Source organism: Cupressus sempervirens, chromosome 8, assembly GCF_028749045.1.
Source record: "Cupressus sempervirens isolate cs-2001-9-10 chromosome 8, ASM2874904v1, whole genome shotgun sequence".
NCBI lineage: Eukaryota > Viridiplantae > Streptophyta > Pinopsida > Cupressales > Cupressaceae > Cupressus > Cupressus sempervirens.
The window spans coordinates 450,430,335-450,502,423 of record NC_143125.1 but is presented as its reverse complement, the minus strand read 5'-3'; the positions used below and the strand labels follow the sequence as shown (position 1 = coordinate 450,502,423).

The window sequence follows — 72,089 nt, the reverse complement described above, 5'->3', positions numbered from 1 at the left end:
TTGTCTCACATGAAGACACAAAAGTCAACTCTTTTATGATTGGTGGAAATGATCTTGCACATGGATCACAAAAATACCAACTCCCCACCCTTGATTAGATCGTCTTGTCTCATGATCTCCATTGTGTATACTTCTTTAAAAGGGAGAGTTGTCTCCTCATGTAAGGATCCACTCTTTTGCACTATTGTTATGTTGCAAGGTTTCCTATAAGTTCTCTTGGAGCTTTTGAAGATCTTGTAGCCTCACTCGCATTCTTACATAGCATAGTAGTTTAATCTCATATTGCATTAACATAGATTCTTTTATGCATTAGAATAAGCACACCTAGTTTAATTAGAAGGATTGCAACTCTTTCATCTTGCTCGTTAGTTGCATTTCTTTCATTTCATATAGCTTAGCTATATTTTTCATAGCATTTCATGGTAGTTCTTAGACACTATCACTCTTTCTCTTGTCTTGTAATTTCATGTTTCATGGTGTACGTGCATGGGGTGACCTTCGTATGCTCAGCTAAGAGCCATCTTATTGTTATTTGCATTCCTTTGCACTCCATGACTAGGGAGCTCTAGGTTGATATTTGAGTCTCTCAATCCATGAGATCCCTCAAATAGAAGGACTTTGAGAAGTGCACATTTGTGTGTATACATTTTCAGTGCCTGCCATGGGGAAAAGCAACTAGATGTTGCCCTCTTTTTTGCATTTTATTTCTTCTTCTTTTTGTGTTTTATTTATTTTTGCAAATGAAATATTGTAGATACTTTTCTAGTATACTACAATTAGTGTGTGATACTTTACCGATTAAAAGTATCGCAAAGACATTCACACTCTATTGTACAAACTATTAGGATTAAACCACAAACAAAAATAACAATTACATGCAAATATAACCAATAACAAAAAATAATAGATCACACATAAAAGAACACAAGGCACCAAGATTTAACATAGTTCACCCAATCCCTAGGCTATGTCCACCAAATAGCGATTTGATATTATTACAATCCAATGATTATAACCTGATTACAATCTGTAATCCCTTACAGCTCAATACCACTACAAGAATCAATTTCGCATCACAACTATATAATAATCCCTAACCCTAAGCTCTTTTATACAAGTATTTTTACCACTTTAGGGTTATAATTAATAATTACATGTCAGCCCAAAATCTTGATAAGATTTATGAAATATGTATAGTACTTTCCTAATTAGTCACCACAATTTAACAATCTCCCACTTGGGGACTGATTAGGTTCCACACTAAACAACAATATTCCACTTGGAGACTGATCCTATAGCTATTTCGCTACTCTATGAGGCTCCCGCTAGATCAAACCACCCTAGACTCTACTGCTCTTTTATTCATGTTCAATCTAAAAGACCAACTAAAGTTGAAAAGGAGTTTAGCTTCTCCCTTGTTACTACCTTTGTAAACATATCTGTTGGATTGTCATCTGTATGTATCTTATCTAGCTTTAACTGTCCATCCTCCAAAACTGACTGAATGAAATGGTACCACAACTATATGTGTTTGGTCTTTGAATGAAGAGTTGAATTCTTTGCAAGATGAATGGCACTTTGACTATCTGTAAATAAATAATTATCCCTTTGAGGGTGTCCCAATTCTTCCAAGAATAATTGAAGCCATATCATCTCCTTGGATGCCTTTGTAGCAGCTACATACTCTGCCTCTATAGTGGATAAAGCATTAACCTTCTATAACCTAGAAACCCAGCTCACAGCTGCCCCACCAACAAGAAAGAAATAACTTGTAGTACTCCACCTAGTATCAACATCCCTTGCCAAACCTGAGTTAACATAGCCCTATAAACTAGTAGTAGAGCCCCCAAAGTGTAAACACTTATTGGATGTTCCTCTCAAATATCTAAGAATCCATTTGATTGCATTCCAATACTCAATTTCAGGATGACTCATATACTTGCTAATGACTCCCACTACATGTGCAATATCTAGCCTAGTATATACCATAGCATACATCAAGCTTTCTATAGCTGAAGCACAGGGTACCTTGGTAATCTTATCTTCCTCTTCTTGTGTCTTAGGACACATCTCCTTAGTCAACTCCAAATGACTAGGTAAAGGTGTGCTGACAACTTTAGCATTCTCCATAGAGAAACATTGCAACACCTTCTCAACATAATTAGCCTGAGATAGTGTCAATGTTCTGTTCTTCCTATCTCTATAGATCTTCATACCAAGGATTTGTTTTACTACCCCCAAATCCTTCATAGCAAATGCATGTGCTAGTTAGTGTTTCAACTCCTTAATGTGATCCATGTTAGACCTAGCTACAAGCATATCATCAACACATAAACATAAAATAATGTAGTTGTCATCATCCAACCTCTTAAAATAAACACAATGATTTGAATGACACCTATTGTATCCATGCTCATGCATAAAACTATCAAATTTTAGATACCATTGCTGAGGTGCTTGCTTCAAGCCATATAAACTTTTTCTTCAATCTGCACACTAAGTTCTCCTTACTTTTGACCTCAAATCGCTGTGGCTAAGCCATATATATCTCTTCATCCAAATCACCATGAAGGAATGTTGTTTTAACATCAAGTTGCTCTAAATGCAAATCTTCAATAGCCACAAGACTTAAAATAGTACAAATAGAAGTCATCTTAACAATAGGAGAAAATATCTCATCAAAATAAATACCCTTTTTTTGTACAAATCCTTTCACAACTAACCTGGCTTTAAATATTTTCTTACTACCTTCCTCTTCTTCCAACCTATAAACCCACTGATTCTGTAAAGCTCTTTTACCTGCAAGCAACTTGCATAAATCCCATGTCTAATTCTTTAGCAAAGAGTCCATTTTGTCTTTCATTGCAGACTCCCATTGAAGGTTAGTATCCACCTGCACAACTTCATCATAACATTCAGGTTCACCAGTATCAGTAAGTAAAATTGAATACAAAGAGGGAGAGAATCTTTTTGGAGGTCTAATATGCCTTATTGATCATCTAACATTCACTAATGTGTGTGGTGTTTGTTGTTGCAGTTGTTGCACATCATGAGGAATGGCTAGAACATCAGCTTTTGGAGTATCATCCAACACTACATAATCATCTTATTTCTTCTCATGTTTCTACAATAGATCTTTGTACAACACTTTCTCATTGAATACGACATCCCTGTTTCTTATAATTTTATGGTTTTCAAAATCCCAAAGCCTACAACCAAATTCATTAATTCCATATCCAACAAATACACATGTCTTTGACTTAGCTTCCATCTTGTTTCTTTTTTCAGAATCTATGTGAGCAAATGCTTCACAACCAAAGATTTTGAGAAAAGAATAACTCACCATCTTACCAGTCCATGCTTCCTCCAGAATACCACAACAAAAAGGAGTAGAGGGACCTCTATCAATCAAATATATAGTAGTATTGATAGCCTCCACCCCCATGTGTAAGGGCAACCCAACATGCAACCTCATGCTCCTTGCACACTCCATTATAGTCCTTTTCATGCGTTCAGCCACTCCATTTTCCTATGGAGTCCTCAAAACAATTTTTTGTCTACGAATACCATTAGTAGAGAAATAATCTTCAAATTCATGACTGCAATACTCACCACCATTATTAGATCTGGCACATTTTAATTTCTTACTAGTCTCATTTTCAACCAAGCATTTCCATTTCTTAAAAATTTGAAATACATCAAATTTTTTTCTAAGGAAATAAACCCATACTTTTCTAGTTGCATCATCAATAAATGTAACATAATAATGAGAGTCGCCAACAGAGGATACCTAAGCTAGTCCCCATACATCTGTATGAACAAGCTCTAATTTCTCCTTTTTGTTTTCTTTCCCAGTCTTTACAAAACTCACTCTCTCTTTTTTTCCATACACACAACTTTCATAGAAATCCATATCAACACATTTTAGACTTGGTAAAACTTTCTTTGAATGAAGTACTTTCATACCTTTCTCACTCATGTGCCCAAGTTTGCTGTGCCATAGTGTTGTATTAGAATCTACAGCAACTATTTTTTCTCCCTACTCATCTACAACAATTGTTCCTGAACATTCATTTTTCTCTGAAACAATTAAAGTAGAAGGAAACATATGACTTGTACAAAGATATAAGATGCCTACTTTCACACCTTTTGCTACTACAAGGGAACCTTTTGAAACCTTCTAATTTTTATCATTAAAAGTAACTACACAACTCTCATCACTGAGTTGCTCTACTGAAATTAAATTCCTACTCAGCCTTGGAACATGTCTTACCTCATGTGGTAGCCAATGATTCCCATTCTACAACTTAATCTTAATTTTTCCCTTTCCAACAATTTGACAGGGTTCATTATCCTCCAAATAAACAAGCCCAAAATACCCTTGGACATAATCAATGAAATAACCTCTATGAGGTGTAGCATGAAATGAAGCATCAGAATCTAAAACCCATGAATCATCAACACTTTCTAAAGATAGAATCAAAGAATCCTCTTTAAATTTGTTACCACATTTGCCTCCTTGTCTCCATCTGGTTTATCTCCTTCATTTTTCTTTCGATTCTAGCAATCTTTCTTTTTATGACCTAGTTTCCCACAGTACCAACAATCATTCGGTTCTCTCGATTGAGACCTCCTCCCCTTTGACTTTCCTCTTGATTTCCCACAATTTCTAGAATTACTTCCTCTCTCAGTCATTTTTCCCTTACTATGTGCATTCAAAGCACTTCTTGATGTAGATCCACCTGAGGATTTCCTACGAGTTTCCTCACACAAAACAACACCGATCACATCTTCACATTTTAGGGTACTTGATCCAAGAAGAAAATTACTCACAACCATTACCAAGCCATTCCAGCTTTCAAGAAATGAACACAAAATCAAGAGAGCCCTAATTTCTTCATCAAAATTGATACCCACAGAAGATAACTAGCTAGTAATAGTATTAAAATCATTTAAATGATCTACAACAGATCCACCTTCTGTCATTTCCATATTAAATAAATGCTTCAAGAAAAATACCTTGTTTGAAGCGGAGAGCTTTTCATATAGTGTCGCTAGGGTTTTCATCAATTCTTCTGTCATCTTCACTTTTGTAATATTAAATGCCACCAATGGTGCCAAGCATAATCGAATGCTTCCAAGTGTCTTTCTATCCAATAGATCCCATTCATAATTTGATATAGCTCCCTGATTCTTGGCTTTGCCTTCCAACAACTTCCATAAATCCTTCTGATAAAGATAGTCTTCTATTTGTATCTTCCATAACTGGAAGTTCTACCCATTAAACCTATCAACCCTTAGCTTACCCTCATCTACCATTTCTCCCACTTAATCATGAGACTCCCACTCAACCGTGAGACTTTCCTATAGAGGATAACTAAAAAACAACCTCACTCTGATACCACTTGTTAGGATTAAACCACAAATAAAAATAAAAATTACATACAAATATAACCAATAACAGAAAATAATAGATCACACAGAAAAGAACACAAGGCACCAAGATTTAATGTGGTTCAACCAATCCCTGGGCTACATCCACCAAACAACAAGTCCGATATTATTATGATCCATTGATTATAACCTGATTACAATCTGTAATCCCTTACAACTCAATACCACCGCAAGAACCAATTTCACATCACAACTATATATGAATCCCTAACCCTAAGCTCTTTTATACAAGTATTTTTACCACTTTAGAGTTATAATTAATAATTACATGTCGGCCCAAAATCTCAATAAAATAGGGCCACAAATTTATTTTTTCTGGGTGATGCCCCGAGCCCCAAAGAATTTATGAAGTATGTAGAGTACTTTCTTGATCAATCACCACAATCTAACACAAACATTGTAAGAAATATCACATTGTTTGACACAAAGTATCACACAAGAAGAAAGTATCACATAGCTATACCAGGAAGTAACATACGATATTTCTGTAGCAAAAAGTATCACTTGGTTCAAAATAGATAGTTGTTTCAATTTTTTATTAGCATTTTAAATTATCAAAGCATTTTATTTTCAGGTTTTTTGTTATTGACAATCAGACCAATGAGATTTTGTAGGCTTATTCTATTTGGCTGACCCTTTTTTGTGTACTAATGCATTTGTTTTGTAGGATTTCCCAAATTTCTTGCAAAATTTCTCATTAAAAGAGTGCATGTCAAAACTATTTCCTAAAAGGGGTTACTAAAAATTTTACAAGGTTGCCCAAACAAAGGGAAAAAAAAAAACCAATCATGCTTGATGTTATTGTAGAAGTTGATGAATGCCAACTTCATAGCTTGCCAAGATCACCTGCATGTAAATAACTTGTCGAAGGGAAACCAAAGAAGGAAGAGCAGAGCTTGGAGAAACTAAACAGACAGAGAGAAGATATTGCAACAATGGAAAATGTATTTTTGTAAAATATGACTTGAATGATATGAAATTACAATAGGAGAGCCTAAATATAAAGGCCTCAAGGAAGCTTGTAGAACAAGCTAGAAAGAGCTAGAAGATAAGGTTGACAACTACGCATACGTCCAGAAAAGGTGGGATATCCTCGATCAAGGTGAGAGGATAAGTATCACTTAGATAGGAAAAAACTCCCATGTTGTCAACAACTCCTAGACTATAACTATTAACTAAATACATTAACCTAAGTAAACTTAAGTAAAAGTGTAAATAGTTATTATTTACTCTAACACCCCCCCTTAAGTGCAACTTAGGGGAATGCACTTAAGCTTACAAAAAGCTAAGATGAAATGCAGAATGTGTTCCAACAATGAGGCCATGTTAGGTACCCATGTACAAATGCAAAGAAATCTCTATAAACTGGAGACAAAGGAGAAAACCCAGTGGGAAAAACCCCTCTCCAAAAAGAGATAGCTGAAAATCTAGTGAAGGACTAAAGAAGCCTCCAACTAGAGGGATGTCCCAGAAAATAAGAACAAAGAGAAGATCATGAAGAGCATCACTGAAGCATGAAGAAGCTACAAACTTTGTCAGAAATAAATTGTTGATCTGAAGATCCTTCATGAAAATAGAAGGCACAAACAAAGAGTGTCTATATGGTAGATGATCCATCTCACTTAAATGCATAAGTAGCTAGCCACTGCAATCGCCTAGTATATAGGATCAAATAATGAATAAATAGCTCACACTATTGAACCATCAAACCAAGGAAACATTAGAACAACAGAATAACCCCCCCTAATGTAGACAAGGTGAGATGACATGCAACTAAAAAAGTGGGCCAAAATCCTTTGCAGAAAGAACCAAGAACAACGAGAGAGAGGAAGAGGTACAAACATCTATAAAGGCACGTGTCACTGACACATCATGGGGCTAATGTCATGGAAGGTAAACTCACTTGATAAAGGAAGAGGGCACAAAAATGGTAACAACTGATGCCCCCCATGGTGCTTTATAAAATAGTGTGAGTATAACTGTCTCAAAACAATGTTCATGAATCCAAAATGCAAGAGTGGCACTTTATCTCAGTGTGTTTACATAAAGATTCTTATAAATGATATCAACAATGATTAGAAAGGGGAAAAAAAGCTGATACAAAAGATAGTATAGCCCAAAACAAAAGATCTCATGCCATGAAAATGATCCTCAAACCTGGAACACCCTAGATATCCACCATAGAGAAAAAAACACCAAAGACATGACATAAAGAGCATAGAGTAGAATCTCAAAGAAATGATAACATTTTTGAAAAGATGACAAAACCAACTTTCCAAAAATATAATGGTTTTAAAAAATGGAGATGGAATGCATAAAAAAAGCTGCCTAAAGTGAAAAATAGAACTTTGAATTTCAACTAAAAAAATGGGCAACAAAACTACATCGAAACCACAAAATACCTACACCAATGTCTTAGTCTTGGAACCAGGTTTTCGATGCTTCTTTCGAATCAAAAAAATACCTTTGTATGCTCAAGTTATGGCTAAAAAACTACGAGTAGGTCAAAAAGGACCCTAGAGTGCTAGCAAGAAGGTTCTAATGATGTAGTGATGATGTCATGTTAATGTCAACAAATCACCTGCTTAAAATTGATGACCTCCAAGCAAAAAAATTATGCCTCCAAAATCAATTGTATCCAAAATGGACAAATTTTATATGGATTCTGACTATAATAGGCCTTCTGAACTCAATGGTAGCATTCGTTTAGGCCCAAAGTGCTCCGAAAAAATATTATTCCTTTAGATTAAAGAAAAAAATCACAAACAAACTAGAGTTTGTGTCTCTAAATCACATCCTCAAAAATTCTTCAACCAAGAAGCAATAGGGAAGCTTTGATACCATGTAGAAGTTGATGAAAGACATCTTCACAGCTTGCCAAGATTAGCTGCATGCAAATAACCTATCGAAGGGAAACCAAAGAAGGAAGGGTGGAGCTTGGAGAAACTAAACAGACTAAGAGAGAAGATATTGCAACAATGGAAAATGTATTACTATAAAATATGACTTGAATGATATGATATTACAATAGGAGAGCCAGAATATAAAGTCCTCAAGGAAGCTTGTAGAACAAGCTAGAAATAGCTAGGAGATAAGGTTGACAACTAAGTATACATCCATAAAAGGTGGGATATCCTTGATCAAGGTGAGAGGATAAGTATGACTTAGATAGGAACAAACTCCCATGTTGTCAACAACTCCTAGACTACAACTATTAACTAAATGCATTAACCTAAACAAAATTAAGTAAAATTGTAAATAATAATTATTTACTTTAACATTTATTTCATTTCCATGTGTGATATATACTGTTTGTTTTATTTCCTAGGCACATAAAACTTGTGAGTAGGTCTCTTTTTTGGTAGGAAAGTATGCTCTTCACCCTTGTGGTGAATTAGAAATTATGACCCTTCATTGAGTCTCAAAAGTGCGTGACATATTCCACTTTTTAGTGATCTTAATTAATCTTCTTGACGTGTTTGGGGGAAGCACTAAGAGTAGGAGAGTATGCCCTTCACCCTTTGGGCAAATAAAAAATATTGACCTCTTTGTGTTAGAATATTTAGATTAACTAGGGAGGGGGTTGAATCAATTATCCAAGGTCCAAATAAACCAATTGCATAAGAAAACACTTAAACAATTTCATATCTTATCATTCCATTACTCAGTCTCTACTATAAACTATTTGCAAAATTAGCTAGTTCTCCACTATTATTAAAATAATAGACTTGTAGAATGTAGAATTAAATCAATAAAGAATGGTAATAACATTGACACAAGTTTGACACTATGATTTAATGTAGAAACCAAATTTGGAAAAACCTACCAACAACATGTCTCCAATTTTTCACTCTTATGAAGTGAGCCCTTTTAAGAGCCAACCTTATTGAAGGTTACAATACATGTTGTTAAATGTGACCTTGTTAAAGAATTTAATCACCTTGTTAGGAGTGGCCTTGTTAAAATACTTTAGTACATTCCATTATATTGTCACCTAGTTAAAGGATTTACATAGATTGTTATGTCCTTATGACTATTAGGTCAACCTTGATTAAAAGATTTCAAATACTATTCACAATGGTTAGAAAGTAACAATAGGTTTGATTTGTTAAGTACAACTCACTTTGTATGTTCAGATCTTTGTTCAACTCCTAATACTAATTCATTTTTTGGCCTCCATTGTCATCTCAATGTTAGATTCTCTTGGCAACCCTTCAAGAAATCACCCTTCACTTCTTCTCAATTAAATTAAGCCTTCTTCTTAGATTCACCAGTCAACAAAATCAGTAACAAATACAACTCTCTAGGACTCCTTCATACACGTACAACCTCTCTACCCATATACTCTCTCTCTACAAGTTGTTTTCCTCTGTACCTCTTTAAATAGTCAATTATGATCTTTTCTCTCTTAATAAACATCGTAGATCTTAGGGTTCACGATTCAATCCATCATACACAATGTATCTAATCCCCATTTTGTTGATCTCTTCTTTTCTAGAAAATTCTCCTTGAATTCATCTCTTAGATCATTTACCTAATCCTCTCTTAAAATTAAATGATCTAACTCATTTATCCTTATCTTCAACACATTTTCCATATCCTAAGAAATCAACTTAGTTGGCTAGAAATTAATATTCCTTGTAAATAGTTAAAATTTTGTTCCTCGTCCAACACTAAGTTATGATACTTGGTCATCACTAAGTTACTTAGCCTCTATAAAACTTCTTCCTTAGCATCAACACTATCACTCAGTTGATACTGATGCTCGATCAACACTAAATTTTCTTGAAACTTAATGTGGCTCGATTGACACTAGCATCACTTGACATGTTCATCAAAATTCCTTGGTCTTTTACTTTGTTACTAGGTCAAGCCTACACATTTGATCTTTCTTTGTTCACACTTTCAAGGCTTGAACAATACTATCTTTTCCTCATATCAACATAATTAAACAATCACTTTATCTTGTCAAAGTCTAACTAATCTAGTGTCCATTTGTAGCTTCCTCTTCATAACTCAACCTTTCCTCTAGAGTGTTTTGTTATGAACAAGTTCTCAAACCCTCTTCATCAATCAAATAGATATGACATTTAGATCGGATAGAAAACTGTCTCACCAATAAATTTGATATCAATGAAACAACAACAATTATTCTAATTTTAGTTTCCAACAATCTCCCTCTTTGGCATTGATGGAAGCATCTCAACAAAAATATTTATAGAGATACTTGAGGTTACCATAAAATCCAAAAAAATTATAGACTTTGAGTAACATGCTCAATGTATAAGATCTTTTTATTAATATCCTTAGTTTTATTCTGATGCATATCTTTGATTTGGTAACACCACTTAATTTTTTATGAACTTCCTCTATGTAATCACTCCCTCTTACTTAGCATGTCTCTACCATCATCTATTTTCTTCCTCTAGGATATTCTCTCCCACTAGATTCATATATATGTCAACTTGAATGAATGATCTCTCCCTCTGTGAAGATAATCTCTCCCTCTTTAACATCTATACTATTTTATGCAATCTCTCCCTCTTTGAGAATAATTCCAAAGACACTACCTCTTGCTCATGCACCTTGATTATGTAGATAATTTCATGTTAGTTTAGAATTCTTCATATGTCATCTTCATATGACTGATCTATTATAGTATTATTCTTCTTCACTACCACCTTAGGAAACTCATAAAGTAGAACTATCTACATCAATGTGTAAGACATTCTATTCGACAAATTTGATGCAATGCTTCTCTATAGCTTAAGTATCTTGGTATAGGGGAATCACCCCCAGTTTACCTCTAATATATTCATGACCATCCTTAGGTAAATATTTAGTGAATATGTCAACAATTTTCTCTTTTGTGTTAACATATTCAAATTTCACTTCTTTGTCTTGAACTATCTCTCTCAAGTAATGATACTTGATAGCAATGTACTTTGTCTTTGTGTTCATAATAGGATTCTTTGATATATTAATAATACGTGTACTATCACAATAGATAACCACTGGATTGGTATTTCTTCCTTCATACCTTCCAACAATTATTTGATCCAAATGATGTTTGAACAATTTATTGTTGCTTCCACATACTCAGCTTCATCTATTGATTGGAAAATGTAGTTTTGTTTCTTTCTTTTCCATGCAATTAGTCTCTTTCCTAGATAGAATGCACCACCACCTATACTTTTCATGTCATCAATATTTTCTACCCAATCAGAATATGTGAACACCTTTAGTTCAAACTTATAATTATTCTTGTTATACAATACATAGTCTTATGTTCCTTTCAGATATCTCAGTATTCTCTTTACTACCATCATATGATTTTCCTTAGGACTTGTTGAAAATCTAGCAACTATCCCAATAGCTAATGTAATTATTGTCACAAAAATTTTCACCCTTGTTGAAATTTTTTACCTAAGGACAACCTTGTGAAACATGGAAACAACCTCCAAGCTATGGGACTTGAACTGTGAGGTTGATTCTCTGGAGAAGGCCAACATCTTTACTATCAAGAAGCACCTAACTACTCTTGAGAGGAAAGAAGAAGATGCAATAAAAAAAATCTATCTAATCTATTCTAAGGAGGTGATGCACCAAAATAGATTGTTCAAACCAATCTCTAACCATGCATGCACTATTGAACGATCAAAACACCAAAAGATATAGACATCCAAACTTGTTTTAATCTAACAATCACATGCAAATCAAAAAAGCCAAATAAATGACATGAGGAAGAAGAGAATTCACTTATATATCATTCATAGGCCAAAAAGAGATATAGTCATGCAAGATTACAGATATCCACAATACACCAATGAGACGCAAATAGCTTGTGCACAATACATCAATTGCCAAAAGAGATAAGGTAGAATGTCATATTGTTCAAAGACAAAGGGGATTTATAGTAGCATGCTAGAGCAATGCCAAATAAATAGAGAGGGTTTGACCTTAACAAAATTTACAAAATATGTCTTTATAGCTCAGGCATAACTGAAATATTTTTTTCCCTAAACAAAATTCAACCACTACACGTAATAGTTACTTGAAAATTTGGAAGAAATGTGATCATGGAACAACTCTAGATGTAATAGTTACAAGAAGAAACCAAAATCAACGCATCTAGCCACAAGAGATCAAATCTCATGAGATTCGCTCATTACATGTAGAAAAGGGGCATGGAGATGCATTAACACCATGGAACAAGCCCCGAAATGCTAGTTTGCCTTAAAGAAATGATCTTTGTAATGTGCCACAACTGTCATAAATAAATTTACACTACTATCAAAAAAATGTGAGATGGGATAACATGCAAGTTAACCTACTGCAAGAATCACAAAATTGATCGTGTGGAATAGATCTGATCTACCCAAAAATGCATGATTTGTTGATGTAGATCTTCTTTTTTGAATTGGATGGCTCAAATGTTACAAGAAAATCCCCAACACTTGATTAAAACATAGCCCTTGATCAAGATTTTCTTTATATCAAATGGATGGCTAGGATGAGGCAAGGAATCTCCAAAGATACATCTAAATCTGATAGCCATTGCATCTTCACAAAAGGGCCAAGGAAGGGTGAAAAAATATGAGAGCCATTAGATCAAAAGCATCCTAGCAAGACAAAGATTCACCACACCATGAACAATAAAAGGGAAGGACCCACCTGCCACATGGCAAGTGCTGCTATGTCGCATGAAATAACTACCTTGCAACTTTACATAGGGACATAGCGACAACCATAGATGATCCTTGATCTGATGGTGAGTAAAATGCAATGAAGGAACTGACCCACCACTTAGCACTAATTTATTTGTCGACACATTTCCCAATATGTTGTCAAAGAGGCAGCATACAATTTCATGATTTCATGGAAGAAAGAAAAGTCAATTCTCGAAATAGCAAAAATAGTTAGCACAAAATGTTAACCTCAGCAAAAAATGCACGTTAACTCACAACTCAACACATGAAGAAAAATGATCCAACTCAGCACATGAATAAACTAAACTAGCTTGGCACATGAATAAATCGATCCAAATCAACTTATGAAGAAATTGTGTTAACACAAGATATTAACCTGATTGAAAAGCATGTTAACCCACATCAAAGAATCTAGGCCATTGAAGATTTATCAAATTGATTATTGATGATGGGCTAAATGGGGGGCAAAAATGGCCAACATTCTTGGTGACTTAGAGGCGATTCTTTCCTGCCAAGCATAGACTAGTGGCCTTAAGCAATCCATTAGGAATAGAGTCACTACCAAGAATTGACATGGTATCCCACCTATGACTAGCAAAAATTTGCAACCAACAAAGAACAAAAAACCTCCACAGAGCTCTGGAAAGCTCAAAACAACTCCAAAAAAGGGAGCAAATATGCTCATGCACTTCTTGGAAAATAGGAAAGAACTAAAAATAGAAACCACTCTATTATGTACAAGGAAACTTTAACCCTCATCAAAAGCATGGTTTAAGATATATTCCATTGACTGAAAATTTTACCATTAGGTCTACTTAACTGGAATGCATTAGCCTTCTTGCAACTAATAACCACATAGGGACCACTCCATAGTGCATCAAATTTTGAGTGCCTCTTGGGTTTTGCCCTATTTGCATCCCATTTCAACACAAGATCACCCTCTCTAAAAATTCTGAACTTAGACTTCCTATCAAAGGACTTCTTCACCTATTGTAAATGTACTCCCAAGGTCTACATGGCCTAATTTCTTTTCTCCTCTAACTCTATTAGTTCTGCTATCCTTATAGATATAGCATCATCTTGAATCAATTCCAATTGATGGGCTAGTTCAAGAGCAGGAAATTTTAGTGAAATAGGAAGCCTAGCTTCTCCACCACATACCAACATAAAAGGGGAATTTCTTATGGGTCTCTTAGGTGTTATTCTATCAGTCCATAATGTTGTTTTTAAATTCTAATGCCAACACCTCTAGTTATCTTCTATAATCCTTTTCATAATCTTGGTTTTTGTCAAATGACTTGGCTAATCCATTGCCCTAAGGATAGTAGTTGGAGAATGTGCTTAAGTAGATATTATGATCAACTACCCATGCACAAATCTAAGCTCCAACAAAAGATTTTCCATTATCTAAAATAATGGTTGAAGGGGAACCAAACCTTGTTACAATTCCATCAATAAATTCAACAACTGAAGATTATGTGTCATCCTTCAATGCAATTGCCTTTGTCCATCTGGTAAAGTAATTTGTAGTAACTAGAATCCATTTATGACCAGAGCTAGAAGGAGGATTGATGGAGCCTATGAAATCTAATCCCCATTGAGAAAAGGGCTAATCAACCTAAATAGGGTGGAGAGGAAAAGCTACAAGTTTTTGTTTACCAGAAAAGAAAGCACATTTTTCACACCTTCTCACATGTCTATGACAATCATGGAACAAGGATGACCAGTAGTAACCAGCTCTCATTATCCTTATAGCAGTTGTTCTTGCTAAAAAATGGTCACCATTAGGACCATCATGGAACTCTCTAATTATTCTTTCATCTTGGTCTATATCAATGCATCTCAATAGGGTTCCATTGAAATCCCTTGGATTATCATATCATCCATCCAAATCCTTGGATTATCATTTCTTTCTTCTTGCTATTATGTTAGTATCATAGCAACTTCCTCATCTAATTCCTAAGATGAGATCATCTGTTTAGACAATCCTTTCCCTCTTACCAACTTGGTGATCTAGATGTCAACATCATACTCCATTACCTTAGTGACCCATCCAACTCTCTTCTCACTAATGTCTTTTCTCTGAAGAAAGTCCTCCACACTTGCACGAGGTACTAGCAAATGGATCTTTTTGTGTGACAGAAGGTGTTTGAGTTTCTTCAAAGTTCTTATGATTGCAAGGGCTTGCTTCTCTACATAGTTGTATTTGTCCTCATACTCTTTAAGCCCTTCACTAAAGAAGGCTATGGATTGTTCTTTATTCTTATCATTTTCTTGAGTCAAGATAGTGAAAATGCTTGACTCACCACCTAAGGTATAAAAAATAAAATCTTTTTCAAAATTTGGATTAATGAGAGTAGGTGATGAGGCTATGGTTGCCTTGATCTCTTCAAAACTTTCTTTCCCTTCCTTGGACTATGCAAAGACCATATTCTTCTTGAGCACAATTGTAAGGGGTTTCACCATAGTAGGAAGATTAGGGATAAATAATTTCACAAAATTTATCCTACCAAGAAAAATGTGTACCCCTTTCTTATGTTTAGAAAGAGAGAGAGCAAGTAATGCCTTTGTTCTCTTTGGATCAATGGTTAGACCATCCTTAGATACAATGTGTCCTAACAATTTTCCTTGATTAGTGGAAAACACACATTTGTTTGGATTTAAGGACACACCAAACTCTCTACATTTTAAAAACACTTGTCTAAGATGGCCAAAATGATATATCCAGCTCCTAGAATATACTATAATATCATCAAGGTAGACCAATACAAAGTTTTCAATCATATTTTTGAAGGCCATCTCCATTGCCTTCTAAAAAGTGGCACCTGCATTAGTTAATCCAAAGGGCATTTTACTATAAGCATAGGTGCCCCACTTTGTGGTGAATTTAGTCTTGTATCTGTTAGCCTCTTTGATCAACACTTGGTTATAACCAAAGAATCCATCAAGAAATGAGAACATCTTAGAACCGCTAACCTTAGATAATATTTATTCCATTGATGGGAGGGGATGATGATCCTTAAGGGAAGCTTGGTTAAGGTCCCTAAAGTCCACACATGATCTAATTTCTCCATTCTTCTTCCTAACAGGGACAAGGTTTGTTACCCATGATGAGTGCTTGATAGGGAAAATTATATTGGCCTCAATCAATTTGGATAGCTCTTTTCTCATTAAGGGTTGAAATTTAGGATTCATCAGCCTCTATCTTTGTCTTACTGATTTGATATTATCAATTAAATCTATGGTATGCTAAAACAAACTTGGGTCAAAACCTTTCAAATCATCATATGTCTAGGCAAATACATCATTTAATTCTTGACATAGATGAATAAAACTTTCTTGCTCAATTTTAGAACATACCTTTCCCATTTTTAAGGATTTTCCATTAGCAACCATGACTAGTGTGTGATCATCCCTACTTGTAGCAAGGTTCATGCCTCTATCTCTCCCTTGGTCATTAGGATTGAAGGCACTCTCTAAGGTAATAAGACCCTTAGGCAACTTTTTGGAACTGAGATTAATAATATGATCACCATATTGATCCTGTAGTCTTGATTAGTTTCTATTTGAAAAATTTGCTTCATTCTAAAAGAAGCTTACAATTTGTTCATTAGATTCAACCATTTTCCAATTGGTGTTGTTGTCAGGGATGGAAGGCCTAATCACCACCTCAATTTGTTGCTTCTTTTCAACTTCAAGGTTCTTTGCAACATCATAAGATACACCCACTACTGCAAGTCTATCAATATATCTATTCTCTTTTCTAGGGATGCTTTGAATATTAAATGCATTGAAACCTTCAATCAAATCCCATACTCTATGTTTATTCAACTTGAGCAAACCATTCTTGGTAATCTTTTGATTTCTCACTTGATTAACCACCAACTCACTATCTCCATATACACTTAAGGTTTGAATTCCTCTTTTATGAGCAAGTAGGAGACCCTAAATTAAGGATTCATACTAGGTCACATTATTAGTACAAATAAGTTGGAACCTAAAGCAGAAGTAGTACCTTTATAGTTAAGGAGAAATCAACATCAAACTAGCCCCTAATCCATTTTTATTTCTTGATCCATCAAAGAACATGCTCCATATCCCACTCACATTAGCTTTGGTCTTCATAAGGCTAGGGGCAAGAGCATCCTTTTTTGATATACAATATGTACCAAGGCTTGTCTCAAGGGTTTCTAATATAGGATCAAATTTGTATGCATTAGCCCATTCATCTAAGAGAAAATTAGGTATCTCTACTAGAGAAGTAGTAGGCTCATTTACTAAGTCTCTTTCCTCTTCCTCATAAATGGTGCAATTCATATTTATGGGGCTAGGGGTATAGGACTCGGTGTGATAGAGGGCTAAAGGCTTTGCTATGATTGAAGCCTTGGTTCCATATCTTTTTCTAAAAAACATGTATGACCAATCAGAAGATATGTAGCTACCTATTTAGGCAGTGAAATCTCTTGAAAGACAGATGGCAAAGTGTGGCTTGATTTTAGCAATTGATATTTCTTGGACTATAGTACAACTAGGGCATGCATGTAAGGCCATTTCTACATTTCTAAGGATTCCTATAATCTTGATAGTACTACCATCCAATTGTAATACATCCCTAACAATGGGCTTATATTTCATTTTTAAAGCATCAGCAACACACTTGGGCATCACTAAACTACTAGCCATTGAATCAATCATGCAATTGTAGACTAGCCTATCCCCTATAATCAAAGAAACATAAAATGGAGGAGGTCTAACATTTTTACTTGCTTCTACCTCCCTTGATGGTTGTATTAGACTTGTGGCACTTTCTTCTCTTGATGGCTAATTCTTTGGTGAATGCTCTCCAATTCTTGCTCCAATAACCTCTTTTGCATGGGTGTAGTAGCAACATCATCCCATGTTGAAATATTTACATTTTTCTTCTTCATTTGTTCTACCACACTAAATGGTGTATTATGTGCTCTAATATAAGCTTTGAGAGGTACATTCATAGGAGGTTGAGATGGAACAACCTAAGGATCACTCACATCCTTTCTATTATTATTTGGCCTTTGTTGTTGAGGAGCATTGGTTTGGTCATTTAATGCTTATATATGAGGTATTGCATATGAAGTTGATGCTTGATTGAGAGGGGTAGGGGTAGCATCTTCAATAGCTCTTCTCTTGTTCCTAATATTGTGAGCAATGGAATCCTAGTTTACATTACAATGTTCCTCCACCTGATGATTCATGAAAGAATGATCCCCTGGTTGTTGCAAATGGGAAACATTAGTAGATTGCAAGTCATTATATTATTTTCTAGCATATGGATCTTGTGTGGTCAATGCTAGGTATGCTTATACCTTTTGGCACACACAATGACTATATGAATATATATAGGAGGGACAAAAGTCCTACTCTTTAGCAAAATTATTTTGGGGAACCAATGCCCTCACTAGATTTAGGTTTGCATTTATTGCAGAGGTATTGCTAATAATCCTATTATAAGTAGGGCTTTGAAAAGAAGGTTGAGGAGGCCTAAAATTTTGAGCTTGTTTCCTTTCCATAGTCACCATCTTGTTACCCATTTTTTGGCCCACTGAGAGATTGTCCTCTAGTTTCCTTCCTTGGTCTTGCACCTCTTTGCCAATCTTAGAGCTTTGATCTTGGAACTTCTGATTACTCAACATAAGGGCCTACATCATGTTTCTTAATTCTCTAAACTCACTTGAAGATGTGGAGGCCACTAGGGTTACAACAAGAGGTTGGTTTGTGGAAGTAGTAGGGATAAGGGCTACTAGAGGCCCGTGATTAGGAATATCTAGGAAAAAGGGCATAGGAGGCCTTGGAGCCAATTTTCCTCCTTGTATCAATACATTCTCTATCCTGATGGCAATTTCATAGGCATCGAGTAAGGTGTCTCCTCCCATAGATTGCAGAGTGGTAGCAATATCGCTAATAAAGGCTTTGAGGTAATACAAAAAAGCATTACCGAGAGAAGGCTCAACTGTAGTGGGTATTCTATCTCATGTCTTTTGGAATCTATAATTGAAATTAGTCATATATTCATGGAGGGCTCTCATGATATTTGTTGACTGCTCCAGGAGTGATAGGTGATCACTCTTATCTTCAAAGTTCTTACATAATCTGGCTCCCAACCCATCTGAGTTAGTAATAGAGTTATGAGCCAAACCTCTATACCATTCTAAGGCCTTTCCTTTTAAGGATGAAGCTAGAAACCTAACAACAACATCATCTTCTGCAATACCATGTATACTGCAAACATTTGAAACTTCTTGAATGTGTTCTAAAGGAGAAATGGAAATTTCACCAATAAATATAGGCATACTTTTGAGGGTTGATACTAGTATATCACATCATTGAGCTAATAGGAGGGGACTTCCACCATTAAATGTGACAAAAGCACGAGCTCTTGGTTGTGCCATATGGAATAATGATCTATTTATATGAGTAGATGGCAACCTAGGCTGAGATCTAACAACAAGAGGAGTAGAGATGGATCTTGTAGGCATATTTGTTATTGTTGCACTCCTAACTAGTGATAAAGATACTCTAGTCTTTCTTCTTCTAGGATTCCAAAATGAAAGCTCTTGGTAATGAAAATACCTCTAGAAGATGCCCTTGTTTCAGCTTTGGGCATGAATCACTACAAATTGGTTTGAAACCAGATGTGAAGGGTGTAGAGTTTCCAAGTGCTTTGTGGGATGAGCCTCTTGAAGGCTTGCAACATTGAGAGCAACACTAAATTCTCAATATTAATCTTGAAATCTTCTTTTGACACTAGTAGACTTGAATTTTTTTGAATATAGTCCCACTGGGCATACCAAAAACTGTTGTCACAAAAGTCTGCACCCTTGCCCAAATTTTTTACCCAAGGACAACTTTGTGAAACATGGAAACAACCTCCAAGCTATGGGACTTGAACTATGAGGTTGAGTCTCTAGAGAAGGTCAGCTTCCTTACTATCAAGATGCACCTAACTACTCTTGAGAGGAAAAGGGAGAAGGAGATGGAAGAAACAAAATCTACCTAATCTATTCTAAGGAGGTAATGCACCAAAATAGAGTGTTCAAACCAATCCCTACCCATACATGCACTATTGATCCATCATAACACCAAAAGATACACACATTCAAACTTGTTTTAATCTAACAATCACATGCAGATCAGAAAACCCAAATAAATGACACAAGGAAGAAGAGAATTCACTTATACGTCATTCATAGGCCAAAATGAGATACAGTCATGCAAGATTGCAGATATCCACAATACACCAATAAGAGGCAAATAGTCCTTGCAAAATACATCAATGGTTGAAGGAGATAAGGTAGAATGTCATATAGGTCAGAGGTAAAGGGGATTTATAGTAGCATTCCAGAGCAATGCCAGAGAAACGGAGAGGGTCCGACCTTAACAAAACTTACAAAATCTACCTTTATAGCTTAGGCATAACTGAGATATTTTCTATCCTAAACCAAAATCAACCACTACACCTAACAGTTACTTGTAAATCCAAAATAAATCTAATCATGGAACAACTCCAGATGTAACAATGATAGGAAGAAACCAAAATCAATTATCCAGGCACAAGAGATCAAACCTCATGATATTTGATCATTACATGTAATAAAGGTGCATGGGGATGTATTAATGCCATGGAACAAGCCCCAAAATGTTGGTTTTCCTCAAAGAAATGATCTTTGTAACATGCCATGACTACCATAAATAAATCTGCACTGCTATAAAAAAAAAATGTGGGATGGGATAACATGCAAGTTAACCTACTGGAAAAATCATAGAATTGACAATGTGGAATAGATCTGATCTTCCTAGAAAATGCATGAACCATTGATGTAGATCTTCTTATTTCAATTGGATGGCTTAGATGTTGCAAGGAAATCCCCAATGCTTGATTAAAACACAACAGTCGATCAAGATTTTCTTTATATCAAATGGATGGCTAGGATGAAGCAAGGAATCTCCAAAGATGCATCTAAATCTGACAGAAATCATATCTTCATAAAAGGGCCAGGGAAAGGTACAAAAATATGAGAGCCATTAGATCAAAATCATCCTAGCAAGAAAAATATCCACCACACCACGACCCATAAAAGGGAAGGACCCACCTGCCACATGGTAAGTGCTCACTATGTCACATGAAATAACTACCTTGCAACTTTGCATAGCAACATAGCAACAACCATAGATGATCCTTGATTTGACGATGAGTAAAATGCACTGAAGGAACTGACCCACCACTTGGCACTAATTTATCTATTAGAAAATTTCCCAATATGCAGTCGAAGAGGCAGCATACAATTTTGCAATCTTGTGAAAGCAAGAAAAGTCACTTCTCGAAATAGTAAAAATGGTTAACATGAAATATTAATCTTGGTAGAAAATGCACATTATCCCGCAACTTGGCACATGAAGAAAAATGATCCAACTCAACACATGAACAAGCTAAATTAGCTTGACACATGAAGAAACTGAGCCAACTCGACTTATGAAGAAACCATGTTAACATGAGATGTTAACCCAACTGAAAAGTGTGTTAATCCACATCAAATAATCTAGCCCATTGAAGATCTCTCATATCAGTTATTGATGATGGGTTGAATGGGGGAAAAAATGGCCAATAGTGATATCTTATCTTCTATGAAGAACATATTGTAGTTTACCAATCATTGATCTATATTGTGTCTGGTTCACATTAGTAGAATTATCATTCTTAGATAGTTTGTGTCTAGTAACCATAGGTATACTCACTGGTTTAGAATGTTCAATCCTCAACAAAATTAGTATCTCATTGATATATTTGGACTTGGTAATGGAGATACCTTGCTTCATTTGATATACTTGTAAACCAACAAAGAATTTATGTCACCAAACATTGACATTTCAAATTCCTTATTCATTTCATTGGAAAATGATTTGCATAATTCTTCTTTTTCTCCAAATATGATATCATTAACAAAAATTTAAGATAACAATACTTCATTTTTCTTTTGAGTCTTCAAATATAGATTATTGTTATCATTTGTCCTTGTGAAACCAATCTTTACCAAATAATTATGTAGTCTTTTATATCATGCTCTAGGTCTTGTTTCAATCCATATAAAGCTTTGTGCAACTTGTATACCATATTCTTCTTGTTAGGATCACAAATCCTTCAGGATGATCTATGTGTACTTCTTCCAATATACCATTCAAAAATGTTGATTTGACATTCATTTGATATACCTTGAATCTTTTATCAGAAAAATATGCAAGCCATGTTTTTACTCCTAATCTTGCTACAAGGGAAAATGTTTCCCCATAAACACCTTCCTCTTGTGCATATATCCTTTGCATACCAATCTAGCTTTATTCCTTGTGACTTCACCTTTCTCATTCATCTTGTTCCTAAATATACACTTTGTTCCAATAAAATTCTTTTCTTTCAGTTTGGGGTACTAGAGACCATGTTTTGTTCTTTTCAATATGTTCAATTTCTTCATTCATATTTTGTATCCAATCTTCATTCTCCAAAGAATCTTTCACAGATTTGGGCTCAAACTCAAAAACTAAGCATGTATCACTTTAAAGTCTTTTTCTTGTCATAACACCTGACTCTTTATCTCCAATGATTTGTTCATGTGCATGATGTGTTCTCACATATTTTTCTAACATGGTCTCTTTTCTTCTTCTTTCTTCAATGAGTTCATCTTGAAAATAAATATCAAGCTCAATATCTCTTTCTTGTTTAGGCTTTGGTTCAAGTTCTACACACTCAAAATTCCCTTCATGTTGTTTAACTTCATTTGTTTATGACTTGAAATTATTTATCTATTGCTTGACACCCACAATCTACTTCTCAACATTCCTAGTCTATTAAGGATCTGCAATTTTGATTTCTTGTTCAAATGGAGTTCCTGGAGCACTATCATCCACATATATGAATTGGCTATAATATTCAGGTTCTGTCTTACATTCAACTTCATTTTTCTATTTATATTCATCAACTTTCACATTTTCACTTTTCACAACATTTTTATTGTTAGAGTTCAAACACTTATAGTGGAATATCCTACGAATATACCTTCATCACTTATCCAAGGTCTAGATGTACCAATTTAACAAGGAGACACTTTAAAAAATTTAGATCCATGATCCCATTTCTTGGTCTCTACTATAAACTATTTGCAACATTAGCTAGATGTCCACTATTCTTAAAATAATAGACGTGTAGAATATAAACTTAACTCAATAAAGCATTAGAATAACATCCACACATGGTATTGATACACAAGTGGTAGTTGCAACATTTCTTGGAGATGGTAGAAGTTTTTGGCAAGAATCTGGCTATGGGGATTGGCACTAGTTTTGTAGGGAATGTTTTAGGTGGGAATCTAGTTGTGGGGATTGTCAAGTGTTTTGTAGGAAATGTGGTTGTGGATACTAGTATTGGATCAAGTGGGAATCTGGAGTAGGAAGAAGACAAAGTCTTATTGGGCTTTGGTTCAAGAAGGCATTAGGCTTTTAAATTTCATTAGTCTAATCCTTTGACTGCTATCCTTGCCCCTATAAGGGACCCACTTGAGAATATTTCGAAGGGAGGGTCTTCCTCTATGGTGTGTAAGGATATTTAAGGATAATGTGATGGGGAGTAGAAGAAGGATATAGATGAAGTTGGTCAAAGAAAGTGATCTTCTTTATTTGGGAGAAGACTAGGAGGCAAGTCAACCTTCCCTCTTGTTACCTCAAAATCATGTTGGGAAAAATGTGAGTTTCAAATTTTTGCCCCAGACCTAATAGTTTATTTTTCTATTTCTTCTATAGAGTTAACCCTAGTTGGGAAATTTGAAGGGGGCCATCCAAATATTGAAACCTTAAGAAATATGATTAAAAGGAAATGGGTCCTTCGAGGTTAGGTTGACATTGCTTTAATGTCTACAGGCTTTTTCTCCTTTTTATTTACTTGTAGGGAGGATCTGAATATGGTTTTATGTGGTGGACCATGGTTCTTTGGCATTAGGTCCCTAACTATTAAAAATTGGGAACCAAATATGGATCTCTCGGATAAGTTCTTTCTCACTACTCCTATGTGGGTAAGACTCCTAGGTCTCCCACTTGAGTTTTTGCATGAAGATATTTTAAGGAGATAGTTGGATCCTTTAGAGAGCTCATTTATATTGATAATATGACTACTTCTATATCTAAACTCTTGTTTGCTAGGATCTATGTCAAAGTAGTGCACCTGAAGGATCTTCCTCAGAAGGTGGAAATCAACTCAAAATTAGGAAAATGGACTCAAGAGGTTATTTTTGAAGATCTCTCTAATGCTCATTTTGTTTGCAAAAAAATGGGTCATTAGGCAAAATATTGTCCTCTGGAACTTAAAAATAAGATAAAGGGTATGAAAACCTAAAGTTTTAACAAGAGAATCTTTTTTGAAAGGTCAATAAATTGAAGATATCCTTAGGTCTCAGTCTAATGATAAAAAAGAGATGTTAGTGTTAGGTTTAAGCCTCAGACAAAAATAACAATTACATGCAAATATAAATAATATTATAAAATAATAGATCACATAGAAAAGAACACAAGACACCAAGATTTAACATGGTTCACCCAAACCCTAGGTTGCATCCACCAAACACCAAGTCCAATATTATTACGATCCAGTGATTACAACCTAATTACAATCTGTAATCCCTTACAGCTCAATACCACCACAAGAACCAATTTTTGCATCACCTTATGGAAAAATCCCTAAACCTAAGCCTTTTTATACAAGTATTTTTCCTTCTTTAGGGTTAAAATTAGTTACAACATGTCAACCATAGATTGGTGAATATAAACAATTGCCAATTGGCGAATAGTAGCCCAAAATTTTTGAAGTATGTACAATACTTTCCTAATTAGTCACCACAAACTAACAATCTCCCACTTGGGGACTCATCAAACTCCACACTAAACAACAATCTCCCACTTTGTGACTAATCTTATAGAAATATAACTACCACATGGGGCTCCTACTAAATCAAACCACCTTGGAATTTTTTGTTCTTTTATTCCTATTTAGTCTAGAAGACCAACTAAAGCTAAAGAGGAATTTAGCTTCTCCCTTGTCACTAGCATTGTAAACATATCCACTAGATTGTCATCTATATGGATCTTGTCCAACTTTAACTAGCCATCATCCAAAACTAGCCAAATGAAATGGTACCACAATTGTATGTGTTTTATCTTTGAATGCAGAGAACAATTCTTCACAAGATGAATGGTACTCTAGCTATTTGTAAATAAGAAATTATCCCTCAAAGGGTGTCCCAATTCTTCCAAAAAGAATTGAAGCCATATCATCTCCTTGGTTGCCTCTATAGTAGCAACATACTCTTCCTTTGTAGTGGATAAAGCATTAACCTTCTGTAACATAGAAACCCATCTCACGGCTACCCCACCAATAGTAAATACATAACCTATAGTAGTCCACCTGGTATCAATATCCCCTACCAAATCTGAGTCAACATAACCCTATAAGTCAGTAGTAGAGCCCCTAAAGTGTAAACACTTACTAGATGCTCCTCGCAAATATCTAACACTACATTCCAATGCTCAATTCTGAGATGACTCATATACCTGCTAACATCTTCCACTACATGTGTAATATCTGGCCTTGTACATACCATATCATACACCAAGCTTCCTACATCTGAAGCATAGGGTACCTTGGACATCTTATCCTCCTCTTCTTGTGTCTTGGGACACATCTCCTTAATCAACTTCAAATGACTAGGTAAAGGTGTGCTGACAACTTTAGCATTCTCCATAGAGAAACATTGCAACACCTTCTCAACATAATCAACCTGAGATAGTGTCAATTTTTTGTTCTTCCTATCTTTGCAAACCTTCATACCAAGGATTTGTTTTTTTTCCCCCAAATCCTTCGTAGAAAATGCATGTTAGACCTAGCTACAAGCATATCATCGACATATAAACATAAAATAATGTAGTTGTCATCATCCAACCTCTTGAAATAAACACAATGATCTGAATGACACCTACTATATCCATGCTCGTGCATAAAACTATCAAAATTCAAATACCATTGTTGAGGTGCTTGCTTCAAGCCATATAAACTTTTCTTCAATCTGCATACTAAGTTCCCCTTACTTTTGACCTCAAATCCCTATGGCTGAGGCATATATATCTCTTCATCCAAATTATCATGAAGGAAGGCTATTTTAACATCAAGCTACTCCAAATGAAAATCTTCAGTAGCCACAATACTTAAAACAATATGGATAGAAGTCATTTTAACAACAAGAGAGAATATCTCATCAAAATCGATGCATTTTTTTGTATAAATCCTTTTACAACTAACCTGGCTTTAAATCTCTTCTTACCTTTAGCCTCTTCTTTCAACATGTAAACCCACTTATTCTGTAAAGCCTTTTTACCTATAGGAAATTTGCATAAATCCCAAGTCTTATTTTTCAACAAAGAGTCCATTCTATCTTTCATTGTAGACTCCCACTAAATCTTAGTATCCACCTACACAACTTCATCATAACATTTAGGTTCACCAGCATCTGTTAGTAAAATATAATACAAAGAGGGAGAAAATCTTTATGAAGGTTGAATTATCCTTAATGACTATCTAACATTCACTGGTGTCTGTGGTATTTTTTGTTGTGGTTGTTGCACATCATGAGGAATTGCTAGAACATCATCTTTTAGAGTATCATCTAGCACTACATAATTATCTTATTTCTTCTCATGTTGCTACAATAGATCTTTGTACAACACTTTCTCATTGAATATGACATCCTTTCTTCTTACAATTTTTTGATTTTCAAAATCTCAAAGCCTATAACCAAATTCATTAATTCCATATCCAAAAAATACACATTTCTTTGACTTAGCTTCCAGCTTGGTTCTATTTTTAAAATCTATATGAGCAAATGCTTCACAACCAAAAGTTCTGAGAAAAGAATAACTCACCTTCTTACCATTCCATGCTTCCTCTGGAATACCACAACCCAAAGGAGTAGAGGGACTTATATTAATCAAATATAAAATAGTATTGACAGCCTCCGCCCACATATGTAAGGGTAACCCAGCATGAAACCTCATGCTCCTTGCATGCTCCATTATAGTCCTATTCATGTGTTTAGCCACTCAATTTTATTGTGGAGTCCTTGGAATAGTTTTCTATCTATGAACACCATTAGTGGAGCAATAATCTTCAAATTCATGACTACAATACTCACCACCATTATCAAATCTGAGACATTTTAATTTCTTACTAGTTTCATTTTCAACCAAGCATTTCCATTTCTTACAAGTTTGAAATACATCAAATTTTTATCTAAGGAAATAAACCCATACTTTTCTAGTTGCATCATCAATAATGGTAACAGAATAATGAGAGCCACCAAGGGAAGATACTCGAGCTATATGCACAAGCTCTAATTTCTCCCTTTTATTTTCCTTTCTAGTCTTCACAAAACTCACTCTCTTTTATTTTCAATACACACAACTTTCATAGAAATCTATATTAACACATTTTAGACCTGGTAAAACTTTCTTTGACTGAATTACTTTCATACCTTTCTCACTCATGTGCCCAAGTTTGTAGTGCCACAATGTTGTATCAGAATCTACAACAACTATTTGTTCTCCCTACTCAACTATAGCAACTATTCCTAAACATTCATTTTTCTCTTAAACAATTAAAGTAGAAGGAACAACATGACCTATACAAAGATATAAGGTGCCTACTTTCACACCTTTTTCTACTACAAGGGAACTTTTTGAAACCTTCTAGTTTTTATCATTAAAGGTAACTACACAACCCTTATCACCGAGTTGTCCTACTGAAATTAAATTACTACTTAGCCTTGGAACATGTCTTACCTCATGTATTTGATTCCCATTCTGCAATTTAATCTTAACTCTTCCCTTTCCAACAATCTGACAGGGTTCATTATCCCCCAAATAAACAAGCTCAAAATCTCCTTGGACATAATCAATGAAAAAGCATCTATGAGGTGTAGCATGAAATGAAGCACTAGAATCTAAAACCCATGAATCATCAACACTTTCTAAAGACAAAAGCAAAGCATCCTCTTTGAATTTGTTACCACATTTGCCTCCTTGTCTCCATCTAGTTTATCTCCATTTTTCTTTCAAGTCTAGCAATCTTTCTTTTTATGCCCTAGTTTTCCATAGTACCAATAGTCATTTGGTCCTCTCGATTGAGACCTCCTCCCCTTTGACTTTTCTCTTGATTTCTCACAATTTTTGGAATTACTTCCTCTCTTAGTCATTATTTCTCTGCTTTGTGCATTCAAAGCACTTCCTGATGTAGATCCACTTGAGGATTTCCTATGAGTTTCCTCAATCAAAATATGACCGATCACATCATCATATTTTAGGGTACTAGATCCAAGAACAAAATTACTCACAACCATTACCAAGCCATTCTAGCTTTCAGGCAAAGAACACAAAATCAAGAGAGCCATAATTTCTTCATCAAAATTGATAGCTATAGAAGATAACTGACTAGTAATAGTATTAAACTCATTTAAATGATCTGCAACGGATCCACCTTCTGTCATTTTCATATTAAATAAATGCTTCATGAAAAATGCGTTGTTTGAAGCAGAGGGCTTTTCATACAATTTCACTAGAGTTTGCATCAATTCTTTAGTCATCTTCACTTTTGTAATATTAAATGTCACCAATGGTGCTAGGCATAATTGATTGCTTCCAAGTATCTTTCTATCTAAAAGATCTCAGTCATCATTTGACATAGATCCCTAATTCTTGGTTTTTCCTTCTAATGGCTTCCATAAATCCTTCTAATAAAGATAGTCTTCCATTTGCATCTTCTATAACTGAAATTTGTGCCCATTAAACTTGTCAACCCTTAGCTTACCCTCGTTTGCCATCGCTCCCACTCAACCATGAGACTTTCCTACAGATGATAACTAAAAAACAACTTTGCTCTAATACCACTTGTTAGGTTTAAGTCTCAGATAGAAATAACAATTACATGCAAATATAAAAAATATCAAAAAATAATAGATCACATAGAAAAGAACACAAGACACCAAGATTTAACGTGGTTCACCCAAACCCTAGGCTACATTCACCAAACAACAAGTCCAATATTATTATGATCCAGTGATTACAACCTAATTACAATCTCTAATCCTATATAGCTCAATACCATCGCAAGAACCAATTTTCACATCACCTTATGGAAAAATCCCTAACCCTAAGCCCTTTTATACAAGAATTTTTCCCACTTTAGGGTTAAAATTAGTTACAACATGTCAGCCATGCATTGGTGAATATAAACAATAGCCAATTGGTGAATAGTAGCCAAAAATTTTTGAAGTATGCACATTACTTTCCTTATCAGTCACCACAAACTAACAAGAGGAAGAAGGTAAGAAAACTATGAATTATTAGGTTATACCTTTATCCTCTACTCAAGATAATGGGGAATCTAAAAGAATACAAAACCAAATGGTCATTTATTAGAATTATGTTGAGGAATTGGATGATGTGGATTGGCTAGGGGAGTTTGAGGAAGGAGAAATCTTAGTGGAAATGATTAGACAATTAGAAGATTTATTTAATAACTTTGTGGAGGATTCTCTCGATCGAGGAAATCTCCCTCTGTCAGAACCTCTTTTTGAACAGATTTCCTTGAATGTGCTCAAACTTGCTTCTAACCAAATGGAACAAAAAGTAGGTAAGGAAGAATTTAAATAGAAAATAAGGCAAAGAAAAAAGGTTGAAAATAAAATGACACCTCTAATTATGTCAATAGGAGTAGCTACTTGAAGAAGTAAATTAGAAATAGGATCTCTATAATTGAAACCAGATGTTGGAACCCCAAAAAAATCTTGCAGAAAGACATCCAAAAATAAGACAGAAATAGAAAGCTTGCAGAATATCTCTAATGGGAAGCAAGAAACTATTATGGATTTTACCCCTAGAAAGAAATGAAAATCATTACTTGGAATGTAAGGGGGATGAATAGCATCCATAAATTAGATGTAGTTATAAATTCTATTCAGGATCATAAATGTGACATTATGGTGATCCAGGAAATGAAGATGGAGAAAGGTAAAGTTGAAAGTCTAAAATCTTTTAATAACTATGGTCTTATGGTGAGTAGCTATGAAGGAGCATCAGGAGGAACACTGATCATGTGGAAGAATTCAATATTTTATGGAACCTTGATGGGTGCCAATAAGCACTTTATTACAGTCAAGATACATAATTTATCTCAGGGAAACTACTAGTATGTAGTTAATATATATGTTTCTAATAAAAAAAATGCTAGAAAAAAGTTTTGGGATTCTCTATATAAGCTTAAGAGTTTAGATTATAATGGTAAATGAATAATGTTGGGGGATTTTAATGTTCCTCTTCATGAACATGATGAGAAGGAAGAAATATTAGTTAATTAGAAGGTAGATTAGATCTTATGGATTTCATTAATAAAGAAGGATTAATGGATATGGAACTCCAAGGTATTGACTTTACATGGAGCAATAAAAGAGTTGGAAATGACTGCATTCAAGCCTGCTTAGGCAGAGCCCTTATCTCTTTGAACTAGACTAATGATTGTATTTTCCCACTAACTAATATTCAGAAGATTGCCTCTGACCACTTTTCGCTCCAATTTAAGGCTGAGCCTTTTCAAGCTAGGAAAAATTTCCTATTTAGGTTTAAGGAAATGTGGATGTAACATCCACACTTTAATTCTTTATTGGAAAAGTGGTGGAACATTAATATTGAAGGTACTACTCTATTCTATGTTGCTTCCAAACTTAAGAATGTTAAGAAAAGGGCGAGATAATGGAATAAGAAGTCTTTTGGGAATATCTTTGAGATTAAATCAAAGCTAAATGATGAGCTAAAAATTATCCAAGAAAAAATTTAGATAGAAGTTTATTCAGAGGAACTGGTTAAAGAAGAAAATGAAAAACTAGTAAAGTACCATTATATTATATCTAAAGAGGAAACCTTTTGGAGGCAAAGATCTAGGTCTATCTATCTTGAAGAAGGTTACATACATACAAAAAAAAATCATCTAACTATGATAAACCATAGAGATGAGAATCATATTTCTAGCCTTTCTAGGGGAAGGGATAAAATAACTAATGAAAAAGAAATATCTAGGGAAATGATTTCCTATTTATCATCTCTTCTATCTTTTGACCCTAATGTAGATGGAACTAGATAGCTGGAGCTTCTTGAAGCCATTCCTCAAGTGGTCACTAATGAGAAGAACAAAATGATGGTAGGCATTCCTTCTGGGAATGAAATTTATAAAGCTGGTTGGTCCTTTGAAGAAGATAAATCTCCTGGCCTAGATGGATTTCCAATGTTTTTCTTCTAGAAACTTTGGAAAGTGGTTGGTAAAGATGTTTGTGATGTAGTGAAAGAATTTTTTGAACCAAAAAAATGCTTAAGGAGATCAATTCTACTTTCATTTGTCTTATTCCAAAGAAGTGTGGAGCTAACTCCCCTAAACATTTTAGACCCATTAGCCTTTGTAATTCAATTTACAAAATTATCTCTAAAGTTCTTACTTTGTGGTTATCATTTATCCTTCCTAACCTTATTTCAGATCAATAGAATGGGTTCATCCATGGAAGGCAAATTCTGATCTCTATAATTATTATGCATGAAAATATTCATTCTTTATCTCTTTATAATTCTTAGGGATATAGCTAAAGCTTATGACGGAGTAGACTGGAGTTTTCTTCAAAAGGTTTTACTCACTTTTGGTTTTAGTGAACAAATTCTTAAGATTATAATGCAACTTGTTTCTACCTCTTCTCTGGCAGTCTTAGTAAATGGGATTTCTTCTAATTTTTTTATACCATCTAGGGGTCTAAGACAAGGTGATCCTATTTCTCATATTCTTTTCATGATTATGGTTGATAGTCTTGGTAGGTATATTGGTAGGTTAGTTTTGAAAGGGGAAATTCAAGGTGTGAGACCCACTTCACATCCACTTCTCTATTATCATGAACAATTTGTGAATGATACCATTTTTTGGGTAAAGATGATGTTAGTGAGGCAAGAAGTCTTAAAAAGTCCTTGAATCTATATTCTATTATCATTGGGCAATTGATTAATTGGGATAAGATCTCTCTCTTTTTTATTAATACTCTGGTTCTTAGACAAAGGAAAATTGCTAACATTCTAGGATGTTCTATAGTTTCCTTCTCGAGCACTTATCTTGGTCTCCCACTGGGACTTAGTCCTTTTGAATCCTTTTGGGATGATCAAGTGAATAAATTCAATAAGAAATTAGCTGGTTGGAATGGTAATATGTTGAGTTAAGCTAGTAAATTCACTTTACTTAAGGCTAGTCTTTAAAGTCTCCCTACTTATGCACTTAGCCTATTCAAAATTCTAGCTAAATTTGTAGATGCAATTGATAAAATTCAAAGGAATTTTTTTGTGGTTTGAAACTAAAGAAAAAAAGAGAATGGCTTTGGTAGCATGGGAAAAGTTTTATAAGCCTAATATGCAAGGAGGTTTGGGTATCACTTAGAAGAAGTATGAATAAATCTTTGTTGGCTAAATAAGGATGGAGAGTGTACCATGATGATAAAGAATGAAAATCTATTTGGAGACATAAATACTTTTATAATGCTCCTTCTATTTCTGACTTTCTATCCTACCCTATTATCTCTAGTTTCGCTACTATTTGGGGAGCAGTTCAAGGGTCTAAACATATTCTGAATATAGGTTGTAATTGGAAAGTTGGGGATGGAAGAAAGGTTAGAATTTGGGAAGATGAGTGTCTTTTGGATCATCCTTTGTTGGATGATTTTGATGACATCACTCCTATAGAAAGATGCAAGTAGGTTTTTGGAGAATTTATGGGGAACTACTAGACTATCAATGGGTGGGTTTATATTACTAAGTTTTGCCAAAGTTTTTCTAGTGTTCAAATTTCCCTTAATTCATGTAGCCTTTATCCTAACAAGGAGGATACTATAGTGTGGGGGATTGAACCTTGTGGTTATTTCAAGGTTTCATCTACGTTTAAATCTGAGGAGAAGATCAATCCCCCCCTGTGGGCTAGAGCTTGGATAAAAGGTCTAATCCCTAAAATTAATATCTTCTTTTGGACTATGCTTCAAAACAAAATTTTAACTCTAAATAATCTTCAAAAAGAGGTATTTATATAGTGAACAAATCTTCCCTATGTAAGATGGAAATTGAAGACATGAATCACCTTTTCATGAATTGTAGATACAACCAAAATGTTTGGGGTTCCCTCCTTCAATATTGGAATATTTGGTGGTTTCAGCCTAGTAATATTGTTGAGAAGTTCTTTGAGTATGAAAACATTCCTGATAATAGAAAGGTGAAGATTGTAGTCATTAGGTTGAAAGATGCAAAATTTGAAATAAAAGGACATAACTATGAAAGAGTATACTAAGCAATTCTATAGATTGGACATTAGATCTGGACATGTGGATGATGATGTTGAGAAAATTGCAAGGTACATAAATGGATTGAGATCTAGAATTCAAGATGAAAAAAGTTTTGTGAAGTTGGAAATTTTGGAAGAAGCATACTAATATGCCTTGAAGGCTAAGGAGATCTCAACAAAGAAGCATGAATAAAGACAAAGAGGTAGAGATGGTAGATTCCAGAGAGGCAAAGGTAGATATTATGGTGAAGGTGGTAGATCTGAAAGTTTTGTGCAGGATAAAGGCAAATTTGAATAGAAGAATGATGACAAAGACAAGACTGTGTGGAAAAGTGGTAATTCTTACCGAGGAGGTACTAATTCTTACTGAGGAAGAGGTAATTCTTATTCTAGAAGTAGATTTCATGGTAATTGTTTTAGATGTGGTAAAGAGGGACATAGATCTTTTGAATGTAGATCCTCTAAAAGTGGGCAAGGTAATATAAATGTTGTGATTCAAGGAGATGATGAGGGTTCACCAAGTGGACCTGAGGCTAGAGAAAATTTGATGGTGAGAAGAACCTTATGTAATAAGGGAAGTGATGAGGATACTGTTTTAAGGAGAAGCCTTTTCAAGACAAGATGTAAGATGGCTGAAAAATACTAAAAAGTGATCATTGACAGTGGAAGTTCTACAAATCTGGCATCAAAAGAGCTGGTTACAAAGTTGCAGTTGCAAAGGCTAAAACATCCCAAACCTTATCATGTTTCATGGATCAAAGATGAGCATAAGATATTGGTAAGTGAGCAATGCCTTGTGAAGTTCAAGATTGGACATTACTTTGATGAAGTTTTGTGTGATATTATGCCTATGGATTGTTGTCATATTATTGGATAGACCTTGGCAATATGATAGATATGCTATACATGATGGAAGATTGAATTAGTATACTCTTTGGGTGAATGGGAAGAAACAAATATTACTACCTTTGATTGAAAGTTCAGATGAGGTCGATTGTACTGCAATAAAAGTTCGCATGGTTAATGGGAAATAATTTGAAATGGAAGTGAAGAAGAATCAAGTTTGTTTTGCCATAGTTCCTAGAGGACCGAGTGTTGGTAGTAATGACTGAGTAACAATAGATAGTGATAGTTGAGTACCAGTAGAAATTATAGAATTATTGAATGAGTATAAGGATATTGTTGCTAAGGATATTCTTGATGGTTTACCATGAATGAGAAGTATAAGTCATTGTATGGATCTGATTCCTGGAGCTAGTTTGTCAAACAAAGCACCATATAGATTGACGCCTATAGAGAATGAAGTACTTAATAGACAAGTACATGAGTTGTTGCAGAAATATTTGATTAGAGAAAGATTGAGTCCATGTGTTGTACCTACTATATTAGTACCTAAAAAGAATGGAGAATGGAGAATGTGTACTGATTCCAGAGCTATTAACAAAATTACAATGAAATATAGGTTTCATATGCCAAGGATGGATGACATAATGGATTTTTTGAGTGGAGAAAAGTATTTTACCAAGATTGATTTGAAGAGTGGCTATCATTAGATCAAAATTAGAGAAGGTGATGAATGAAAGACTGCTTTCAAGACAAAAGATGGTTTGTATGAATGGTTGGTTATGCCTTTTGGTTTGACTAATGCACCTAGTACTTTCATGAGGTTGATGAATGAAGTTCTGAAAAGATTTTTGGGTAAGTTTGTGATTGTTTATTTGGATGATCTATTTTGATATTCAGTAAGACTAAGGAAGAACATCTTGAGCATATTAGACAAGTATTGCGAAGGTTGAAAGAGGAAAAGTTGTTGATTAATCTAAAAAAGTGTTCTTTTATGCAAGAGAAGATTGTGTATTTGGGATTTGTGATTTCAAATGATAGATTAAAGATGGATCTTGAGAAGGTTAAAGCAATTTTGGAATGACCTACACTTGAGAATGTGGGTGAGGTAAGATCATTTCATGGTTTGGCTAATTTTTACAAAAAGTTTATAACGAATTTTAGTGTTGTTTATAATGCTATGACTAAGACAATGAGGGGAGATAAAAAGGAATTCAAGTGGACACATGGAGCTGATAAGATTTTTGAAACTTTGAAACAAGAGGTTGTTGAATTACCTGTATTGGATTTTCCTGATTTCAACAAAGTATTTCAAGTTGAATGTGATGCAAGTGGTAATGCAATAGGAGCTGTATTAAGTCAAGAAGGTAAACCCATTGCTTTCTTTAGTGAGAAGTTGAATGATGCTAAAAGGAAGTATTTTGTGTATGATCAAGAGTTTTATGCTATTGTTCAAGCATTGAAGAAGTGGAGACATTATTTGATTCCTAAGGAGTTTGTGTTGTATACTGATCATAAAGCTTTACAATACTTGGGAAGTCAACATAAATTGAATTAGAGACATATGAAGTGGGTTGAATACTTGTAGAGTTTCACATTTTTTATTAAGCATAAGAGTGGAGTTACTAATAGAGTTTCTAATGCATTGAGTAGAAGACATTCTTTGTTGACTGAAATGAAGGTTGAAGTTCTTAGTTTTGATGAAATGAAGGAGTTCTATGATGTTGATCCTAATTTTTCTGAGGCGTGGAGAGAGTGTAGAGCACCAAATCTAACAAATCACACCAGTAACTATGATGAGTATTTCATTCAAGAAGGTATGTTTTTCAAAGGAATTCAGTTGTGTATTCCTAGAAGTTCTATGAGGCTGAACCTGATTAAGGAAAAGCATAGTGGTGGATTAGCTAGACATTTTGGAATTGATAAGATATTGAGTTTGCTAAAAGAGAAATATTATTGGCCACAAATGTATAAGGATGTTCAAAAATTTGTAAAGAGTTTTGGAGTTTTTCAAATTGCAAAAGAAGTAGGTCAAAATACTAGTTTGTATACACCTATTACTGTTATTGAGAAACCTTGGAGTGACATCAGTATTGATTTTGTTCTTGGATTACCTAAGACAGTGAAGGGGTATGATTCTATATTCATTGTAGTGGACAGATTTTCTAAGATGGCTAATTTCATACCATGTAAGAAGACATCAAATCCAGAGCACGTTGCTGAAATTTTCTTGAAAGAGATTGTGAGATTGCATGGATTACCAAGAAGCATTATTTCTAACAAAGACAGTAAGTTTGTTGGTTATTTTTGGAAGACTTTGTGGAAGAAGATGGGTACTGAGTTGAAGTTTAGGTCTACATTCCATCCATAGATAGATGGATAGATAGAGGTTGTGAATAGAAGCTTGGGTAATTTGCTAAGATGTTTTGTTGGGAATAAGCCAAATAATTGAGAGATGGTATTGGCACAAGCTAAATTTGCATATAATAATTTTGTGAATAGGAGTACAGGGAAAACACCTTTTGAGATTGTTACTAGAATGCATCCTAGAGGTAGATCAAATTTGAGAGATGTTGCTAGTGAAGAAAAGAGAAGTGCTACAGGAGAAGAATTTATTGATTTTATGGAGTCTTTGCATAAGGAAGTAAAGTTCAAGTTGGAATAAAGTAATCAGAAGTATAAGGAGAATGTTGATCAGTCTAGAAGACACCATGTTTTTGAAGTTGGTGATGAGGTGATGGTTCATTTAAAGAAAAGAAGATTCCCAGTTGGAACATATAGTAAGCTAAAGATGAAGAAATTTGGAACTTGTAAGATCTTGAATAAGTTTGATTATGGTAATGCTTATGAAGTTGAGTTACCTGATGACATGGATATAGCTCCTATATTCAATATTGCTGATTTATATAAGTATCATGAGTCGGATGATGAAGTTGTTGTATTAGAAGATTATCCTAAGAAGCATATTGAAGAAGTTGAACAAATATTAGATTAGAGAGTTGGCAAGAGCACAAGAGGAAAATATTACTATGAATATTTGGTGAAGTGGAAGAACAGACCTATTGAAGATACTTCATGGATTTCTCAATCTGAGTTGGATTCAGCTTAGGTTGTGAATCTCAATGATTCAGAAGAATCATTTCTTTCAACCCTGGTTGTTTGATGTAGGATGGGTTGCCTTGTTATCTTGCTCATTTTTGTTCATTCTGCAAGTTGGTGCCAAGTTACCCAGTGCATGCCAAGTGACTCTTTATGCGTCGAGTTACCTAGTGTATGTTGAGTGACCCTTCATGTGCTGATTTCTCCTGCTTATGCTGAGTGTCAACATTTGGACGTGATTTTTGTGAGCCGACTTGCGAGATTTATTTCGATCATGAAATTTATGTTAAGATCTTTTCTCAGGATGTGTCCAGATTGTTGTTGGGTCAACCTTCCTCTTATGTAATGTTTTAGAATGATCTATAAGCTTTTTTGGCAAGTATATATAGTGTTTAGGCTTAGAGTTAGGCAAGTTTTTTGAGGGGATTGTAGAGCAGAATTGAAAGTGTGAATTTGTTGTCGAAGTTTTGAATGTGAATGTATTTGTATTTGGCCATAACCAAGAGGCCTTACAGCTGGGCATGTATGAAGATATTTTGATGAATCAATAAAAGTATTTCACTCTTCTTCTTCCTTTGGTTGTTGTTCTTTGTGTGTGCTTTCATTGTGTTAACTCTTGCAGGGTGGTTTGGATAGCTGAGTGAGCTTTTGGCCCTAGTTATTCATCCTTTACCTACATCAAAAGTTGAGGCTATTGCTACTCTTTATACTATCAAGATGGCAGTGGAAACTAGTTATAGGAATTTATGGCTGGAAGGGGATTGTTTAAAGATAATTAATATGTTGAATAATAAGAACACGATTACGTGAAATATTGATGGAAGTATTATGGAAATTAAATTTTTGATAATTTTCTTTTGATAAAGTCATCATAACTCATAATTTCTTAGAAGGCAATAAAGTGGCTAGCTAGATAGCTATAAAGTTGTCTACACGGATGAAAAGTTGACATGGAGTGATAACCTCAACAAGGAAAGTGAGCTGGCAGTGATCATTAATTATGACATGACTAATGCAATTTAAGGAAAGATTATGTGATATTTTGTGGTTTATTATGGCAAGTGGTGGCTTTATTATGAACTATTACTATATTTTGAGGAGGCATTTTTTTGTCATCATCAAAAGGACTTGGCACATTTTATAGGGAAAAAAGCTTAAATTTGATGTTAAACATACCTTGTCTCCTGTAAAAGTTACCATTTTTTATAGAATTTATAGAGTTGGTTGCACTATGGGTGGGGAGCCAAAGAAACAGGAGTCATCTAGCTACAAAGAATGAAAAGTGAAACATGCAGTGTGGGAGATTCTCTAGAAGGGAAAAGTGACAATGTACATTGAGAAGTTGCATGGTTACAAACCCCACATTACTGATTACTTCTTCAAGAACTAGTCTAAGGAAAGGGTTACTCTTCATGGGGTAACAATGGATTTGATGGAGTTTATAGCAAAGATAATTGGTCTTCCTATTAGGGCTTAAAATTTAGAAAGGACACCAATATATCAAATGTTTCTTTCAAGAAATTTCCCAAAAATGAAGAGGAGAAAAAAAATGCTTGTGAAGAATGGGGACTTCTATGACCTGGACCAAATTAAGGTAATCTCGCAAGACATTTTATCTTGTATCTATGAGTATTTTATTTTGGATGGTAGATCGAAAAGGGTTCATAAATTTCATTGTGTTTTTAGACCATTTTCGGTATAAGGATAGGTTGTCCTTCCCATTCTACTTGAAATTTTCTCTACTAAATAGACTCTAGGCCCATAGAAAGAAAGAAACTAAGGTCGTACTCATGAAGGACTTATTTTGGTTGATTGAAAATTACTATAGAAAAAATGTTTTGAAGCTTTCACCGGCAATGGAGAAGAAGAGAAAATAGGTTAGTAATGAGCCTCATCATAAGATGAGTGCTAAGAAAATTAAAAACAATACCGTGAAAACCAAGGAGGGTTGTAGTGATGGTAAGGGTAAAAAGAAAGAGATTAAGGTGGAGAAAAATAAGAAAGCTAATGAGGAAGTTATGGAGTTAGAGAAAAATGTAGATGAAGAGGATGAAATAGAAACTGGGGATCTTATTTCTAACCTAGATAGGTATTCTAGTAGTTAGGGTATCTCTGTGGTTAAAAATGACAGGAAAAGTAGCAAAGAGGGGAATATGGAGTCAAAGTTGATTTCAAAACCTTCGGGGCAGAATGCGAATAGATGAAGTTAAAGCTTTGGTGTTTCAAATCGACCTTGACAAGGCCCATGGCCTAGATAGGTTCACAAATTTTTTTTTTAGAACTATTGGTATTTCCTAGGAACTAAAATCTGGTAGTTGGTTGAAGGTTTCATAATTCCAAGAAACATGTTATAGATATTAATAATAACATGGTTGTGTTAATTCCCAGAAATCCAAATTGCTTATCCATCAATGATTATAGGCCAATCTCCCTTTGTAACACCATCTATAAAATCATCGCTAAAGTGTTATCAAGTAGACTTAAACATATCCTAGGGAAGATCATCACAAAGTAGAAAAGATGATTCGTGCTAGGTAGAAACATCATTGATGGAATCATTCTTACCAGTGGAATTGTGAACTCATTAAAGGCTGAAAAGAGGTCTAATATGATTATAAAATTGGATGTTGCTAAGGCCTATGATAGGGTTTCTTGGCAACTTTTGGATGGAGTTATGCAAAGAATGGTATTTTGTTGGTCATTGGTCGAAACTCATTAAATATTGTTTATCTTCAGTCAGATTTTTTGTATCTATTACTAGAGGTCTATAATGTGTCTTCCATACTTCTAATGGTATTGACAAGGATACCCTATATCTCCAATTTTTTTTTTTATTATGGCTGAGGCATTGGATATGCAATCAAGAGTCTCTCAAAAATTGGAATGAAAAGAAATCACTATACATTGCAGCTATGAGGCCATTACCCATACCCAGTTTATTGATACTACAACACTCTTTGGAGATCCCAACCCTCAGCAGGAAAATTGTATTCAGGATACCCTAGCAAAGTATGAAAGTCAATCAAGACAACAAATGAATAAAGAAAACTCTCATATTTTCTTTATAAACATTAAAAAGGTTGTACAAAGGTGAATTTCCAATGCATTGCATTTCATTGTCATAGAGCTTCTAGCTAAAATTTTGGGAGTTCAATTTTTTTGTGATATTAATGCAACTAAATAGTGGAAGAAACTTATCGAACGAATTGGAAACAAAGCTTTATCATGGCAACATAAATGGCTCACCTTACCTGGTCGCATTTTGATCGCTAAATGAGTTCTCTCCATTGTTCATATCTACAGTATATCAGGCATGGAAGTAACAAATAAAGCAAAGAAATACATGGAGAGCACCCTTAAAAAATTATTGTGGGAAAGGTCAAAGGAGGTCAAAATGACCCATTTATTTAATTGGGACACTGCATGCAAAAGTAAGGAGGTTGATGGGGTTGGGATTTCAAATATAAGGAGACAAAATATGGATGACTTAAAGCATCACACACTAAGGCTTAATTCCTAAGTTAAAAGTGTTAAATAGTCAAAGTTGACTTATTTTTCTCTTTAGTGTGTGATGTTTAAGATTGGGCCACAAAATATAGCCGTAGGAGTGAAACTCATCTCAAAATGTACTCGCAGCCCCATAAACTATGGTGCCAATCATGTAGTCTAAATATTTGGATTGTAGCAAACAGGAGGTGGTTGTGATTGTTTCAGTCACTGCAAAACTTGCTTCATTGAAGGCCTAACTGAAACATCATAAGGTGCTCCATCCCATAAACCTGCGGTGAAAAGCTCTTTGGCTTGTCCTTGTCGAAGAAGCATATACATGCATGGTTTTTAAATGGAAGCCCAATTTGATGACGCTGCCAAAGGAAATGCGGGCGAAGGTGGGGTTGGCTGCATCATTAGGGATGATGACAGGAACTTCATACCTTAATTGAGTGCACCAACAATGTGACTAAGGTGGAAGCTCTAGTCACTGGAATTGAGCTTTGCTTGAAACATAACTTGCATGGAATCAAAATGGAGGGAGATTCCCTTCTCTGCATGAATGCAATTACTTCTGGTTGTACTCTAAATTAGCGTTTGAGAAGGTGGGTGATTTACATTCGGAGACCTTCAAGATTGATTAGGAGATCACTCATTGAGCCACACTTATCGAGAGGCTAATCAAGCGGTTGATTGTGTGGCCAACCATGTGGTTGTTCACGATCTTCTAGAAGACTCGTATCCCAAGGTCTAACCAGGCCTCTCATCTCTTATCAGCCTAGAAAAGGATGTTATTTTGATGGGTGCTTGAAAGGGTTGTTTTGAGGTCAAGGATAACTTCAGTTTGAATTGGCGAGATTTTTAAATTTTAATGGCAATTTTTTTCCCGTCATATGATAATTTTGTAAAATTGTGGCGAATCTTTAGGTGAGAGGACCCAATAGTTGAGTGGTGTCCAATAGTCGATCACCCTATTGTGAACATAGAGTCCAATCTTCCAACATATTTTTACTATATATTGTAATTAATTGATCTATTTGTAAATATAAAAAATTCTAAATGTTGATAAGAAATATATAAATATTTGAACACATGAAAACTTATAAATGTTATAGAAAAAATAAATAAATGAATTCATTAATGAGTGAAATAAATAACTTTTTGTTTCAAACAAAATATCATAGCTATCTAATATGTGTGTGTCACTTAAAACATAATATGCTCACTTAAATAAACATTGATATCTTAGTGTAGACATACTATTCTTATGTGTACAACTATTGGGGTAGCAATGTATATGCATAAAGTAAACCATATCAATAATATGTATCATCACAAATATAAAAGGTGAATACCAATAAATGCCTTGTATTTTCTTGTATTTTCTTATGAAATGTGTGAAATTGTGAGAAAAAATTAGTGTTCAACTAATGGTCCCTTTGTGTTGGATATATTTTGTATTTTATATAATAATGTGTTATTTTTATAACAACAAATAATTTTTTTGTGTTAAAGTATGTGTCTTTTTGTGTTATTTATAAAAGTTATATATAACAAATATTTATGATTAATAATAACTATTTGGTCCATTTAAGTTGCATATATGTTACATTTCATATAGTTATACAATATTCTATTAACAACAAATGATAATTTTATATTCAATTAATAGAGATTTTTAGATTAAGCTTTGGTCGAATGTTCAAAAAGTCATTTTTTAGACACATTTCACTAGGTGCACTATTTTAACGAGTTGTGTGATGAGTCACACCTTCAAACCTTAGTTGTAGGTAGTTCAATGTCCATTTTACATTTCAAAAAAAAAAGAAGGTCTTATGACATCCCATGTAGCAGCTACATGTTGACGAAGTTAGCTATCACAACTACTGGTTCCTCTCCCCTAATTATTTCATAAAATTGCGACCAAAAGTAAAAATATATAGAAACCATAAATTTGTGTCACCCAAGATACAATAACTCTATTTAATGACCATTAGAGCAGATGATCCTAAATCAATAGTCTAAATCTCATTTCGGGCTAAAAAGTTAAAGTACAAAAAGTTTCAATGAAAGTTTATGAAATAACGACACTTGTCCACAGTATAATCTATTTCAGGCCAAAGATTAAAAGGATAAAAATTTCCTAAGAAAGTCTCTGGAATAGAGACACTTGTCAAATATATGTACTTTATCTATGACCCAACTTAAAGTTTTACCATAGATTGGCGAATGTGACCATCAATTAAGACACGTCTTAGAAATTGTGGGCGAAAACATTTAATTTACCATGTGAAAATATTAGATTCCATTGGCGAAGTCATCGTCAAAATAAAAATGATTATGTATCATTATTGGCAATTAGTGTGAGCATGTGACCCAATTTTCATAAATTGTGGGCGATGTCGCCACCCAAAAAGTGCCAAAAAAATTGCCAAATTCAGGGTCCCCAATGAGTGAGATTAGCCATTTAGCGAATATTCGCCACTAAAGTAAAACTTGCTTGAGGTGTTGGCTTCTTTTGGGATTTATTGGCTCCTTGAATCTTGATAGCTAACAACAGGTGGTGTTCGATGGCTGCCCAAAATGGGTGGTTGATGAATGATTGTTTCTTAGGCCTTGTTGTGTTGGGTCATAGTCTAGGTGTTTTAGTGGCTTTGGTTGGTCCTTGTTTGTTTTCTTTTGTGATGCTCTAGGTAATGTGTTTGGGCACTACCTTATGGATCGAAAGGGGTCATAGGACCCCTAAGGACACACTAATAAATTTGGCCACTATGTCATTTAGTAAGTATATCCTTTCACAATCTTCTTCATTCAATATAATTGTTTTGAAATATATATATATATATATATATATATATATATATATATATATATTTCTTTCATATATAAGTATATTTTTTCAAAAAAAGTTATGAAAAATAGTAATATGCATGACCACATAACGTCAAAGCTAACTGTAGCATTGCAAGCCTAAATGCTTCAACAAATTTAATATAATTGTAATGTTCTTTTGCAAATCAAAATAAACCATTTCCATTAGTTCATTCATGTTATTTGGGCTGATCTTATATGCTACCTCTAACATATATAATATAATATTTCAGCATTTTCCTATGTATTCTCAACATTCACATATGAAACTTTTTTTTTCTCTCCTTCAATTTGGATGTTTTATTACTCTATTTGCAGGTTAATTTCTCACTTTTACGGGTACTAATTGAAACCCCTGTGTAGTTTGAATGGCCATCGAGGGTTTTGGATTATTATTAGATCCTCTTTACATTATAAATTATGATTCCTCTTTCAAAAAACACATGCTACTACGACATGATTTGTTTGTATATTGTGTATTTCTTTCATGCGATATGAAACTCAAACTATTTGTTAATGATTTTATTTTTCTTTGGAAATGAATCATGGATTCTTTGACTACTTTGTCTTGGCATTTTATATCTGTGTAATAATATCAATATATTTATGATTTAACTTCTTAAATGCTGCTCTTTTTTGGTACTTGATATATCATAACATCCAGGTTTAGCATTTACTATTCCTTTATGCAAATATCTTTCTTTGTTCTCTTGTTCAATACGTGATGCATGCTATCAGAGTGTCATGTTTATAAAGTTGAAATATGGTTTAGACATATCATAACAAAGTGGCATTCTGTATGTTTACCTTCAAGAATGTTAGTATTCTTTGATATGCACTATCACTTATTTGCAATAATAATGATAATGTATATATTTCTTTGTTGTTCAATTATCTCTGTCAATGACATGATTGTCCTTCTAGTTGCAGCTTACATGATATTATTATCATGTTTCCTCTAATCTATTCCATGTTTTTTACAGTAAACAATAAAACAATTGATTCTTATATTTGGTATATTGTGACCTTATAACATTATGCACAAAGCATAAAAAGATTATGTCATTGATCCCTTCATTGTTTTAAGCACCATTACCACAATATACCAATACTTTGACTTTATAACAACTATCAACTTCTTAAAGCTCTAGAGAAAATGAGGCACTTCAATCAAATTTTCTAGTAAGCAAACCTCCAATAATCATTTAAAGCTCGAGGAAATCATTTATTTCTCTTTTAGTTAACATTTGTGAACAATTTTCCTCCTACTACACAACAAATCATTCCTATCAATTCATCATTACATATACAAAAACACACAATTGCTAGTATAAATTGTTCCATATTTATATAATTAATAATTACAAAATATGCTTTGCTGGGTCGCTTAAGCAATCAACTTCTAATATAAATTGCCAAACAATAAATATTTAAATTCCACAAGAAATTCTATATCTTAGCTGCTCGACTTGAGATGTTCCGGGTGAAAAATGGAGTCGGCAGCCGTCGATCTTGAAAGTAATGCAAGCCTCTTGAACAGCTAAACTACTCGCGATTTTTTGTTGAAAAGTGAAAGCAAAGAGTAAACGCACTGATTGGATGAACGCACATCGGTGGCATTCTCTGTTGGGAGGAAAAGAAAGAACATGCCAATTGCTATACATAGATTTACTTTAAATTGCCGCCAGTCTTCTGTAATCGACCTGTGAGAAAGAGGGACAGATCTGGAAGAATTTGGGGAAGACTGTCTGTACGGCCTAATTTTGATCTGGAAGGTGTAAGAGATTGCGGTCTGATTTCTTGAGTGGTAATTTTTGACTGAGGTTTTGAGAGAATACAATGAGGGTTTCGGTGCAGGTGCTGCCTCTGCTCCATTGAAGATTTCTTTAAAATTCCTCACTTCGCTTGATTCATCTTTCAACAATCTATTTGAAAGTCTCTCAGATGGGCATGCGGGAATCAAAGCCTGCCTAACAATGCATACATTTTTAAAGACTAGAGTGAGCTGATCGTGATGGGGGTTCCTCAATTGGGGTTCTCTTTTCTTCTCCCATTTTCAACAGGGACATTCCCGAGAACCCCACAGCAATTTGGTTTCCCTCAAGCCAAGCAGATTCCAATCAGCTTAGTCTACTAAATACTGCATACAGTTTTTCTTCGGCATTGTTCTAAGCAAACAAAAAAGGCAGAGGGAAGAGAGAAGCGGAAATTGCATCAACATAAACGAAAAACCAGACTGCCCAAATAAAAACTCCAATGGCGGGAAGGTAAAATTTTATTACTGTTACAAAGTGGTGAACATTAAGAAATATTGTTACCATGATGCAGGACAACAAATGTCATGCTGCTCGTACCCTCAATTTTTTTCCCCAAAGTCTGAGGCTTAACAACTGAATGCTTTTGCAGGCAATATTTGGTGAGGGAGCTGCTTATTGAGATTTGGCATTCAATATTTTGATTCTATTTCTCTTCAGTGGTTTGCAGTAGAATCCACGAGCTTCTTTGTTCAAGAGGTAAAGAAAGTGTTAGAAGATGCTTGCTCATCAATTACTGTCATCCTAAAGGTTTATAAACTAGAGACATGTCTTTCTCCTCAGAGTCGGATAAGCTTGGAGAACGTGTCTTTTAAAATTCGCTTTAAGCTACCAAAAATAACCCCATGTCTTGGCAGACTTATCAGGGAAAATACCCAATTCTTGTAATCAAACATTTGTTCACATCATCAAGGGGTTGGCCTCCCGTTTCTCCTTGAAATCTGGCCAAAAATGCATATACAATATAGTGCTTGGGTTTTCTAACAACATCCGGTCTCTGTAGAAATCCTGCCTGATCTCAATCTAACACTGAACTAGTTTCTTGCTAATGAGCAAAGATATTGCAGTTGTCATGGTGATGTGAACTGAAAGGGTCTGCCTCCCCTGAACGCCATCTATCAACATTTGCATTTTCATCATCAGGTTCCTTAAAACAAGACCAGTGAAGAGCCTCCTCCAAATTTTGTGCTTTACCCAAGATAAACACTGCATTTCTCACTCTTTTTACCCTCTCTGTCACCATTCCACTGATGTATTCCACGAAGATTGCATATGGAAGGTTTGTAAGACATGCACCCATAATGTCTGCCAAGGTACTCTCTATCCACTGAAGTAGTTCCTCTACAGTGCCAAATTGATTATATTCAAGAATGGTCTTGCTGATTCTGTAAAGACTGTTTCCCGCCAAAGCCTCCGGAGGCCATTGTCTAGGGTGGATTGACACTAATTCATTTTCCAAGGCCATGACATGCTTTTTCCCAAGTTCTGCTAGACATTCAATTATTTGAAGAGCATTTGCCAAACTAAGATCATCTACAGCTGTAGTGTTTCTAGTACTCGGATTCAAATTGGCAAGGTCATGATCCAACCATTTTCCCTTGAGATCTATACTTGACCGCACAATTGCAGCTGCCTTCCTCATATTCAACAAGCCTCTGAAGTCCAAATTATTCTCGACAAAATTCATCAGTTTTAGACTCTGTGAAAACCCCATTAGCATCGTCTGAATGTGATCTCCATTAGATCGAGTAAGAGAAATAACAAGTGTGATGAGTGTAATAGCAGGTAGAGTCCAACAGTTGGGAGGGATGTCTGAGGACGAAGTAGGAATGGGGGGAATATTTTCATTGTCAAATAGGCGCATTCCCTTGAATCCTTCGTACACGCTCGACTTAGATAACAAATGCAGCAATGCTCTACAATCCTCCTTCTTCCCTCTTTCCATCCATCGGTCCATGTCCTTGTGCCCGCTGCTGGACATCCACAACACCAAGTCATCCTCCCCCTCTAGATGCAATACGTAATTATTGAATCCAATACCCCCTGCAGTAGTCCCTTGGCTTGAATCAGAAACAGAACCCACTTGAATCCTCCAATCCAGAAACCTCAAGTCTCGGCTTGACCTGATAGAGTTCACTGCCCTCTCTTCCTTGGTGCAAGAGAGGTTACGCATAGTCCTAAATAGAAATGCCAACAAAGCCGATGCAAGGCGAACAATTTTACTAACCTGGAATCCAGAGAATCTCATTACGAGTACAGAGTAGTTAGTTAAGTATCTGTGAAACAAAATCTCATAACGAGTACAGAATAGTTAGTTAAGTATGCGTGATAATATAAGATATTCAGAGGCATTCAATAGACTTCACTTTAATTTAACTTCGTCTCGAGTTCTAGTAGCATTATCCGAGGAATGTGGATGCTAAGAGCATACCTTACTGAAGCTTGAACTCCAGCTTGAAAGAGGTCAGAGCAAATCAAATACTAGTGTTTAAGAGATCTTAAAATTTCTATGTAAGGTATGCGAATACTAGAGTGTAATGTTTTTAACTTGGCTATTTTAGTCTTATCAGAGATCCAATTAAATGAAAATGGGTCAAATGAGGATTTTTTTTCCAAGAAGGATCTCCATTAAGAGACTAAATTGTCCGAATCAAAAAAAAAAAAATACTATAATATTCACATATTCCATATTATGGTTAATGCAGAAAGTCTATTATCTTTTTAACACCTTCATTTGAATTACTACAATCTCTTTCAGGCTGAAAATTAGTATATCAAAATTTGAATTGAATCCAAGAGCAAATATACGAATTAAAAACTTTGCTATGGAACATTCACATATTCTGATACAAAATTCTGTCATGTTTCATTTAAACTTATGTTTAATGAAGGTGGTTTATAAGTTAAGTTGCCAATGCTGATGCTGATGTTGATGCTGATGCTGATGCTGATACTGATGTAGATGCAGACACGAGAACCAAATGCATAATTTTTTTAAAATTTTGAATGTGTTTGGGTGTGTTTATCTGTCTATCTATATGAAAAGAAATGTATGAAATATACAAAAACAAATTATTCCATAATATGATATTTCACCATTGATAATGCAACTTCAAACTTCACAAACACAAATATACAAATTGAATAGAAATTGAATAGAAGTGTTTGCTGTGTATGTTATATTTTTCTTTGCCACGTTTAATTTGTATTATCCAACGTTTCTCTGATTTAGTTGGGTCAATCTGATATTGAACCTAACGGGCTTGTTTTTATATGAGCATGTGGGTAAGTGTCTGATGATAAAAAAATGTTTGTATTCAGTAGCCTTCCAATCTAATAGATAAAGTATTTGATGTAGGTTTTATGTTTTGTCTGAAGAATCGATTAATTTGAGGTTAAAGTCAGTAAGTTCATCGATTTGGTTTGTCTTTATTTGTCTATTTGGTGATTGATATTGTGAAATGGTTTATCATATTTTCTTCTATTTTCTTTTCATTGCAAAATTTCGTCTAATGAGTTAGTACCTCAGACTAAATTCTTATATTCTCAAGGGTTCGGGTGCTTCTCCCCGGTGCACCTAGGAAGCACATTACGGTCCCGAATGTGCTCGCTGAGCAAATCCAGACAGCATTAAAAAACACCAGAATATCAAAATACATCTACATCTGGATATAGAGAGAGAATTGGTATTTAAAACTTATAAGAATTCATATATGATTTCAGCATAATAGTTTACAAGAATTCATTTCAGATATTATTCAGTTTTATAAAAGATAAGTATTATGAAACACTACAAATAAAATATAAATCTATAAATTTAATAACTATACAATTGAGTCTCGAAAATGAACTCTTACCCGAAGTGCTATTTTCTGAAACGATATGCAAACATCCAAGGTCACATTTCTGAAAAGGTAAAGCCCCTTTGTCACAGAACGATTCGAAAAGCAGCAATACTCAGGCAGGGGATCATCCTTCCACTCCTCCAATCTCTGCACCCAGAACTTCTCCACACCAAATTCCTCTCTACAATTTCCAAACCCGCCAGATTTCCTATACCCAGTGGCATTGATCCATCTCAATGCCGGGGCAATGCTCCCAACGAGAATCATAGCCGTCTGAGACACAACCACTGGCCAATTAGCCCACTGATAATCCGAATGCCCTTCGCAGAAATGTGTAAAGAAGGACCGAATCTCAGCCTGCAAAAGAAGCAAAACAGAGACACAAGTCAGAGCCCCAGCAGCACTAGACATGGCAGATCGCGCCATTACATACTGCGGACTACTGGTATGCGCCATCAGCCAAACTTTCCCCAAATCCTCCTTGATAAACTCCATCTGAGCTCTCTCTAACCTAGTGGGCGCCTTGCAGTCATATTGATCGTTCAGAATGCCATTCGTAGTGTCCACAACGAGGGCAGAGCAACAGGTGAGCCCAAACAGAAGCACCATACAGAGCAACACAACTATGTGCTCTGCCATGAAAGTGTAGATGACCCCCGTGACCAATTGGGTACAAATGTTGCCCACAATTGTTAAGACAAAGATGAAGAGAGCCACCAGATTGGAGAGAATCTCAGCGTCCTGCATGAGGCCGAAGGAGGGCATGGAGAAGGACATGAAGATGCAGACGAAGACGGTGCCTGTCAGTTTGGTGAGCTGGTCCTCAACGGCCGGCATAGGCGATGAAAAGTCCAGTGGGAGCTTGGTGGCCACGGAAAGAAGGGTCAGAGTTGTAGAATTGATGGGGAAGAATCTGCAGGGAAACCAGAACCTTCTGTGGCGGAGACCATTCAAAGTGTCTGCTCCAATGGCACCAAGGCATATCAATGATGCCCCCGCTATGTAAATGCCTATCCATGGCACTGGTGCACTGAATCTGTTGTTCTCGTCCGTGTTGCAGCTGTATCCTCCCATTGGCGATTGATAAATTCTGCCTGGTTAATTTAATCTGTGCATTCAATCTGTAAGAATACATCTTATGGGAACAGTATAGTGAAGCTGAAATTCCATCGCCTTACCTAACTAAATGCCTAATATTTTATGTTTGGAAACATAGGCAGTGCGGAATTATGAGTAAATTGGTCTCTACCCATTTTGTAAGAAGCTCACCCGATCCAATGTCAGTCTACATGCTCGTGGACAAAGGAATGTGGGTCTGAACAAGACAAATCATGCACCTCTTCCCTCCTCCAAGGTTGAATGCCCTTATTTTGACTGTTAAATTAAAGTTTAATCTGAATGTCTGGTTTGAATAAGATTGAACAAGAGAGGAGTTTACTGCCACTTGGTTCTTAGCACTGATTTTATAACTTTTTGTCTATGGAAGTTCAAGTAGAAATCCATTTTACCAATCTTTTCTCCTTTTCAACCTTTTTTAAAAATTATATGAAGTCTTGTTTTTTTGTTTTCGTGTGAGATTTGAAAGTTTTTGGTTTACATTGTGTATTTTCTGATGGATATTTTCAGCATATTCATTTATTGATGAAAATAAATGATACATTTGTAGATATAATTTAAAAAAAGATTAGTGAAGAAGAGGAGCAAAAAAATATAATATTAAAAATTATAGACAATTAAAAAAAATTGAAACATAAGAAATAAAAAGTAAAAGTAAAAAAAAAGAAGCTCATATAAAATTATTTTAAATATTTATATTATTATTATTATTTTAATGGGTAAAAGGCCGAGTCTTGATAATTATATATAAAATAATAATAAATTACAACAATCCTTCTTACAAAATGGGCATTGGTAGTAGGAGCATAAAAACCTCTTGTCTATCATAGACTATTGTCTTTTAAAAGATTACAAAATTTTAAATATAGGGGCATTCCCCTATTTCTATAAATGCTTAATGAAGGCTTTCCTTCATTAGTTGATGTGATCCATACAAAGATATCTCCAATCTCTGTCTAACCTCTTCTTTATATGCAAATTTGAGACTATTTAAAGAAACCAATTATATTAGTTCTAGCCTTACTCAAATATTCCTGAAAAATGTCAAAGGGGTTTAGCTTAGTTGGTTGAAGCAATGAGTTTTCATTGGGGAGACTCTAGTTCAAATCCCAAGAGGGACATCTTTGTGGAATTCTAAGTTGTGACTCTTGGTCTTCTATTGGTTGTATTTGTCTCATTGTAAAAGGTGGATTCTAAGTTGTGACTCTTGGTCTTTCAAATTTTGTTTCTATTGTGGTTGCTCAAAATGAGCTTGAATAAGTTTGTAATTCTCATGTTGTTGCTTGAATAAGCACAAGATTTGTAAACAATTTCAATATAAAAAATATTCTCAAAAAATTTATAGTGTGCTCTTTATTTTAACTACTGGTAGAAAATTCTTCATTGGGGAAGCTTAGTAATCTAAAATTCTTTACATATAGTCATTTATATAGCTAACCATTTTTCTCACTTATTTGCAATGGTGGCTCATTTTTGCTTCAGCAAGCTCAAAGACACTAGCCAGAATGTATCAGCGATTGCTGTAATGCCTCACTTGGGAACCCAAGAGAAATAACGTAACATGATTCAATATTTATTGAACTATTTTTTTTTCAAGTTTAAACAACACAAGATAACAATGCAGAAGTAATATACACATGCACATCTAGTACACATAAGCAATTACAAATGCAGTTTTCCATTCCTCAAGGGTTCCTTCATGTTGAGTCACGTTTAAGAAGTTATATTAAATAGTTTAAGTTTCAATTACAATATCGTGAATCATAAAGAAATAATAGATACATCATTTCATAAGCAATGCATAAAAGCAATTGATACAATGAAATACATCTAATGAATAACATCCACTACACATGTCATAGCGTATGCGAAAATAGATACAAGTAAATCAACATACTAGATAACATGATAACACATACACATCAACTAAATGGAAATCTCTGAGATAGGAATAAAAATGATGATAGTACAACTCCATCAATGAGCATCCAACATCTGTCAAATTGAAGGGGGCCCAAATGGTAAGAACACACTACCTCTCAACTGTGTGGTCACTTAATTAGACTCCCACTCCCATCGTGCATGAGAGATAATGTACGATCCACACATAGATAAGAAAATCATAAAACAATCCTAGGTAAGGAATCGTGATAACCAAATCTATCTCAAGGGTAACACAAATTACCAATAAATAAATAAATAAACCAAAGTCGAAAAAACACCCATCCAAACCATCATCACATATCAAAATCAACAACAAATACCAAGTACAAATCAAATATCGAAAACAAAAAAGATAGAACCACCTCCAAATCAATGTCAAGTGTCACAAGCACAATAACCAACAGAAAATGATTGTTATCAATAAAAGTAAACTACCAATCACTAACTTCAACAATAAAAACACTACTAATGAATAATTGACATTCATTAATAAAGGTCAATTGTTAACGATAATTGGCATCCAATCAATAAATAATAACTAACAATAAATACACCATCAAAAGTAATATCCAACAAGCACACCACTAGAGGCAAATATAAATAAAACATGAAGGAGAGTTAGACTACACACTATGAAATATCATCACATGAGCCAATTCTAAGGTTACCCTAGCAGTCTCTCAAGACCCCGACCCCCTAGTGACTCTATATGGAACCATAATACCCTCTCATGAAGATGAGAAAACTAGTCATACCTCTCAAGGTATCATCCCATTCCCATCATTAGCCTATACAAGGACTCAAGGCATGGATGAGAAAAAATCTCTAACTTATCTTTTTAATTTATCTCAAAGCATAGGGCCAAAAAGTATTTTAATTACTATGTTATCACTTATTACAAAATTTACAATGAATTACCCTGGCAGCCATGGTTTAACCCCCATTGCAAACCACTCTTATAGGCATGCACATAGACTACCTTCCCAAAACTCACAAACCACAATTGTGTCTTATACCACAAAAGTAATATTGACCAAATTTGGTTCCTTAACAAACAACTCAAAAATAACATTAGTTCTCATAAATGCTCATCAAAAGAAATCTGAATTTAAATCATAAAGTACATCATGACATGCAGTCAAATAGTTATAAAAGAAATCTTAAAAATGCCTTTAGTGCACATCCTAACTTAGCCAACTAAACAACCCATGAAGAAAAACCATTACAAAAATAAACATCACAAGATTATAAATAAAATATTTAAGAAAACAAATAGTTTTCAACCATATGATTTAATTCCATTATTTTTTCTTGTTCAGTTTGAGTCATAAAGATGTGTTTAAAAATAAAGTAAGAATATACATGTTAATATAAATTGTAATGCTAATATACTTATTTAAATCAATAAGTATTTGAATGTTAAATCTCTTTGCACATATAAAATATTATGCAATATTATCATGTTATTATTTTAAATAATCTTAAATCACTAATTATTTAATTAATAACATAAATGTATAATATTAGATTAAATATTAATATCAATATAATTTCTAAAATATTAATTTAACTTTTATTTAAGTCCAATATTAATATTTACTTTTCATTTAATTTATGTGTAACTAGAGATAACTCAAACTTGAAATTACAATTTTAATTAAATTATCTATAATTCCTCTCATAATATTAAATATTCATAACTAGATGATTATATATTGAACTCCACTATAGTTTCTCTTAAAATATAACTAAATCACAATTATATATTTATTAATTTGTAACTCCACTTATGTTAATAAATATATAATAAGCTATATCCCACTAAGAGTTTTAAGAGTAATTGATATTAGAAGTTCCCTTATATAAAAATAAATAGTATTTATTTATTTAATTTCCAAAATAATATATATATTTATTTAATTTTTTAATTTTCTAAAATTAATAATTAATCATAAAAAATTAAATAAATAAATTTGAAAATTACATTATATTTTTATAAAATAAAAGTAAATATACAATTAGTATTTTTGCATGTCTTTTATCTCTCAAATCATGCAACCATACAATAATTAGTTTTCTATCTTTAGTATATTTGTTTTCAAATGCATGCATAAGTTTATTTACACCATGTTTTCGTCTCAATTTTTTTAAAAAAATTCTAATAAATTTTGCAACTAAATTATTTTAGATATAAGGAGAATATTTATCTTTATTTAGAAAATTCATGATAATCACATGGTTCTAATGACAAATTTAAAGTTGAAACCTTAGTTGTTCAATTTGTTGTTTCTTCCAATTTTCTATTATCAAACTTTCCTTATATTAGAAAGGATTTTAAAATAATACAATTATAATAACTTTCTAGATTTTTCTACAATTTTTCTCAGTCAAGTTTGCTTACTTAATAAGTTTTACTTTTTCAAAATCTACAACATAACTCTTTATCTAAACATAAATATAATAAATTAATAAACATTATGAAAGTACCTAGAGAGGTACAAAGTAGATAGATCTTTCAATAAAATTCTATAATGAGTTTTCAAACCTTACATCAAAATCATAGCTAAAATTTGAGGCAATCTGTGAACACATGCAAATCCAAACCCTTCAAAACTTTCAACAATTCTTTTGATTCAATTTTGAATTTTACTCCTCAAATCCTATGTGTGTACAAATGAGCTCGAATCTCTTAATAAAGAGTTTAACTCTACCTATGGTTTCCAAATTTTGAACGTGCAAATTCCTCTTCTTAAAATAAAATTTTATTATTTAATTCTTTCATGCACACTTAAAGAATTTTCTAGTTAAAATATTCTTTTATTTTCTTTTCCTCCACTTTATTAATCAGCGCAAGCACTATTTAGAGCATAGTTTATTATCTAAATTAATAATTGTAAGAATTTGGTATTGCTCTGATACCATGTAAGAATTTGCCTAAGTGCAAAATTCACCCAGGAACTAAGAACTCAAACACAAGCACACAGTAGACCAAAAATGGATATGATCAATTAATCAGAGTATGTCCAAATACATTGCTTTGTTTAGAATGTGATATTCAAACACACTAGGAGTGCTTGTATATAAAGGCCTCTCAGAAAGCATCTAGAATGTCTCTATAAACTAGGAGATAAGACAACTACGCACCTTATCCAACATTCTAGATGAATGGATAAGAATGACAAAGTGTCATATGTGTGTAGAAGATTCTTGTGTTGTAGACAACATGTGCTTAAAAGAGGTGCAGACCCCTGTGATGTTAACATGACAACTCACAGGAGTGCACATACTCCTAGGTGACTAATAAATAAATATTAAAATAATGCATTAACTTAAGTAAACTTAAGTAAGTGTAATAAGTAAATACTTATTTACACCAACACCCCCCCTTAAGTGCAACTTAGGAGAATGCACTTAAGTTCACAAAACTAGGATGAAATGCAAGATGGGTCTTGGCTACTAGGCCATGTTAGGTACTCATCTACATAATGAAAATGCAAATCTCTCATAAAGTGGAGAAAGAGGGAAAACCTAATGGGAAAAACCCTCTCCCAAAAAGAGAGATGAAAGAAGATGCATGGATGGATGGAGTAATCAAGACCCCCCCATTATGACATACATCTAGTATATACAAGAAAAAAATGTGAGAAGGAAAAAACTCCGTAAGAGGAAAAAGTCTCCCCCAAAAAGGAGAAGAAGGAGACAAGGTAGTCTCCCCCTCCCCTAAAAGTAGTGTGTCGATTAGTGAGAAATGCTCTGATGTAGAAGCTGATCCATGACTGTAGGATGATGTTCCTCCCCTTTAGAAGAAACAAGAGCAAGGGTACCTATGAGATGCATCCTCTATATGGAGAAGGAATCTCTATGATGACCAGTGTCACTAAAACTTGTTCAAAAGCTCCTGTGTAGATACTGATGATGGCTTCCTCCAAAACTGCTGAAGAGAGGTGCAGATCGAACAAGGAGTGTGGTAGAACCTTCTTCAGGAAACCAACAGTCTTCTCAAATGTGAAAGAGATCTCCTCAGCAAAGAGAAGTGATAAATCATCATGAAAGTCTCCCATATCTGTTGTGTGTGACTCCAAGAACAGAGCTGAAATGTCTGGCAAGAGATCATCACCTAGAAGACCATGAGTACCCTACAGTGCTGAAGTACATGAATCTATCACTATGACAAAGGATGGAATATCCGCCTCAAAGAGAAGACGGATGTCATCAATAATGTCTCTCACATCTTCAATGTGAGACTCCACGAATAGGTGTGCAATGTCTGAAAGGAAGTCTTTGCATGAAGGTAGAGTAGGAAGACATAAAGTATCCTGTTGCACTAAATCTGAATCATCTGTGGCTGAAACATGATCAGTAAGAGAAATAGGAGCTGGAGGTGTGATCTCATCTGAAGTTGAGGAAACCATAGCTAGAGTGACTGGATGTAGAAAGTCCTCTGGAGATGGAGGATCACATAGATCTCCATATGCTTCCCAAATAGACCACCAAATATCACAAGAAAAATGTGCCAATCTAAGAGGACCAAAAGATTCCCTACTCATAATTTTACACAAAAATTGATTAAGCTTGATAATATATGTCCAATCAAAATGTGGTGGCATTGAATAGAGATAAGGAAGCAATCTTGGATGTTCTCTTAAATGGTCAATTATCAAAGTTCTCCATTTGTAATAGTTCCTTGTTGTCAACTATGGTCTAATACCAAATTGACAAATCTGACAAGACTCCATGAGATCAATCAATGAACCCCCAAAGAATCAAAGAAAAAATTTAAAAAACCCCAATGTATGATTTAGCACTTGGTAGCCACTTGCCAATTTAGGGCCTATTTGTAAAAGTAGTATTTCTTTATACAGAACCTATAATGTGATTGCAGATCTGAAAAGTAGACAAAAAAAATGCACTTTAAAAAAAAATAGAACCTGATTTGGAGTTCGGATGAGCCCGTACCAAGCATTTTAAGTGGCAAAATTTGAGATTTTGGAGTGCAGAAAAATTCAGAAACAAAGATCTCAAACCATCTACACCAATGTGTAGATCACGAAATTCTACCCCAAAACAAAAAAAAAATTGCTCACAAAAAGGAGTCCATATGAGGGAGATATCGCTGTTTGAAAATCGATGCTGCTGTTATTTTTTCTGAATCATCGCCATGCCTCCAAAATACAAATGGCTCTAGATCTTACCTCAAATGTTTGATTTGGATGAAAAAAAATCTGATTTGGGGGTTTTTGGACTTTCTAAATGTGATGCAAATATCAAATTTGCACCAACAAGCTTCAATCTTCACCTGCAAAAAATCTCTCCTATGGCCACAAAATTTCCAAAAAATGATGTCGATCTAAAAAAAAGTAGAGATGTAGATGACAAAAATGTAGATCTGAAAATTAAATGTACAGATCTGAAATGATCATACCAATTTTGCAAATTGGTCCTTTGAGTGTCAGTTTGCAAAAAAATTTTGCCTCACAATCAACTTTGGCCTAGGGTAGGCAGCTTTATAGTCAATTTTCACCGAATCAACGTTCCAGATGTAATGGCGAGGTCAGATTTGATGCTGGACACTCCTAATTTCTACGATACTCCAGAGTCAAGTTGCGGTGATGAAGTAAGATGATGGTCTCGAAATGGTTATGTGATGAGAAAATCTCTAAGAGGCTTTGATACCATGTAAGAATTTGCCTAAGTGCAAAATTCACCCAGGAACTAAGAACTCAAACGCAAGCACATAGTAGACCAAAAATAGATATGATCAATTAATTAGAGTATGTATGAATACATTGCTTTGTTCAGAATGTGATATTCAAACACACTAAGGGTGCCTGTATATAAAGGCCTCTCAGGGAGCACGTAGAATGTCTCTAGAAACAATTAGGAGATAAGACAACTAAGCACCTTATCCAACATTCTAGATGAATGGATAAGAATGACAAAGTGTCATATGTGTGTAGAAAATTCTTGTGTTGTAGACAATATGTGCTTAAAAGAGGTGCAGACCCCTATGATGTCAACATAACAACTCACAGGAGTGCACATACTCCTAGGTGACTAATAAATAAATATTAAAATAATGCATTAACCTAAGTAAACTTAAGTAAGTGTAATAAGTAAATTCTTATTTACACTAATAATAATAACTAGCTTATATATATTATATATAAAATAAGTCGAGAGATATCCTTCTCTAGGCATTTATTTTCATAATCTTATAATTTTCATCATCACATATTTATGTAAGCCTAAGAGACATGAGGAAATGACTCTTGATCTACTTCATTTTTACTTCCATTTTCTCTCTGCAATTTTCACAATTTTAATTTTAATTATATTTAGTCTATATATATATATATATATATATATTTGACATGTAAATGAACGTCAAATTTTTTTCAAAATGAAAAATGTTTACATTGAAGATTGTTGCCACTTAGAAAGCCTCTCGACTTAATTAAAGCTCATTATTTGAATATAACTCTAATTTAATTATTATTAATTAAATATTTATAATAAAATAATATAAAATATTTAATGTTTTAATATTTTAGTTCTCTTTTTATCCAAATTTTTAAATTAGATTTTTAAATTAAATCTTTTAAACTAAAGCACATATTTAATTAATTTCTTATTAATTAAATATAATCACATTTTAGTTTCTCTTTAACCAATTTTCTAAATTAGACTTCTAAATGAAGTCTTTTAAATTAAAGTACATATTTAATTAGTTTTTAATTAATTAAATATTCTCATATTTTTATATTTTTCTTTAAATCAAATAATATTTAATAATTCTTAATATTATATGATTAACCCAAATATTATAATTTAATCATTTACCAAATAAATTACATAGTCAAATCCACATAAAAGCAACATTACCAAAATTGACCAAAACTCAAAAGTAAACAACATGGATAGAGATAAACTCATGGGTTTAAAAAGGGCGGAAAGTCATATGTATGTCCTCCTTCTTAGGACAAGTAATTAGGCTATTGTTGGGATTAGACCTAAACATTATATCCCCATTCTTACCATTGAGTTATTGCAATAGGGCACGGTCATCCTAGCAATTCAGAGAAGTTGATGCCCTATACCTAAAAATTTGTATAAAATACAAACATGTACATGTGCATATATATCTAAGCTAAATAAATAATGGCAAGGAGTGGTAGACCGTGTAGATCCTGACTAGTAGGTGACTAGGACCCCTTCTCTCAACCATTTTAGGCACATCAAACATAAATGTAAACACACAAAAACACACACACACACACCCCATACACATGCAAGTATGTGGTAAGTATAATAGTAAATACTAAATATAAATAACATCATATTCTAAAATGAATATTTCATCATCATGAGGACATACTAAACATATTTCTAAGACACATTATATGAAATCATCATAAAAGTAATTTCATTAACTAACTAAAAGAAATTAGAGCATTATCACTACCAGTAGAATTTTTTTACAACCTGAGATAATCAATTACAGAATCTTATAAACGAGTCTTATAGAACCTCAACAATTAAGTCTACAATGATAGTAAAGGAGGGGTATTACATTGGTTATATTTTCTACCTATTATTTTTGGTGGCTTTATTTGTCATGACGTAATGAGCCCTTGTACCTATCTATTGTTATATAATAGTGTTGTTGGTTGCTCATCTTAAGCCATTCATTGTAATTTTAAAAAAAATTGTATCTCTTTTTATTCAATAATTTAAAAAAAAAGATAACCATTTTCATAGCAAACTAATTTTATTGAAATATTGCATTTGTTTCCTTGGACGAGCTATTGGACAACTTATTGAAGTGTAATATTTTAATTATATTTATTTAATTTGTCAATGTATATTTGATTATTGAAAAGGTTGCAATCTTGAGAATATACTTACTTTTTTAGTGTAATACCATAGCTTTTATTTTAGTTTTGTTGATCGTCACATTTTAAATGGGAAAACTTGATTATTCTAACCTCATTCAAAGTTTCACCTTTTATATTATATTTAGCATCACATCTGTATATCTGGCTTTAACCCCTGATTCAAATATATCATTATCTTAGTTTAATGAGAAAAGTTCTTTTTTGATATACACATGGTGTTCTTTTGTTTAATTTTGGACCTTACTTTTTTTCAATGACAATTTGTTTAAATGTTCCCTCTAGGCAATGAGCGATTATCTGTAGGTTTTAAAGAGTTGTGACTTAATTTTGTGAATAATCTAAGACACAATATAAGGCTTATTTAAAAATATTTTCATATAGGTAATTCTTCGCTGAGCGATTTCTTATTGTTTGTTAATGCTTATGTAAATTGTGTTAGAGATTGCATATCTTAATCAAGCTAGAAAGTAATGAAGAGGAATTTGCTATTATTCAGATTGATATATGCATGTAGATGCTAATTGTTGATTATTCCCTTACATTCTTTGTTCTTATAATTAGGGCCAATTCAAACATGAAAAGGGTTGTCAAACTTGCAAAATGATTGGAATTCAAAAAGAATAATGAGGACCATCCATAATGTCATGAATTTACTTTAAATTGTTTTTTCCTTAATATTCAAATATTTACAAGCTTGTTTCTTGAGACTTTAATATTGGGAGTTGACCAAAATAGGCCCAACTATAAGCCTAATACTATTTGGGAATTGATATATAATAGATAACACTTAAGAAAGGCTAGACCCAAAACAAAGTAGGCAAAGACAGAGTTGCGAAGATTGACCATGAAAGAAGGAATCAAGCTAAGAAAACTAAACCAATCGGCTCGAGCCCAAATATTACAAAAGGGAGCCTAGAAAGCCACAACAATACCTAAGAGAAGAAGTCCTAGCAAAAATAAACTAGAAGAATAAAAATAAGAATACAAAGGCAGCTAATTAACATAGAGATTTTTACACAAAAATAGATGATGAAGAGCCCAGAAAGCATAAATGTCCCCAAAAAAGGAACCTAACTATGCCCTAACTTGGGCATAGCCAACTACTATAGTATTTCCTCATGGAGATATCAATTCATTCCTTTCCAATTGATACAAATGTGAGTGTGGATAGTTGCTAGCAGGAACATCTAATTCCTCATAATTTCCTCCCTTTTATCTGAGAAATTCCTATGATTCTTGATCTCTAGAATCAGGAACACTTGAACAAGATAACTGTAGACACCATACTCGCTTTGTTTACAGATGCATAAATTGTCATTAATATTTGGATTTCTTGAAAAATGGTCTACAAAAGTTTCTAATGGCAGCCTTATCCTAGTCGACATGCAGAATGGTGGCTACAAACATGGCTACTGTGTAAGTGTTATGCTTCTACCTATCCATAAGATTAGAGAATTCTACCCCTATAACTAAATTATAGCCCTAATGACAAGATCATTCTTTATCTTTACCATCTTACTAATCCTAAGCTCACTAACATCCCCCCCAAAAAGAAATTTTCCTTTTACTAGACCTCATGTGGATAGGTGTATCCATGGCTAGAACTACATAAACAAAGCTAGATTAAAATAATGCTAGAAAACAATGAGCTAATGTCATTGAGAAAGCCTCTATAAATAACAACTTTAGTAATAATATTTAAGTGTGTCATAAGACATGCAAATGAAAATTCAAATTTACCAATACTCCTAATAATTCCCTTTACAACCTTGATCTTCCACTTTATTAAATGTAGCCTAATTTCACACTACTACATTTGGACCCAAATTGCAACGACCACCTGTCGCCCAAGTGATAGTACCAAGAATTGGCTCCCATCAAACGAGCGTCAGACTTTTGGAGTCACAAATTGTGATGACAAGCTTGTTTGTCACAATTGCAATGACTTTTGGCATCACAATTTGGGAGAAGGCAAGGCAAAGATTTCATCATCACATTGTTGTAACTGTGACAATTCACTGTCACAATTATGACATTAGACATTTTCGGTCCACTGTCATAATAGAGACACCCTCATTCTACAATCAAAAATTATCCATTAGAAAGGTCATTTCAAGTGAGATATATTTTTACAATAGTGTCATGGATACAATGGCTACCTGATAGATTTATCCATCATAGTTGTGATGGGTATGAGACGATAATACTGCTACGGTGTTTTGTCGAGCCAAGCTATTGCAATTACAACGGATTGCTAGAATATTTTCTTTTTTAGAATTAAATATGCAACCATTCCAAAACATCCACTTCATTAAATTTTAGGCTTCGTGGTTGTTGGAAGAGGATGTGGAATTTGGCTTTATCACGCATAATTTTGTTTGTGAATTCCTGCTATAATTGTCCTTTTGTTAAATGTCCATGCACCTAATTTTTGAATGATTATTTTTGCATAGACACATGACCTTCCAAATTTTCACTCCACCATAAAATATACATCCATTTATTTTAGGCATTCTACCCACGTGTTCTTCGACATTTTGCACACATAGATACAAGAGTAGCTATAACTAAATCATCTGAAAAAATTGTTCAATCTAGTGTTTTGATGGATATCCATGTCTATCATCCGTCCACATTGAACATTGGACCAACTTCTGGACTGAAATAGGAGGTGAGTACATAGTTGGAAAGTTAAAACTTGAAGCAAACAAAAAGAGATTTAATTTTGGTTGATACTGATTGCCATTCTTTTGCATCATCTAATTATGGTCCAGTAGGCAGAACTTATATCTAGAATGTAGTTTGATTTATCCTGAGAAATTCTTGAAGGATTGATATTCTTAATCATACTATGTTTACTTTATTTTCATTATAGGTAAAGTGTGAGAATACTTTGAGAGTATGCTTCAGTGTTTATGCATTGCAATGTAAGATGGTAATTTGGACCTCTTACTTGATGGACTTAGAACCATTGTTTGCGATCTCTTTTAGTTGAACCCAAACATGCAATATCTCATAACATATATAGATGAAGGCAATGATTCTATGGAGGAGGACCCTTCAAACGTTGTTGTTCATGAGGAGGGAAAACTAAAAAATTGGGTAGAGAACTAGATGGTTCCACTATTCTTCCACTAGGAAAGGGAATCAGGCAACCCATGAGAGGGAAACTCGATGGAGAGATTGCTGGAATATAATTCATTATGTGTGGAACATAATTTATCTACAATTGGAATGGAGCTGGAACCATATTGTATGATATTAGATAGGTTGCATTCCTTTTTGGATGGGTAATTAGGAAAGTGTATGGGCATAGAGGGAGAGTCATGTATTGTACTGTAGGAGGAATAAATTCTTGTGCCCATGGATTCAAATTGGCAATCATGGATTTCTATAGTTTTTGTGCCTCCAATATTCCTCAAAATATATCTTTGTAAGGGCAATGATAGAATAAGAAATTTGATATTGAAAGCCATGGCAGCGACAAATGTTTCCAAGTGGCCTTTTGGTGGTGGTCTGCTTGTTTTCATGTCAAGTCCTCAATAAACTAATATTGCACACAAAATGTATGTTGAATCCATGACTTCTTGCATGGAGAAATAATCACAATGTTGGGCTTCTTATCCACAGTAATATAAAAATGAAATTGAAATGCAACACTATCTAAGAAACACTTGAGCAAAAGCAATATCCAAATCAGATAACTTAGAAGAATGTCAAACACAATCTCCATGAGAGGGGCCAAAGAGGAAACTACATGACCTATGCTAAATAATGCATGCATGTGATAAACATAGTAAAATGTATTTATAACAAAGAAGATAATTTTTTTTTCATCATTGTCTATATAAAACATGAGGTGTAGGTTTGAACAATAGTGAAATATTTGTAGTGTGGCATGTTCTTTAGATGCTTTCCTTGTGGTATCATTTAATGTTTGTTATATCTCATGTCTTGACACATGATGGGATATTATGTTGTATTTACTTATCTACACATCTCCCAAGGGATTTACCATGGCTTTTTATTGCTTAACATTTCTTTTATAAGGTCCTTTCAATATGGTGCAACTTCATTCATGTAGGACAAATTTCTTCCTTCTAAAGCATACTCCACTTGCTCCCCTATAGGTCTGCCTAAATTGCAAACGTCTTCAACTGCACAAGGTCTACTTTAATTGTTTTCTTCTAAATATATCCAAGGTACTAAATATACTAAAAAATATATTTGAGGTTCTAAATATCATATGACTTCTTTAATGTCATTAGTTTTTTGCTCTGTTAATAACCAAGGAAGGGAACTTGCATTAGTCCGATCTCCATTGCTATTTGATTCAATGATATTTTTCATTACATGATTGGAATCATGAATGTCACTACAAATTTTGTCAAGTTTTTCTTTTTCACACCTTCCATCCAATATTTTCCACAGTGTCTCTTTTACTTTCTTTCCAATATGCATGGTATCAAACAAATACACAATTTATAGTTGCTCGTAGTAGGGTAGCCTACTAAATTCTCATAACAGTTTAGTCCCTTTGGAAGGTGATCTATACTAATGCCTTGATGACCTAAAATTCTATTATATTCCAACTTCCATAGGTGAGGTGTCATTCTTCATGGTTTTGATGTAGTCTCTTCTTTCTCATTGAAAAGATATTTTTTGACATGTCAATACTTATGTTTTTTGTGGAGGAAGTGCCTATTCTCATCAAATACCCACTTTCTTAAACTTCTGGAATGATGAGATTTCATCTTTGGACCACACATTGGACATAAAATTTTTTCCTTTGTTTGAAGAACTAGAAGATAATGATACAATTGGATTAAATATGTTCATTTTTGGAATTAGTATTATTGCATACAACTAGATTTCAACATAACATACCATAGAAGTGTGTCAACCCCAGTACATCATGAATTGTCCAAACACACATTGTATGAAATTGAAATTATTTTTGTCCAATTGGTCTAGAGATATCATACATAGTGAAACCATTCCATAACACCAAGAACTCATTGATAAGAGGCACAATATATACATTCATATCTTTCACTTGGTACTTACCTAGTTGAATGAACAACATTAGATAATTATGGTAGTCATTTCACTCCAAGACTTATAATTACACGTAGGTAATAATAAAATAATTAAGTACCTGAAAAAACCATTGCCAACATAATTTTCTCCCTCTTTATTGATACCCATGGAGGAAGGTTATTATTGATAACACAAATAGGCTAGATCGAGTAAACAGATCTCATCTCTCCATATGGATTGACATCATTAGTTGCCAGAGAAAACTTGAGATTTTGAGGTTCTTCTTTAAAGTGTGGCCACTTTTCCTCTATGTCTTACTAAACCATCCACAGACATTCAAATAATATCATCCCAACTTCTATTGCATGCATGGTAATCAATAAATCAAGCCAAACTACTACACCTGAATAATCATTTAAGATGCAAAATAATGGGGATGTAACAAAGAACCTTGTGAGGCACCTTTTTTGTCACTTGATCATCTTGATATATACTCATATGAAATTTAGGGCACTCTGTTGCATTTTTGTGTTCTTTATGATAAATTACATGATCTTGAGGCAAAGAATCTATTGATTGGTACTCCATTTCAATATGTTTCATAGTGCCACATAATTTTGGGTATGAGCGAGGGAGAACATTTGATGGTGGTAACAAATAGTCACCTATCAATCTATAAAAAAAGTATTAGTCATTAGTATAAACAATCTTAACGGTACATATTTCACCTTTTATAGACTATAATGACATATACCACAAAACTTAGCATACATGACATTGTTATGTTGGATAAACCATTTATATCCTTCAAATTCACCAACAACAATACAATAGAGAGAAGAGTTGATTGGGATCCTTTGTAAAGGGTCATGTTTTCCTTCTCAAGTAGAGGTATATCATGGATGAACTCAATATCATCCTCCTCCTCCTCCCCATCATCATCATCATCACCACCACCATCATTATCATCATCATCATAAGCAACATCAACAACACTAGTACCAAATATGTCATGGATCAATGCATTTGTACCATCATCTTCAAATGTGTTTCTTGGAACATGATCGTCGTCTTCCATGGGATCATGATCTTCTCCTTCAATACTCATACCTCCATGTTCCTCTGAGATGTGTTGATCCATATCATGTATTACCTTGGGGAGATTGACTTATATAAAAATGATGATAATCAAACCCCATTCTGTGGTTCATATGTATATTAATTGTGAAAACAATATAACAAACAACTTACCAATTGATGATAATCAAACCCCCTTTTAGTGTGACCATTCACCCTACAATGTCTCTTAGTTATTTTGATTTTTATTCTTCTTATCTTTAAGATGTTACCATGCTTACAAGTATAATAACATTTGTCATCACTTTCTCTTTGAAAGTTAGACAACGATCTAGCTATTGTCTCCCTGTTTTGATCAAACTCCCTAGTATTATCTAACATGATCCTTCTTCACAGGAATAACTTATTCATATAACCTTATTGAGTTGGTTGTACTTAATGTTTATATCTATACATATGGTTTTGAAAGAAACATTTGGTGTAGTTAATGTGTATATTTGAGAAAATATTGGACATGTTGTACTTAATGTTTATATCTACACATATCATTTTGAAAGAAACATTTGGTGTAATTAATGTGTATATATACAATAATATTAGACATGTTGTACTTAATGTTTGTATCTGCATATATAGTTTTGAAAGAAACATTTGGTGTAATTAATGTGTATATCTACAAAAATATTGGACATGTTGTACTTAATATTTATATCTGCACATATGGCTTTGAAAGAAAAATTTGGTGTAATTAATGTGTATATCTGCAAAAATATTGGACATGTTGTAGTTAATATTTTTACCTACACATATGGTTTTGAAAGAAATATTTGGTGTAATTAATGTGTATATCTACAAAAATATTGGACATGTTGTACTTAATGTTTATATCTACACATATGGTTTTGAAAAAAACATTTGGTGTAATTATTTTGTATATATCTACAAAAATATTGGACATGTTGTACTTAATGTTTATATCTACACATATGGTTTTGAAAGAAAATTTTGGTGTATTTTTGCCTCTTCATTTTTATTTTGTTCAAGGGAAGCCTATCAATGGTAATAGAAAACATGAATGCATTTTCTAAGAGTTTACAATTGTTCAACAAAGTTAATATTTTACAAGAAAATGCACTTAAAGAACTGTTTTGATTATGTAAAAACAAGTTTTAAAGGACCCAAAACCTTACATCAGCAGAGTATTAAGAAAGTATCATGAAAAGAGAACAAACAAACAACATGAAACAGACCTCAAAAAATAAAAAGAGGTCATAAAAAACATTGCTAGAAAAGACAGCAAAAGACCAGCAAAGGAACAACAACTGACTAGCTAAGGAGTATTAATCAGATGCACAACCTGGTCCACCAGAGAATGCATAATCTCAGTAGCAACATTCACCTCGTCCTTCTTAGTGGTTTCCTCCATCTTCTTTGAATTGGCCCGAGTATGCTTGCTAGGACTTTGAGAGTCTGCTCCTGGGGGAGAAACTTGACTTTTATCTACCTCATTCCTTTTCAGGAGGCTGGTCATGTTATCCCCCAATTGTCTGAGTTGTTTCTCCATGTTACCTAGCCTGGTTTCAATTTTAGAAACCTTCCCCTGGATACTATTAATGTCCTTGTCCATCACCTTCTGCTTGGCTTCCAAAACAGGGATCTTATGCATTAGATTTTTCACTTCTTTTGCATTACCTGTGACCTCCAAGAGCTTGTCAATATGCTAACCTAATGTTCTTTCCCCTCTGGCCATCTTGCTAAGATGCTCCATTTCTTTGTTCAACAACACCATTTTATGTTTAAGAATGTCGAAGTGCTTCATTATAGAACCAGGGTTACCAAATAAGCCTTTAGAGGGCTCGATTCCACCACCAACACAATCACCTCCGTCAGATTTGGACCCATGTTCACCATCATCAGAAGAGTTAAAAGCCTCAATCCTTGTTTTCACCTCTTTGTTTTCCTATCGTCGTAAAGACTTTCTTTTTCTTTCCAAATGATTAGCAAGGGGCTCATCATCCGATAGAGGAGAAACCCTCTCATCAGTATGATCTTTGCCCTTCCCTTTTCTACATCCCCTATTTTTTGCATGTTCTCTAACAATTTCATCAACAAAATCACTTTCCCTTTCTCGATCAGAATCATCCTTCTCAACACTCTATTTTTTCTTTTTAGTGCTACCACCCGAACCTCTTTTAGGACTAACCAAACCCCCTTCCACCTCCTCTTGTGTCTCAGAGTCATAGCTCTTTTTTGGAATACTTCCTTTAGTATCTTGATCTTCCCCTTTAAAATTTTTAGGTTTCAAGATTTTTTTAGATTTCAGCACATTCATAATCAAAACCATTAATCCTTCATGACAAACATGTTCACTAGTCGGGTCACGCTGAATAGCTAGGGTTGAATTGGAGAGAGATTGCAATAGGTATGAAGGAAAATTAACCCTAGTGTCATGACAAAAATGATTCGCCAACACAAAATGGTAACCATACAGTTTTGTATATCTTCTATCCAAAGTCAGATATTCCATAATAACATAGAACACAAACCACCACAGATGAGACATATAAGTCGGGTTAAAATAAGAAGTACCTATTTTAACTAGTCAATTTCATTCTTGTTCGGTCTTGGCAAAGTTGTCAATCACCTTATCCAAGATTTTCCTTTCCTTGTAGAAATTCATCCCATCCAACTCCAAACCTGTTGCCTTCACTATGATTTCTTTCGTAACCTCCAGCCTTTGGTTCCCGACCATGACAGAACCGTCCTTCCAAGATTTTAGAAATTGGTGCGTAATAGCCGGGTTGTTACCTTTGAGTCTCTCCATGTAACCAGTAAAATTGCCCCACCTAAGGATATCCCACACCTCAGTTTTCTTCTTCCAATCCACGCAGCTAGGCGATTCAACCCATTTCCTCTTACCTCCCATGATCTCTACAACAAAAGTACTGGTTTGCATGCATTGAAAGTTCCCAAAAAATCTACAAAAACCACTACCTGAGCACAGATAGAAAGAGGAAACCCAAAAACTATGTGTTCTGCCCACATTGCTAAACATAATTGCCCATGTCACTCCAAAGGAGTTAAGATCATAATTCTCTGACAACATCATAATTAAAGGATTTTTGATGGGATTTCCATTTGTCCTGCTTAACATGCTCATGGCCATCAACAAGTAAAGTTTCATATAATTCCATATGATTTTTTGATCATTACAACATGCCAAATTTGAAGCCAAATCAGCTAAACCATTAGCTTCCCTATAATTATGGGATATAATGCAATTTTGAAAGGAGTTAATAATTTGACCAGCCTTAGAAATAATATTACTAATGGTCCATGAAGGTGGATACATTTTTTTAAAGAAATTTATAATATTGAGGGAGTCACCTTCAATCCAAATGTTCTTCAAGTTCAGATCTTTAGCATAAATAAGACCATAAAGTGCAGCAGAGGCTTCAGCAACATGATTGGTTTGACGACCCAAAGGTATTGCCATACCACCAACAAAGTCCCCATTAGAGTTTCTAATCATCACTCCACAACCAACAATGCCAGGGTTCCCTTTCGAGGCCCCATCAAAGTTAATTTTGAACCAATTAGTCAGAGGGCAATCCCATCTAGCACTTTCCCTAGGGTTGGGATCTTTAGTATTCAAAATCATATTCCTGATATTCTAGTTATTCGTCACCCTAGCATCCCATTCATTCAAAGGTTGTTGTCCCTTACCACAAATTTTGATATTTTCATGCAAAAGGACCTTGATTTTATGGAAAACTTGAGTAGGATTGGATTCCACCCCTCTAAAGATTCTGTCATTACGTTCCTTCCATATACCCTAGCAAAGATAAGGAAGAATAAGTTCCCACGATTTGATAATTAAAGTATTCTTGGAAGGAGCTCTCCAAGAAGAAAAGAACAACTAGATGGTAGCATGGGATACCCAGTCCATGTTCATCAAACTCCAAATAAAATCCTACACCTGCTTAGTAAAGGAGCAATAGAGCATAATATGGTCCATCGACTCCCCATCATTTTTGCAGAGGACACATCGATTGACAATGAAAAACCCCCTCTTCTTAAGATTATCAAGAGTTAAAATTTTGTTTTGCAAAAGAATCCAAAAAAATATATTAACTTTAGGAGTCATACCTTTCACCCAAGTCGTAGCCCAACAAGGTACATCATGATCCTCAAAAGAATTTGTGTAGGCAGATGAAATGGAGTATTCTCCACTAGGATCATCTTTCCAAATTAGAACATCCTCTTCATGATTCAAACAACAAGCATTCAGGCATTTAGCAAGCTCCACCAGATTTAGGTCCACCCTAAGAAGATTGACCCACATATCATTATTCTAATAATCACTAACCAAAGTACCAAATTGATTCTTACACTGCACCATAAACCCATTCCATCTAGGGTCATCACCAAGGGGGTGATCCAAAATCCAAATGTCTTCCCAAAAAAGGACTTTCAATCCGTTACCAACCTTCCATTTAACTCCTTTCCTTAAAATATGTTTAAATTTTTAGCATTCTTCCATATCTGAGATCCCCTTTGATCAGCATCAGAGAAAAGGAAATGCTGAAAATCAAAGTTATTCAAATTGTATTTATCCACCCAAATTTTTCTCCATTCCTCCTCTTCCTTATGCCATCTCCAAAGAAGTTTAGCTAATAAAAGTTCATTCATAGTAGAAATCCTTCATAGCCCAAGTCCACCTTTCCCCTTAGGAATACAAACATTCTCCCAAGCAATAAGAGGGAGTCTCTTTTTAGACTCCATACCAGTCCGCAAAAAAGTCTTCTAAATTTTCTCAATAGCAAGAGAAAACTTTCTTGGAATCTTAAAGACACTCAAGGCATAAAGTGGAGCACTTTGAAGAATATATTTCTAAACAATCACTTTTCCAGCCTGACTAAGGAGAGAACCCTTCCAGCCAGCAAGTTTGACATGAGTCTTATCAATCAAAGAATTCCAAAAACTATTAGGAGGGGATAAACCCATAGGTAACCCCAGATAAGTGCCTGGAAAAGAACCACTCTCACACCCAATAATCCTTTTAATCTTTAATTGTCTAGCTTCACTAACATTGATAAAGTAAATCACACTTTTTTTCTAATTAATAATCTAGCCAGTGGCATCTCCATAGTCAGTCAAAGCCCTCTTAATATTCCTTGCATTACACACTAAGGCCTCCCCCATGACAATAGAATCATCCACGAATTGCTGATGCGAGCACACTAGAGGAGAGGAAGATGGACTAAGACCCACAAAGTCTCTTTTGACAACCATTTTATTAACAAATCTTCCCAAACACTCAGCCAAGATAATAAAAAGAATAGGAGAAATAGGGTCTCCCTGTCTAAGGCCCCTAGAAGCCTTAAAAAAGGGGGAAGGGGAGCCATTAACAAGCATGGAGAAGG

At 34.2% G+C, this 72,089-nt stretch overlaps 1 protein-coding gene and 1 long non-coding RNA gene across 2 annotated transcripts; one reads left to right on the top strand and one right to left on the bottom strand.

The window, feature by feature from the left end:
- Positions 1–46,010: 46,010 nt before the first annotated feature.
- On the top strand, positions 46,011–46,587 carry LOC149543163 (uncharacterized). The gene is made up of 2 exons (XR_016355604.1): positions 46,011–46,199; positions 46,339–46,587. It is a non-coding gene; the product is annotated as an uncharacterized LOC149543163 (long non-coding RNA).
- On the bottom strand, positions 46,190–50,985 carry LOC149543162 (uncharacterized). The gene is made up of 2 exons (XM_089798050.1): positions 49,604–50,985; positions 46,190–47,973 (listed from the first exon to the last, which is right to left on the bottom strand). The coding sequence occupies exons 1-2, from the start codon at positions 50,663–50,665 to the stop codon at positions 46,792–46,794; spliced, it is 2,244 nt and encodes a 747-aa protein (XP_089654176.1). The 5' UTR covers positions 50,666–50,985; the 3' UTR covers positions 46,190–46,791.
- Between the last annotated feature and the right edge of the window lie 21,104 nt (positions 50,986–72,089).

What these genes read in the sequence shown, in the direction of transcription:
- LOC149543162 (XM_089798050.1), bottom strand. Translation starts at nt 50,665, where the DNA reads ATGGGAGGATACAGCTGCAACACGGACGAGAACAACAGATTCAGTGCA. An exon ending in TTCAGAAAATAGCACTTCGG is followed by an intron (nt 47,974 to 49,603) that starts GTAAGAGTTCAT and finishes TCTGGATTCCAG; the next exon opens with GTTAGTAAAATTGTTCGCCT.